Genomic DNA, 72,089 nt, shown 5'->3' with positions numbered 1-72,089 from the left:
GTCAAGACCGTTTTTGCCTGGGAAGACTCTGAGTTTCCCTCTGTGATGCAGACTGAGAAGACAGTCTTGGCATTCCTGCTGGGTGTCAGGTGGCAGCTTAGAGCTCTGGAAACAGCAGCTCAATGGTGTATAGAAAAACCTGGGAATCTTCAGATATGGCTAAAGTCAAGCTGGTTCCTAGACCAGAGAAGCTGTGGACATGCCGTATTTGAAAGTGCTCAAAGCCAGGCTGGATGGGGCTCCGAGACACCTGATTTTGTGAAAAGTGTCCCTGCCCATAGCATGAGGGTTGGAAGGAGATGATCTTTAATGTCACTTCTGGGATTCTGGGATTCTACTCTGGAACAGTTTCTCCTGGGATAGCTGCTGTGACTTTTCTCAGGGGTGCTACAGCTCTTCCTAATGGTGTAAGGTCACAGTGACATTGAATTTCTGTGACAACAAACCAGCCAGGGCCAAAGTGGATTTTAATTCTGATTTCCAGCCTCACTTTTCACTTTTACACATACCAACAGCTTGCTGATGTAGATACCACTCCTCTCATCTTTCCATGCTTAGCAGGGGGAGATTCACTGTGCAGTAACTAAATAAAAACACAGAACAACAAAAAAACCTCATCAGGCTTGAAACTACCTCATTTTTCTTCCTTATGTATTTATATTCTTCCAGCATCTCTGCTTCATTTGTTGTTTAAGATAAACTTACTGAAAAATGCCAGCTCTAGTCCAGAAAATACCAATTCTAAGTGAATTTTTCCAGGAAGAGACACTGACTGTGCCTTATTTGTACTCAGTGGTGTATGTCAGCTGCCACATACTTTCAGACCTGTGAGGAATTACACCAGCATTGGATTGTGGTGTACTTGATTTTGAGGAAAGGAGAAGCTATACTACTGTAATCATTATTTAAACCATATCCTTTTGATTTGTTGGATGCCAGGCTCCCATTCACACTTAGCAGCATATCATGCAGTCAAAAATAAGGGGCCTGCCTTTGAGGGGGAAAGAAATAAACAACACTTTTTTTTTTTTTCAGATGAATTACTTACTTCTTGCATAAAACCCCCGTGATTTCAGCTAGAGAGGTGGAGAAAGAAAATTTGAAAATGTGATCTTTCAAACACAGGGGTTTTCTGTGAAACATGGCTCCATTTGTCAGGTGCTGTGATAGCACAAAACTTATCCCTGAAGAACTTTCAATCTGAATAGAAAACAGTTAGAAAAACACCACATTTTAAGTATATATCCTTAAATACTCCAAATGGAGAAATAGACCAGTAAGAGAGCAGATATTTTATCAGAAATATGTCATGTTGAAAAGGAATCCTCTCTGGGAAAGCAGACATATGCACTAACCACAAGATTATCATTCTTAGTTATTATCTTTTCAAGAGATTTCACATCATAATTTCTGCCGTTCTGGTTAATACCACATTAAATGGAAAAAGCAACCTACTTGTCACAGAAATCACTGGAGCAGACCTGCCACCAGTCACCCATAAGGAGGCACTGCCTGTTTTACATCCTTGATGATGCTCTGAGGCTCATGAAGTCCACGTGGTTCACCCAGGCGTTACCTCCACACAACCTTTGCTATCACTTTCTGCCTCACACACCAATTACTTCCACACATTCTGGTAGAGCTCATCTCACATGTTAGGATTCACTAAGGGTCAGATTCAAAGCTGGTACCCAATCAGCTGGACACCAAGGCATTGTCCAAAGAGCTGGCAAACACCAAATGCCCAGCAGCCTTTCCAGATGGAGATTAGTTATTTTCCCCTTGCCCATCCATCTCCCTGCTCCCCCATCAAACATAACTGGGCACCTCTGATTCCTTAGCCACAAAGTACATGGTTTATATTTGAAGAAAGGCATTTTTAAGAAAGATGACAGATTCATGTAAGCATCCAGTGAACTCATACTGTCTTTTTCAATGTTTATATTAACTTATTATGCTCTACTGTTCTCAAATAATTACATAACTATCCACAGCCATTTCAAACAGCCCTTCAACCCACATCAGCCTCATGTATAAACACTGGTGCTTTATACAGTCATTTTGTATGAAATTTGTCTGCAGGGTAACATTTTGCTGTACTGTATGCCTTTTGTGAGATGATTCAGGCAGCAGTTAAGACTCAAAGTACTTTTGAATCCCTTGAAAACAGTCTGTCTGCCTTCCCTGCTATCTGAAACCCAAGATCTAGGAAAGGGTTGCCCAGAATGGTCTGTGTCCAGAGTCTTGCTAATAAATCACTGAGCTGCAAATAACAGACACAAACAGATCCCAGGCATCTGGATCCCTCACTCCATAACTGCAGGCACAAAGTCTTCCATCATTTCTTCTAAACAGGTCCAACTTCACCTCAAGTATCCATTGTTAATGCTGCAAGATGCTGCAAGGTTGCAAGAATATGGGTCTGTCCCCAAGCAGCATTAATTTGTGTCTCATTTGGGGTCATTAGCTTGGGTTCAGCCTTGCCCTAACCATAAATGAAGAAAAACACAGCCTAGCTGTAAAGATTTCATGGCTTTCTGCCCTTTGAGGAGCAGTGCCATGCAGTAAAATACCAAAGACCTGAAACTCCAGAAAATGATGCAAAACAACCTAACTCTCAAAGAGACAAAGACTGCCTCTTTGGAAAAACTTCAGGCGCTCTAAAAAGCAAGAGTGCATAGGATGAGTCACTGTCTGACTTCCCACCAGCTTTTGGGTGGGAAGGTGCAGAAACAGTCCAGCAGAAAATAATGTGTCAACATGACAAGCCTGTACATCTCACAGTGTAAAAAGTGCCCAGGAGACAGTGAATCCCATCAACCAGGAGCAATTTGGCACTGAGTGCAAGGACTGGCAGAAGGCATAAGCATCATGTAATTCCAGTTTAAGACCTTTTTAAACATATAAGAGAAACCTGAGCCAATATCTTTGGCCTGGGGACAGATTCATGTCCCTCCACCTTCATCCTTAAGTGCTGCAGTTTTATCTCAGAGGGGAGGGGATTTTGCACAGCACTAGCCCCTGTTCTTATTTGAGAGGAAATCTCAAGAAATTTTGCTGATTTTCTCCAAGTTTGAAGAAATGGACACTTCTGCCTTTCCTCTCACTGGCAGGAGGGGTTGAGGGCTTTTTTCTTTGAAAGGGAGAAAGATGAAAACTTCTGGGCTGAGTAAAGAACATTTTTTAGTACTTGTCTCTTTCTCAGTGACACATCCTCTTATTGTATGTACACACAAACACACACACATGAACACACAGACACACATTTTCTATTTCATCAAAAAACATTCTGGTAACAATCAGAGGCAGCTCATAAATGTCATATTTTGAAAAGCATAATGCACGATTCCCTCCTTAGAGCAGTTTTTATGACAAACAGTATACCAAGGTTTGTGTATCATTTCTAAGACTATAAAATAAGTTTTTATGGATCTTGGGCTAATATCTGAAAAGTAAAGTACATTTTTGTACGAAATTCTTTCACAGTATTTAAAGCACAATATTGTCTGCCAGTCCACCCTCCTTCTCGTTTCTCTTTCTGTGCAAAACCATGCGACAAAAATCAAAGTGCTTTTAAGAAACATACCTCTGGCCTACAGCCAACCCCTCTTTTTCTTTTTTTTTTTTTTCTTTCTTTATTCTTTGGTTTTGCCAGTTGAAGCTGACAGATATCTACAGCAAACAGTTAACATATATAAACATGTCAGCTGTAAAACAAATACACTTTGAAAGAAAACAGAGAGCTGGAGTGGTTTATGCTGCAAGACAATGTTGGTGGAATTAGGAGACGCAGGGTGGGGGGTCTTCAGGGCACATTTGGCAGGTCTATCCAAGGTAGAAGTACCTTTCTTCTTCACTCTGTCAAGTCCTGTGTGGATGGCATGGAAAAAAAGACAGGTCCCTGGTGTCACAGCCCCCATCTGGTGCAGATGAAAAGGAGGCATAAGCAGCTTTTGATGCTGAGGAGGTGCGCACGAGAGACAGCTGCAAGCATGCATTCCAGGGATACATTTCGCAGGTCAAATAAGCTAAATCGTCACTGAATTGCAGCCACTTAGAGGCTTGGTCCTGCAAAGCTTCTGCCAGATGCTGAGCCCTCCTCCCTCTGCTCCAGAGAGGCTTCCCTCTGCTGCTTATTATCGCGTGTCACTTAATGTGATCGTAAATGAGCGGGGCTGAATTAATTAGAGATAGGAAAGAAAACCAGTTAGGAAAAACAAGTAGCAGTGTGGAGTGGTGCAGTGCACTGTGGGCAGGCTCACAGCACCCCACCAGTGAGGAGTCAGCTCAGCACCAGGGTCACTTATAAGGTCATAGAGATCCACAGAGGGGTGGATACACTGGGGTGAGGAAAACCCAAAGGCTGATGACCAGAGAGGGAGGTTGCTTGGGTCTGCTCCTTGCTGTGCCCACAGGGACACATCCCCTCACTGAGCACTGCCTTCTACTGGGGCAAAGGTGTTCGTGGGCCCAGGCTCATCATTTTTGGCATTGCTGTTATCAGACTGAGTGAGGAAAATAACCATTTCAGCCTGGCTGTCAAGTCAATGAGTGGGACTGGCATCCTTCAAGAGTACTTCAGGGTGGGCTTTGGTGTCCAAGATGCCATGAGATGGTTCCAGCCTCTGCTGAGCTTATGTCCAGAGGTTCTACTTCTTGGTGGGCCCTATAAAGCAGTCTAGCACAGACCAGACACCAGGGTGGCTCCAGGCCACCAAAGCCTAACAATAGGTTAAGAATAGACTAAACAGAAAATTAAACAGATTAATTTAATTTTCAAACAGACTAGGAGTGCAATTAAATGGACTCTGATTCCCCAGGCTGGGAAAGACACCACTGAGGGGGATATGATAGAGATCGCAAGACTGGAAAATATGAATAGAAGATGACTGTTTGCTGTCTTTTCTAAGACAAGAGCCAGGGGACATCAGATGAAACTAGTTAGTTGCAAGTTCAGAGGAAAAAAATAAAGAAACAAAAGAAGAGTCATTTTCCCCAGTGTGTAGTAAAGAGGGGGAGCTCTTTGCCATAGGGCTACCACATACAATCGAGGAAAGAAAATCTTTTAAAAGCTATTGAAGGCAGAGATGCCTCCCCTGGCTCAGGGCAGTGCTGAGGCTGACAGGGTCTGGTGGGTGCAGTGCAGGACATCCCTTGGCCCCAGCTCTGCTCACACCTCAGCATCGCTGGGGGCACGGGCCAGGTCTGCCTTGGGTGGAGGATCAGTCTGGGACCAGGGTCTGTGTCCTGCTGAAACAGCGTGAAATTCACATCTCACAGCCCAAAAGGTTGTTACCAGCACAGATGCTGCCTGTAGCTGGAGGGAAAGACACACACACACACCTCAAAGTCCTTTACACAGTCCAGCCAGCAGTACCTGAGCATCCTGGAAGCTGAATCTTCTCGAAAAAATTAAATGTGGGATAAAGGAGGGAGCTTCATCTTTCTGATGCCTCCCAGGGACACAGATGAAACCTTTCTTCTTTTGTGACAGGAAGAAAAGAGGGATTAACAGCAGTGATGGGTGAAATTCAAACACTTTGCAGGTTTCGTTCAATTTGGGTAAGTCTGAAACAGATCTGGAATGGAATTTAAGCAATACACAGATTTCAGAAAATGCCTTCCGTCAAAGCAATTCCCCACATCTCAGCTTGCTTTCATTTAATGCAGAAATAAATAAGGATGAAAGCAAATGTTTTTGACTGCAAGAATACTTAAGATGTGATTCATCAATAAGAAAATATTTTGCAGAAAAATAATTTTAATTTTTACCAGAAAGATAATATTTTTGAAAAGCCATTTTTAAATCAGTTAGATTTTTAATTAATTTTCTTCTTTCTTTCCTTCCTTCCTCCATTCCTTCCCTTCTAATTCACATTTTTATGCTCATTATTCCCTCACCCTACTACATCTACTGCTGGAAAAAATAAAAAAGATTTCTGAACCCTTAGAGAAAACTGCTGTTCACTTAAACCTACCGGGGAAAAAAAAAACATAAGGAAGAATTTTAAAATGTGAAACTACGTGGAAAACAGCTTCTTTTTGAATGTCTTTCTACCTGAAATATGGTGGGGAAAAACACATGCAGAAGTACTTTGAAAAGTGGGATGCCTCTATTTTGCCTTTCCCACTGAAGGCACAGGAGGTTTGATAGCTCTCACTCAGCTCATGGAGAGGCAACAGAGATGTCACCTGCTAAAGGATAATATTAGAGATGCCATGGTTCCTGGTTTGATCTGCTTTTACAGACACACAGGAAGTCTGCAGCAGAAAAGGGATTAAGAACAAGCCTTAAATGAGTGACCTCTCCCACCCTCAGAGCAGCCTCTCTTATTTCTTTCTCCTTCCCAACAGAAAACACATGCTGCTTATGGGGACAGCAAAAGGGAAGGTGACCCCTGAGACCACTGAGCTGTTCTAGGGAGATGGAGCAGACAATGCTATGCAAAGCAGAAACAGCATTGAGATTTTCTTTTCTTTTCTTTTTTTTTCTGGCTCCTCAAATATTTTCAGCAATAAAAATGCACCTGATTTCCACACTGCTCCAGTCTGGCATGAGACCTGCTAATCCCCCAGCAGCTCAGAGAGTCCCCATGGCAGCAGTGTCTCCTTTTCTGGGCCCTTTTCTGGTCCCTGCTGCACAGCAGTGCCCTGGTGCTGGGGCCACATCCTGAGCCAGCACATGTAGAGGTGCTGCAGACTGACACTGGATGAAGATTAGTCCCCTTGGATTAACTGCTAACTTTATAGCTCTGGTTTCAGGGGGGATTTTCCAAAGCGCCTGTTTGGTGCATATATATGTAACAGAGCAGGAGAAACTGCATAGATGGCTTTATCCCCCTCCATGATGTAACATAAACAAGTTCAGTCATTTATTTCAATTCATGAGAAAATTGCTCTCCAAATAACAATAATATCCAGAGCAGCTTTCTGCCAGTTCAGCAAAGCAGCACACTGCAAGGGCTACTTGCACTAAGCTGCATGAGAAGAGCTTCAACCCCAAAGGCAAACATCTGTGGAAGTTTTATGAGAGCCTAGACCAAGAGAAAAGCCAGCAGCAGACAGCTGTGGGCTTCTTTTGGGCCAAGCACAAGAGATCCCAGTATCTATTGTATGAGGAAGGATTTCTGGACTTATGGGCTTCATAGCTAGAGGTGAGGAAAGCCTCACAACACCCTTAGCTGGAACATAACTGCTTGAGGTTTCTGACTTTTCCAGATTTATTTTCTCATATGAAATCTCCTTAAAGAACAAAATAAAAGGATGGTCAATTTATAGATAGATGAACTCAGCATGACTTCCAATAACTTGCCTGGTTTTGAATGCCTTAAGCCTTAGCAGTCCTGGGCTGGTAATAGCAGTTTGGACTGGCCATTCAACACCTGCAATAAAACAAGGAGCTATTTGGAATCGCATCTCAACTGCTCAAAAATGTCCCTGTCTTCGTAGAATCACAGAATCACAAACTGGTTTGGGTTGTAAGGAACCTTAAATGTCATCTTGTTCCAACTTGCTGTCATGGGCAGGGACACCTTTCCCTAGAGCACTAATGACTGCAGGAGATCAGACAGCCTCTGGGTTGTGGGCAGCCACAGGCCTGGTCCCAAACATGTATGTGCTGTTGGATTTTTTCAGGAATATATGGGTTTGTTTTTCTCTCAGGGCAAATCCATTGCCTTTTAGGACTGAATTCTGAGACTCAGAGATTGGAATCTCACTTGGAGCCACCGGCACAATAATTTGTCCATGAGCTTGTGGGTGACATTGACAATGTGCTGTAAGAGATTGGGATGGTTCAGAAAGCTGAAGAGTGAGTGCAAGAGAGAAGAGAGGCAAGAGAGAAGTGGCTGTGTAGGAATTCTGGGACCACTAAGCATGATAGCTTGGGCTGTTGAGGAGCCATCATTCCCAAGAAACCCTGGAGAAACCCAGCTGAGGTCCTCTTCCCAAGGACACAAACGGTGCTGTGCTCTTGTTTACTTTACAAGCATAGATGTGACCAAGATGTCTCACCACAGCCCTGAACTCCAGTTCAGCTGAACTGGAGACTGCAGCAGCTGTGGAGAGGAAATGAGTTTGTATGAGTGTTCGGCTGCCGGTGTCCCCTTTCAGCTGAAATTAATGTCAATGGTTGTTGATGCTACAGGTCATTTCCTGTCTCTCCTGTTAAATCTGGAACGTCAGTGGATTTCCCAATGGTAAAGAGAGGTCTGGCCAGCTTTCCAGCCAGCTTTTCAGGCTTAGAAGCGTTCTTGTGAGCACTGGAGAGTAATTACAAGGCAGGATGTAACCCCTGTCCCACAGAAGTTCCTAGCAGAGATTGACAGAGGTAGGAAAACGTGCTGCTGTTTGTGTGGGGCTCTTCCTGCACAGTAAGTAGCAAATGTCAGCTACAGATAGGCAACCAGATATACAGCAAAACTCTGTTAGCTGCCAATCTGAATGCCGGGGATCATCATCTCAGATTGCTGCCAAAGTCAAAGAGCTGTTCCAATGGCATTATCTTAGAGGCTGGGTTTTGTCCCAAAGCTGCTCATGCACCATGGACTCAGTCACCATCACCACAAGGGGAACCATGCCTTCAGCTTGTGGGTGTCAGCTCTGGCCTTGAGGAACACGTTTTGCCTCAGTGCAAGCAGCAGAACAGTGAGTGACCATGAAAGAATTCATGGGTAGCTTGGCTTTTTTTTGCAGTCAAGTATCTATTTTCTGCTGCTCCTCATTCAAAACACATGGGCAGCTGAACCAGCACAACTGGGCAGCTTCAATCCTTTGAAGGATTAGCTGTCACCCTGGGATCTCCAAATGCTGCACCCAGGAGTTCACCCAAGATAAGACAGCTGTGATGCTGGGGCTGGGAGCTCTCTGCAGGAGTGCCCAGTGCTGCACTGAGGTTTGCTGCAGGTGTGGTGCACTAAGTTGCAGTTTTGGGGTGGGAAGCACAAAGGCTGCATCCCAACACCACCATACATGTAGAGTGGCCACCCACTGAGCACATGAGCAGCCATGGAGCTACTCACTGCCTGAAGACTTGGCTAGTGCAGCTGGATATTAACCTTTGCTCAGTTTGACTTTCATCATTTTGCTCCATGCAAATTTGAGGCATGTCCTCTTCTCATCCTTTTTCTATTTGTTGCATTCTTCCTTTTTTTTCATAAAATTTCCTCTGTGTCAGGGGAAAATGCCTGTAGGTGTATTTGGAAATACAACCCAAGGCACTCAACTGAGGCAAGACCAATCCTGTGGCTCTCAGGCTTGCTGGGGAGAAGTTTTGTGGTTTCTGCTCTGAACATTTTCTCTCATATCTCTAGAGGAGCCCATTTCTCCCACATTTCTGTGAAGAAAGCCTCTGAGAGCAGCTGGCTAAGTTTGGTTCCTAAAGTCAGGTTAGGTGAAAGCTGCTGCCCCGCAGATGTCACAGGGAGTTCAGTTTGCCTGGCACAGGGAGGCACTTGTGAAAGCACAACCCTTTTTTCTGAATTCATTGTTTGCTGTGCCATGGCCCGACAATGAAGGCTGGGATCTCTCTGTGCCAGGCACCACATAAAAAACAGAGGGAGAAACTTTTCTCACCCCAGAGTTTGCAGTCTAAACAGACAAATAGTACAGAAGAGTGAGCAGAGTTTGGCTTGCAAATATTATGTTAGCTCCCTGATTTCTTCATGGATGGCTGGGAGGCAGATGTATTGCTTTCTTTGAATGGTTTGGAGGGGTATCTGTGCAAGCCTGGGAGTGGAGCAGGATCTTGTCTTTATGGCAAATTTGGCACGGGGAGATGTTCCCAATTAAATTTGTGCATGATCAGATGAGTGTTTGCAATCCTAGCAGAAGGATTTCAAACTGAATTGGTTTAATTTTCTGCAGAGAAAGAACTGTGTTCATTTGAAAATGCTTTTATTCCAGAATTAAGGCATCTCTGTGTGGAGTTTTTAAGGAACAACTATTCTTTCTTAAATCTATCCCTTCCCTTAATCTAAATGAACTTCCCTGGATAGAAAAGTGTGTGCATGTAACACAGAAGGGGCCAGGGGAAAAGCAGGAAGGGATTAGTTGAAAGGAAAAACAAAGGAAGGGGCAGAGATATGAAGGGGGGGAGATAAACTGACATTGAGAGGGAAGGAAAATGAAGAGCAGCTGGAGGGATGAGCCCATCAGACCAGGACCTGAGCAGGGGGCATCTCCCAGCACGTACAGGGCCAGGCAGCCTCCCATGCCAGCAGGGAGCAAGGGCTGTGGTGTACCCATCAGGATTTGCATCATGGAGCCCTCAGCTCCTGGAGACACCATTTGCTGCAGAGCTCAGCTCTGGAGTTTTTGTTTGTTTTCTTCAAGGAAAGCAAGCATTTGTATTGAAGGAAAACATTTTTTCCATACAAGTTAAAAGGAACCCCACCATATTTGATGGACTAATGCAAATTGTTGCTCATTACAAATTGTTCATCTGACTTCTGTAATCAAAGGCAGTAAAGCCAAAAACTTCTTAAAGTTTAAGTTACTGAAAGATTAAAAAAAAAAGAATTTTTTTTTTTAAAAAAGAGAAGAAAAAAAGACAGACAGAAAGAAAAAAAGACCAATTCCTTCCTTGTTCAGCTAAGTCCATCACTACTACTAAATGGGGTAAGGGAGAGGAAATTCTTCACATTTTGCCCACAACAAGCTGACAATGCCATATGCAACCTGTATCTAATGAACAAGAGCCATCCTTCCCCCAACAATATTGTGCCATGGGGCTTTGGTGGGGGGGTGATTATATCACCTACACACACAGGTTTCTGTCTAAGTAAACAATACTTCTTGCCAGACTGAATTTCTTATGAGCAGGAGTTGTGTTTGGTGTGCTGTAAAAGCACAGCCAAAGTTCAGTTAAAAAAAAAAAAAAAAAAGAGAGAGAGTTGGAAAGTAATAATGACATTTTACACATGAATTCACTGAGAAATAGAACAAGAACACTGAGGGCTCCAGTCTTCTCCAAAAGCTTAGTGGCACCTTCTTCTCAATGCTAACTATGGTGGCTCCTGAATCCTTCCATTTGTTTATGCCCTAAGCCATTCGGTTCATTGGTGGGAATTTCACCATCAATCTGAATAAAACCAGGCTCAAAAAGGGAGAAACCCATCTGGGTGCATGTCATACAGTAAGAGCTGTCATACATAGAGGCATAGAAAGACTTGGGTTGGAAGGGACCATAAAGGTCACCTGGTTCCAACCACCCTCCCATGGGCCACCCACAAGGGCAGGTGGATGGCAAGCTCCATCCAACCTGGTTTCAAACATTTCCAGGGATGGGGCATCCACAGCCTCTCTGGTCAGCAGCTTCAGTGCCCCACCACCCTTTGAGAAACATATTTCACCCTAATAGCTAATTTAAATCTCCCCTGGTTTAGTTTGAAATGATTTCCCCTTGTCCTATCATTGCCCATGAATCACTCTCCCTACTGGAATGCCTCAATGGGGCAGGGAGGTCTCCCAGTTCTTAAAGTTTATGTAGGGTCTCCATTTCTTTAAGTGTAAATTAGGTGAGGAAAATGTCAAAGGTGGTTGTCATTCCCTGTACAGTCTGACTGGAAGGAAGGGTGATACTTTAGACTTCTTCCAGGAATGCACTTCTTCCTTGTTGGTGCTGCACATCCATGATCAGGATGTGATCCCAGGGCCACGAGAGCTGTTACAGCTGTTGAACTTTGCTTTCCAGGTACAGAAGTTTGTATTCCTCTGTGGAGTGGTTCACACTCCTGCACTGTCAGGTAGCATGTGGTCTCCTGGGGCTCCTAATTCACGTTATGTGCAGCCATTCGGATGAGGCTCTTTGAACTTGATCTTACACTTGGCAAACCTGGGTCTGCTCCAGCTCTCCTGCAGGCTTCCTGTGTGGCATTTGGAAATGTGTTTATCCACCCCACACATCAGTTCTCCCCACTGAAAATTAAAATACAGGAATTGTGTTCTTATCTCCCATGGGACTGGGAGGTGAAATTGTTATGGACTGGGAAATGCTGAATCTGAGGGGCAGTGAGGTATAGAAATGTCCTCTTGGTCTGTCTGTGATTACAGGGAGCTGCATGGAGTCAGATGCTCCTGTCAGCCTTATACAAAAGCAGATGTGTGAGATGTTCAGCTACATTTTTTAATGTTACTTTTTACCCTGCCTGCATTTTTCTTTTCTTTGTGTAAAATTATGACCTTTTAAATATCAAATGGACTATATATTATTAAAGAACGGTTGCTCAGTTTTACAAGAGTAACAAATATGTTTTCCATTATATTCTCCAGGTGCATTCTATAAAAGGGGCGTTTATGGTAGAATCACATATATTTCAATATAGGTTTAGTAGTTTTATGTCAGAGAGAGGTAGCCCTGAAACCAAAACCATACATTTCAACTTCACTGAGATTGTGTTTTTGTTTGAAATAATGCAAACCCTCAAATGGGAACAAAACGTATTGGGTATTACACAGGGTTTAGAGAGAGTCACTTAGGAGTCAGAAAAAAAAAAATATTGATCATTTATATGGGATTAGGGAAAGTTAGAAAATGTAATAAAACCCCACAAAAGTAGGTAGAGGGCTGCATAATAACACAAAACCTGGAAATTGATACCCATAGCTTTCACTTTTACTATTTGGAATCTTGCTTGGGAAAATGGTTAATTAAAGCTAAGCCATTGAAATGGTAATTTACAGCCCCGTTTGGAGCAGAAGCCTGGAACAGTGAATTCTGGAGCAAGGCTGTGCATCACAGAGTTTCAGCTCAAAACTGCTGTAGAGACATTGCTGGAAAAGTTCTGCTTCTGCTGTCTTGTGTCTATTAATCAGTATCTCTGTGTATACACAGTGGTTTGAACCATTTTATAAATACTTGTAATTTGTAGGAGGAGATGTTGCCAAGACCTATCTTGATACTGCAGCCATAAATAAAGTGTCTCAACACAGAGCTCTGAGTTTAAAACAAACTGCTTGAAGAAGGTGAGGACAAACAATTTTTATGAAGTATGAACAAGTCTTCAATCTTAAGCCAAACACAGAAGGAGTCTTTGATACTGAAAAATCTAAGAATAAGTGGAGATTTTGGGTTCTATCCATCTTCTGTGACTCCTGCAAGTGTTTTCAGCTATCACAGATTTGTGTTTCATCATTTTGTTAAATCTGCCTCATCCTCACTATCCCTGAGATTTCCAGGAGAACATTTAAAAAATGGTTAAGTTTCATCAGGGGGTGTTTTGTTCTAAGATCCTCTCCCAGGAGGGGAAACAAGTGAAACCACCTTTCTTCAGGCAAATCAAAAAAAAAAAAGAAAAAGAAAAAAGGTCCTATCCATTACTGTTGAGAACATCTCCAGCAATACCAAAAATATTCCTTTTCAGAGAGAATGCAAGTTTCTACAAATCTGAGAAAGAATCTCCCACAAGAGATTGGAAGCTTTTCCAGTGCATCAGTTATTTAATGTACATTTGCTGTGTGTTCCTTGCATTTTGCCCTGCAGCTCCTGGAAGGGGCTGTTGTCAGACATGGGAGAGCTCCAGAGGTGGGACCAGGCACAATGAAAGGCTCTGGGTCCATTGATAGTCAGAATCCTCAGGATGACCAAACCAGTCATCACACAGCATCTGTCTTGAAATAACTCAAGACACTCTCTCAGACTCATGCCAAGCAGGAGATAAGGTGACCCCAGCAGTCACTGCCTTACACAGTTACCTCACCCAGGAGAGTAAAAACCAGTGTCCCTGCTGTTTATAAATCTGAGCCAACCCTGGCACATCTGCACTGTCTGTAAGGAGCAGATCCTGAAATAAATTATTCCCTCAGTCACAATGAGCCTTCTTTCTTTTTTTTTTTTTTAATTATTATTATGAAAAGTGCTGAGATTCTCTCCAAACAGGAGCCCAGGAGCACAATGGATTTGGTGACAGTGAGAGCAGAGACTTGGAGGCAAACAAAACCAAGGGCATAAATACATATTTTTTAGTATAATTCACTAGATATTTCCTTCTGATGCTGCTCTATGCTCATTCTCTCTGCTGATTGCACTCTCAGCTGAACTGAGCATTGGCTTTTGGAATAGTTTGTCATTCCACATCTGCAGAAATATTGCACAACGTTAACTTTCAGCAGCCTTGAGCCAGCGTGTCCTTTGTGTGCCTGGTGCGTTCTTCTGGCCTTGAACCGTGACAGTAAATAATGGAGTTCTGTTGACTCAGTGTTTATTCCTGATAAATCTCAGCCCCCCCATGCTTTTCTTCATGCTGAATACCTAAATGTGTTCTCAAAACCTCTAGCCAAGTCACATCCAAACAGAACTTCTCTTTGCTTTTACATTTGCCCCAATTTTCTGTGTATTTCTATGAGAACAGCCACAAGTTCATATCATTGCAAAAGGTAGGACAACTGCTCTGTTGGGCATCTTTCAGTGCTGGACACACACCTTTGTGTCTCATCTTTGTCTTTTTCTTGATTTCCTCAAATACTGTTAAAAGTGGCAGAACTTTCACTTCAAATCTAGAGAAGTTACACCATCTAGTCCCTACCAAATTCACCTTCTGTATAGCTCTGAGTGATGAAAAAGGGCGTTTTAGCATAAATATCTATATTGCTAGATGAGAGGGAGGTTTTTAAAAGGGATAGGCTGGTAGTCCCTGTGCTGTCTTGATGCAGCTGGGGTGGAGTGCACAGCAGCAGGGCTGAAGGTGAGGGACCAGGGAGGAACACTTTGTGCTCACACCAGTGTAATTAAGACCAATCTGGCCACCAGCAACCACTGAGACACAGGAACAGGGAAGATCACATCTTATCTAAAGGATAAAAATAAGTACAGAAAACCTTTCCTGGATTTTGGGTTCAGTGATGGAGGTGCTCCATAAACCTGGTGTCTTGGTCTGCTGGGGCTGCTTTGAAATTATGACTTGAAGAAGCAACAAGAACAATCTGACCAGAACTGATTCAAATTTCTGCACTATTTGACCCAGACCAGCATTTTCTTCTGGGATCACCCCAAGTTAGGCAGGGAATAGATTAATTCTGAATCTCCACGTCTCTTGTCAGCCTTTAGTAGCTGAGTTCCTCTTTGAAAGTCTGCCCCAAGCACTTCCAGCTATGAGCTGACATAATTCTGCAAGATGTTTCAGCTTTGACCAAGCCCCCTTTCTGTGAGCAGAGGAGAGGGATCATTACAGCCAGCCCTGGCTGCAGTTTTTGACAGATGCTGATACCCTTTCCCCATGCTCTCTACCACCCTTGCAAAAATCAGGGTATGAATCAAGCCTGTGCTATTTTGGACTCATTCCATTGTCTGAAATAGTCAGAACTATCAAAGATATTTGAGTTTTTTTCCTTCCTCTTCTTCCCATGAAAAGCTTGTTCCTCCCTTAAAATATGGAAAAGATTCTGAGTCCAGCACAGATTTGCCTGGCTGTGATTAATATCAAGTGCTGCACATGCACTTTTTAAAGTAGGTTTAAAAATGACATTCCCTAATAGAGATTAAATATTGATTACTTAAGTAATAGCTCTGTCTGTGATAGGAAATAGATGTGTAGCAACCTCTATACACATCAGTCACTCACACTATCTGAGGAAATAGCATACCAGATGAAAAGCAGGAATTTTGCAAGTTCTTTTCTTAAGACATCCTCTTCCTCTACATAGATGCATATAAAAATATGCACATCAATTTTTATATTTGTATATAAATGTATATAACTCCTTTGAGATTCCCTGGAAAGCTAGCTGGCTACTCGATTTTCATTTCACTTCCTCCTGATTACTCGGCATTTCAGCAGTGATGTTAGTGCACCTTCCCCCATAGCTTGTCACACTATGTGTCCTTATTGATTTTAAAAATGTGTGACATGGAAAAGTGGGATTTGCCCCATGGTGTGCTGGTGGCCTGATGTGAGCGTGTCCCCTGCCAGTGGCAGTGCTGTGTCAGCCGTGTGGCAATGCCATCGCTGCCAGGTGCTGCAAGGGAGGGGAGGGACAGAGAGCATGTGGTGTGATATGGCCACAGTGACCAGACACAAATAGTCCTGGGGTGCAGCAGTGGGCCCTGTGGGTGTCTCTGCTTTGTGGCATTGAAGAGCTGGAAAGAAGCCACTGGAGAGCTGGGAAGAAACAGCTCATCTTGGAGGGGAAGATGCAGACTCTTTTATTCACCCTTTCACTCCATTCTTCAGTATGGGGCAACCTGATCCAGTAAGTGGCATCCCTGCCCATGGCAGTGGCTTTGGAACTGGATGACCTTTGGGGTCCCTCCCAGCCCAGTTCTGTGTATTATTCTAGGTATGACAGCTCTTACTGTGTGACATGTCCACCCTGGGTGGCTTCTGCCCTGGCTGCCACACTGAGCCCGGACCCCAGGGTCACTGATCACTCACAGCCTGGGTGCCAGTGGGAAGAAAGGGACATTTGCCTCTTGGTTGCCACTGAGCTGCCTGGGTCATGGCCTTGGCTGCTGTCAGCTCTGTGGCACCCAGAGCTGCTCAGCCCAGAGCTCCTCCTGAGCTCCTGTCCTTGCAGCACTGCCAACGCCACTGCCTGACTTTAAACAGGAGACTCCTTTGCCAAATTCTATTGCAGCACTTTGGTTATCTACTCATTTTGCTGGGAAAAGATAGCAATTTACCCTGACCTTCCCCATCTGAGATAGCATCAAAGCAAGGTTAGATGTTAGATAAAGCCCAGGGACATGTGGATCTCTGCCTGCAGAGTGCACAGCATCTTTGGAGCATGTGAACATGGCACAGAAACTGAAAAAATGTCTGCAAGAGCAGCACCTGTTTGATTACTGTGTTGAGAATCACGGGAAGATTAATCCTTTTCACTTCTGCAGGATATCTCCTTTGACTCTGCAGTCAGAGTGTAACATGAGTTTAAATTGCTCAAACCAGATTTTTCTGTTGCAGATATTTTATTTGAAGTTTTCCTCATTTAGATAGAGGGGTGCAGAAAACAACTTCTCTCATTCCTGCAGAGATCCCACTTTGGGTTTCCAAGGCCTAACATCACTTTTGAGGACAAGGAGTTGTTCATAAGGAAGTTGTCCATTTCTGACTCTCTTCAAGGCTTCTCTTGCCCATCTTCCTACTAAAGAATTGGGGATCCATTTCTAATAATTAACTCATCTGCATCATTCTCAAGGAGATTACCATTGTCATGCAGGCAAATAAGCCCTAACAAGAAAATCATTCTAAATAAAACAAACACAGCAGGAAGCTGAACAGAGGTAAAACATCTACTTGGTACCTGGCTCCCTTTCATCTTCTACAGGAATGAAGCCTCCAGCTGGCACAAATCCACATGCAGGCCACAGTGTGAGCATCCTGCCAGGAGACACTGAATTGCACTCAAATTGTGCAAGCCAGGCCAGTGGGCTGAAAATCCTTCATTGTGCTGCCAAATGCTTTGGCCTGAGCTGGGGTAGTAACATAGTCCTTTTTAGCACTTGTCAAAAACAATTTATTGGGCAGCAAGGAGCTCAAAGCAGCTCCGAAATAGGAGTTAAGTTCCAGCAAGACCCTCTAAATTTGAGTGAGACCCAGGATATAGAATGAGTTTGCCAAGGCCATACAGCAAATATGTATGTTTGCATCAGAGGAGCTCTTTCTTAGCCCTGCCATACCTGGGGGGGAAAGACACAGAGAAAACATGGAATATAGTAAAGTATGCAGTAGGGCTTAAAATTATCCTCTGCTCTCAGTGCCTGTCACTGTACCTACAAAACTTTCAGCACAGCCAGAACCCCTAAAACATCACATTGGCCTTTGTTTTGGCTGGCACATTTGAGACAAAAGTTTTTGAGGCTCTTGCTATGAGGATAGAATGGAACTACAGCAGCATCTACTAATTCAAGGACATTTTTATCACCAAAAGTCATCAGTCACATGATGCAAGCTCCCACAAAGCAGACGAGAGTCCTGCAGGCATCCTACAGACCCCATGTGGAGGACTCTGACTGAGGCCATGAATGCTACAGAGGCTTCAAAATAATGCAAAAATCCATGTAAGCACAAACTTGTACATAATGGGTGTGTTTTCAAAAGCCAGGCACAAGAGTATGAGCTGAAGATGAAATAACAGCCTTTCAGCTCAGTATGTCTGCGCATATGTTGACTTGCTGTGACTGTAGCAGTTTAATGTGGCACTGTTTGTACCAGTGTGCATTTATGTCTAGGAAATTTTTATTTTTTCACACCCCTCAGAGCCATTGAGGCCCCTTGGGAGAGCTCTGAACGTGTAAAACAACCACCTTTGGAGCACCCACAGCATGTGCTGAGATCAGTGGTGTTTGATGGTTTGCAGGAAAATGTCACTGCACCAAACAGGCACAAGGCAGCAGTGGTTCAAAAGATCCTCCTTTTGTTATCTGATGCTCTAAAGCATGTGATAAATACCTCCAATTGAACTTTGATCCAAACTAGCAGGAGAAAGGAACTTCTCTCTGGTCAGATATCTGAAAACTAATGTTTCATTAACATATTAGCTCTGTCCTAGTTCATTAAAAGCATGTATTCATCTTCATTTTATTAAACCCCTCTGTGGCATTATATCTTGGTTATGAATCAGTCATCTGATCTGCCCATTTCCTTGCTTTTAATATTTCAAAACCACCATTAAAAAGTAATATAAGCAGAAATTTCAATCTCAGATAATTATCAGTATCTATTAATTGCTTTCCAGCAGACATATAACATGTCAGGTGAAACATTAATAAAAGAGACATTTCTTGAACTGTCCTTTTTTAGCAGCTTTACTAGGGAAAATCTTGATATTTCCAGCAGGACTCAAACATCAGGTTTGTTGGCTGTTTCAACTACTAGTTATAATACTGAGTTTTAAATTTTACTTATGTTTTTAGTTAAAAAAGACAATTCTGCAGAAAGCATGGATTATTGTGAAAAGGTTCTTAGTAGAAAAGCACATAATCTATTAAGGGAAAGAGATTCATTGCAATGTTTTTAATATATCCCTTTTTCCTTGCAGCAACTACTAAATGCTGTTGGAGCTGATGAATTTTTTAAATAATAATTTTAATACTGTCCATATTTTTAATTGAAATTTAGTCAGACTGAAAACACTGCTGGAAGAGGAAGTTCAGCATGAGAAGGAAAATGACTTTTCTTTGTATTTCAGAGCGCACTCAAACAGTATCAAACATAAGCAAGCATAAACCATAAGGAGTGAACAGAAGTTTGACTTTTTAGAAGTATGGAAATTAATCAGGAGGAGGAAAACTGAAATTGTGACCAATCTGCAATTGCTGAAAATGCTTTTTATTCTGATGTGTGTATATCAGATGCCCTGATTCTCCTCTCCTTGACACAGTTGTAAATTGGAAGTGAGTTTTGTGGGAGTTCGCCTGTTACAGCCTGAGAACGAGACTCAGAGACCCGAACAGATTGCAACAAATAGATCCTCTTGTATGTACATGGGTAGGAATTTTCTAAATGTGCTTCATTTTGAAGCAATCTGTATTACCAGAAGCCTAGATTTGTGTTATCTAATTAGGTCCTATCACACACTGAGGATCTGCTCAGCCCTGGGCACCTTTCTGAGGGTCACCCAGTGACAATTGTCCAAACTGGGTAAGAGCCACAGCAACAAATCAGTGCAAAAGACGGTGAGGGTTCAGCTGAAAACAGCAAAATAAAAGATGGATTGGGGATTTATCAATTCCACAGAGAGAGTGTTTGGCCTCAAGGAAATATTGTGAGATAGACAGGTCCTGTCTGAAGGCAGCGGTCCTGTCCTCATTTATGTCTACTGAAAATTTGGCCATTCTGCATGTTGATTTTGGGGCCAGAACTCTGATGGCAATGCTCTACTCTTTAAATCATGGCAGTGACGAGTAGGAGCAGATTAAAGGCGTCAGGATTTGGCCCTTTGTAAATTAATAAAGACATGCTGAATGGGAATTTTGTCTTTGTGATTTTCTTGGAAGGGGACGAATAAAGTGCTTTGATCTAGAAAGGGGAGTGTGAAAGGTCACTGGCTAAGCATGTGTGCTGAAGTGCCCTGAGCCATCCAACATGATTAGCATAAATTAGAATCTGACTGCCCAGCTTTATTCATCTTTATTGATGTCTATATAGTTGCAAAGGCAGAGGGACTCTAACAATCCCAGCCATCACAGAGAACCAACTGGGGCATGTGAAAATCCATAAAATGTTTAGTATTTCCAAGTGGAAGCAAATATATGAGTGTTATTAATGCACAAGCCTCATAATTTTAAAGCTTGGGTTTTGTTTGGACCTGGATCCAGACCTTTGGAAGCTTATCTGAAGCTCCAAAAGTACTTGTGCTTGCAAAATTGCAGCCAAGTTTTGTGAGTTTATCATGAGATTTTTTCTTTTTTTCCATTGTTTCTAGCCCTGGCTGAACCACTGGCAGTTGTTATCAATGCCCAGCTGCAGACCTACCAATATAATATGTGCACATTCCCTCAGGCAAGCTGACACACTGACTACAGTCCTGGGAAAGCTGCACAAAAAATTGGACAAAATAGACTTATGCCATGTTAAAAATTTCTGCTTCAAGGTCACTTTGGGAAGCAAAGACCTAGAAGCCCTCCCCCCAACCCCCCCAGATAAAACAGACAGTAGATGTATAGATTTGTGAGAGCAATAGGTACATTCAGTTTTGTACTTGCTCAGAGCATCCATCTCAGTCTTCCAACCAGTTATACAAAATCCTCCATCACCCCTCCTACCTCTGTGTCTTTTTTAACACCAAGCTACCGGGACTTCGTGGTTCCATCCCCAGAAACACAAGCCATGGGGTTGAGAGGTCTCCAACGTGTTACTCAAGCTGACAACTGTCATTTCACCCCCTTGGAAAATGAAGTTTTCCTCTTCCGAAAATATTGCATAAGCAATAAGAGAGAATCTTTCATTTCTGACTACTTGATTATCTCTCTTGGACGAACAGTAGGTGATATTCAGGGTTCAGTGATTTGCAGAAAAACGCAGTCTTTAAAAGCAAAATATAAACAGAACAAAATCCAAATTACATATCTCTGTTGAGGAAGTTCCTATGGTCAAGGCTCAGCTATGTAAAAAACATGTCCCAGATGACAATCCCTAAGCCAAAAATCTCAAGGTCAAACCCATCATTTTGATCATTTAATCTGACCTCCTAAGAAAGAAACCTTAACAAGCAATTCCTGCCTGAAGTCTGTAATGCTTGGCATATACCCTCTGGAAAAAGCTATGCTTCTGAGTTGAAGATCCCAAATGATGGCAGAGCCCCACATTTATGTTGGCATTTTCTTCTAATAGCTAATAATTGTCATTGCTCAAACCCAGAATGCAGTTTCTGTAGTTGTACGATTAGGGAGCAAATGCTGTCACCGCTGTAAAGAGCTTGACACAAGAACACAGTTAACTTGTAGCTGCCAGTTCTTCAATCATGCTGATTTTCCTTTTCCCACTGGAGAAATTTTTCCTAAATGGACAGTGAAATAATGTAGTGACTCTAGGTGCCAAATAGAACCTGAACCGAGTATTCAAATGGGCTTTTGTTTTTAAAAGTAAAGAAAAAAAATGTATTTACAACACATGCCTTTTGTTTCTCTTTAAACTGGAAACACAGTATGTAATTTTCAAGAACCACAGTGCCTCTATTTTTTCCGACCACAAATTAACCATAGTTCAGTGCAGTGAAATGCAGTTAAGACTGATGGAATGCTCTGCCTAAGGGATGACTTACCCCTAACAAAAATTATGCTTTGCTTCCTATTTGTTGTGTTCAATAATATTGCCTCTCTAAATACTTTTGGTTCAGTACTGACACCAAATGAAGAGGAAAGCCTCCAGAATGTACAGACGTGCAGGATTATGTTTCGTTTGTCTTTGTTCGTTGTCCTAATTCAAACCAGTCACCCAACCACTGCCTTATGACTGGAGGAGACATACTGTGGGGTTTTTTTTTTACAAATGTATTTCACAAAACCACCCAAACTCAAAGAGCGAATTTCTGTCCTCAGCTACACCCCTGCAAGAGCAGCAAAGTTTATAAGTTTGCACATGTGCAATGGCGTGGTTTGCAAAAAATCCTGCATGTGGCCTTTTTTGTTTGTTTATGTTTGAAAATACGAATTATTTACTCCAGACATGCCTGACCAGTTTTTGCAAGAGGCCAATAAACAAAATATAGATACTTCTTACATCTACCAGTAGATGAGTGGATGTTTTTTGGCCCTGATTAGAAATCTACTCTTTGAGGATTTGTTCCTTCCCCCAGTTGCTTTTTTGTCAAAATTTTCTCATTAAACATGGAGAAGGGCAATAAAATTCAGCTTTTCTCCTACACCCTCCACCCTAAATTGCATATATGCAATGAGAAGTAGTTCAAAATTCTTTCCAGATGTTAATTAAAAATCTCAATATCCATTAAAATTAGCCCTCAGTACATATTTATACCCATAGCAGATGAATGTGGGAGAACACCCTTATTAACAAAGTACTGAAAAAATCCATATTCTCCATCAGAAGATCTGCCCCAATTCCCTTGGCAGAATTAGTGGCTGAGTGCATCAAATGCCTGCCATGTTTCTGAAGGCTGGTATGAACCTGTAATTCTGCTGCATGTAAATAGCTCCCCAGAGATTAATGGGAGTATTCAGGCAGGCAAATGTCGTGCACACTGGGTGGCAGGATCAGGCCAGCAGTCAGCACATCCCTCACAGTTACAGTGACTTTTCTTCAGATTTAGCAACTGTGATTGCTACAGAATTTCCATTAAATTTTCTCACTTGTATCCCAAAAGAACAGAGACTTAATATTACAGTAACCAAAATTAGGAAGGACTTAAGAAAACTAAGTCCTGCTATGTGCAATGCCCCACCACTGGCAAAAGGAGTGGTGCACATTCTCATTTTATCACTGCCTGGTTTTAGCCACTTGATTTAAAATTTGATTGAGACTCTAAAAAGGATTTGTTCTATAAATCCTTACCTGCTCAAGTCTCCACTAAGTTAGAGCAGTGAGGTTTTTTCCCTTAAACGTAAAGAATGAAAGTTTGCAGGGAAATATTTTAGCTGTCAGCAATAGATCTGAAGAAGGAATTAAAATTCGAGAACTCTTGTGAGGAATTTATCTAATGTTAATCATATGAAAGTAAGAATCTAGTCTAAACTTGCTGTCTCAGATTCCTCAGTGTCCAGAGGATGAACAATTCCATCTCAAAACAACTGTCAAAGTTAAGTAAAATAATTACTCCCAGAAATGCACTTTTTTTTGTTGTTTCTTTTTTTTTTTTCTTTTTTCTTTTTTTTTTCTACAGAAAGCTCCAAAATGAACAGCTAGGACCAGGCATCAAGGTTTGAGACAGCCAGCATCCAGCTGGGTTAAGTTCTGCTCGGTGTTCATTCAGTATCTCAAGGCTTTCCTGGAGTTTTGATCACAGAGGCAGCTCTGTCAGCAAGCAGTGCAATTTGCATCAATGACATGGCCTGCTGGGATGAGCTGTGCTGACACAGATCTTGCTATATACACCTTGTACCTCTGTACCCACACAGTCAAGATCCCAAGCACTGCCTCAGCCTGCTTCCTTGATTAGCCTGAATAAAATGTATGTTTTTGTGATGAAATCCAGACTAACCTCTGTTCAATATTCAACTTTCATTGTAATCTTGAAGATTCAGGCTGATCTTGCTCCCAGACAGTGCATTTTGATAATGCCTCAGCTGCAAAGCTGGCCCATTTCCAGTAAAAACCACGGTGGTTCTGGTTGTGTCTGGAGTGCTGGGTTCATCCTGATTGTAGGTCAGAGGAGACTCCTGCTCTTAATTCTCTCTTCTGCATGAATAGCTGCTGAAATCCCTCTAACAGGTAACATGATATCAGGAAGCCTTCCATAAAACTTCAGGGGAATCTCAGTTTAGAGCTAAACTCTAAAATTCACACAATCTCAACCCTGATGCCAGCCCTCAGCTCCCAGGCAGCAGTCATACAGAGTTAGGATATAAAATGGTCCTCAGAAAAATTCACTGAGTTACTGCTGTCACATTTTATTTAGATGTTGGGCTACTACCCTGAAAAAGATGGAGTCCCTACCCTATCTGACAATATTTACTGGTGTGCCTTGGTTGAGATATCCATCCAGAATGGAGTTTTACTGTTTCCCACCAGCCTGGCTCCATTCCCCAGAAACCTGTGTTTCTGAAATGCAGGAAGGTGGCATTGCCTCCATTTTCCTATTCCTTCATATCTGAGTTTTTCTCTGTATCCATCAGGACTGGAAACATTTATTTTAATTTTTTTAGTGCTCTGCCAAGCTCAAAGTAAGGCAGAAGTGTTCACTTGCACTGAGAAGGATGGATGTGAACCTACCCTGTAAAAGGGGTTTCACAGATGTCCTGACCCAAGGACTGCACTACTCTGGGACAAAGCAGACTGATCTGACAAAGTGCAATGGACTGGACAAGAGATGCCTAGAAATAAACAAAAATTAGGTGAAAATATAGTGATATTTTGCTCCAAACACTTTCTAAGCAATATAAAAAAAATTGTGGTTCCTGAACCCAGTGCAAGTCCTCTGGTGTTTCATAATCTTCTTTGCCATAGTGCTGCCCAGTGAGATATTGACCAGTGTCTTTAAAAAAACTATAAAAATAATCAATACCCAGTATCCTCTGATACTGAAGAACTTAACAACCCACAGATGATGTACCACCCCAGTCTGCTTCAAAGATGTCCCAGGTGATTTCAAGTGCCCCATTGTGGGAGGGGATGGATGACAAACAATAATTTCATCTTTTCCATCACAATTTTGTCTTCATATCCACTGATTGTTTTGTCTTCTTATTTTTTTTTCTGGATAAAGAATCCTATTCTGTTTATCCTTTGCATAGACACTAATCCAGACTTCTGACAATATCTATTGCCCTCTCTGTATCTTCTTCAGCTCTGCTGCAGTTTTTTTTTTTCTGAGGCAGGGAAACTCACACTGTGCAAAGGTGCTGGCACTATGAACTGATCAAGGAAAAATAAAATTTTCCTTTCAGTCCTCTATTCCTTCCACAATAATCAAGCATTCAACCAATGTTTCTCATTGAGCTATCTCTTACAACCCCAGATATCAAATCTGTGCCATAACTCAGCTTTGACATCACTGAACATATGATGCTGAGCCTGTGCACAGCAGCCCAGATCACACAGGTTTATTTAAGAACTGGCAATGTGAAATTGCCTTTAATTGCCCTCCATGAGTATTACAGACCGCTGCAGCCTTTTGCTCTGACGTGTGATCAAACCAAAACTACTCTGAAAGAAATATGCCCCTGGCAAGACATGGAGGAGAGACTGAAAAGTTGTGGGAGTCTCCTCTGCTGCCTTGTACCTCCATGGCTTTGTGCTGCTATGGATCCAGTGTCCACTGAGCCTTGGGAAGCACCTCAGTCCTGACTGTATCCATGAACAGCTCTGGTCCCCACAGGCCAGAGACAAGAGTGCATAGCTCAGGACAACCAGCTGTCTGAGATGGGAGCTCTCAAAGCCTGTAGGCTACGTGAACACATGAGCTGTGGAGGAAAGACAAGCAGAGTTCTGGGGACAGCGTCCAACCCAACCCCTCACAGGTCAGATTTGTTGGAGCACTGTACTGGAGAGAGCTGCCTGCCATCTCTCCTGGTGGGGTTCATGCCCCTCTTGTGCAGCCAGGATCTACATAACCCATAATTCACTTTATTCCCCTCTCTGTGCTGCAGTCTCACTCTTTAAGTGCTTCCATGAACTCGCTGCTTTAACCAGGATCCCCCCAGGCTCCTGCACCACACTTCTGCTCTGCTGAGGAAGGGAGGTGGGAGCAGGGAGGAGAGCAGCAGGGCAGCACTCCTCTGCTTTTCCTGGACGTCTTTCATTCACCCTCAGCTGAGTTTTCTCCCCATTCAGAATAACTAGCATTCTTTGGGGCACATTTCTCCTCACAAATCTCAAGAGGTGGAAGCACTGCAGAACTGCTGCTTCACTAAAGAGCACGTTATTCCAAGGCTAAGATCTTATTACAATTCCCTTACTACAGCAACACATTTTTTCCTCTCTTTTTTGAAACCTCAGATGTTTTTATGGCATCAATGGTAAAGAAGGTTCGGCTTGCTTGGATTTCAGTCTCCTGGCCTTGGATGGAGGGGAAACACTGTTTCTCTAAATACAAGAACCCTTGTGCACACACACACTTGCACGCTCCTAGACCCCGGTCTTGCAATAGGATCTGCTCAAGCACAGCCTTCTGCCTCTCTGGAGCTGTGTTGAATGTAAATCAAGCACATCTGACAGATCAGACTCTTTAAAGGCAGTGCTTTGGTAATGTTGCTACTGATGTGATCCAGGAAAACAGCAGCATGGATCAAACCCTGCCAGGCAAATGTCCCAGTGTTGTGGTAAAAAAGATAAAGTTAGTAGAGACCCAAATGATGCTGAAGGGACCCTGTTCATATCCTCTGCTTTCAGCCTGGTGGGGGAAAATGTGGTTTGTGCTCCTCAGTACATGGTGGGAGGTGGAAACCCAGAGCTCTTTCTGCTGCAGCTCTAAGCAATCAGATCTCACCATGACACAGGGGCACAAAAAAGCACCTGCTGGCATGCTCCCTCAGCCCCCTGGGCTTCTACTCTCTGCATATGCAAGATGGGAGGGAGCTGAGGGGCACAGAAAGTGGTACTGGGTTTTGGGAGAGACTGTGGTGATGCTGTGGTCTCGTTGGACTCAGTTTTGTGCCTTGTCTGCAGGCTGCACGCCCTGGCCACCTTCCATGGTGACTGAAAGGGTCTGTCCCTTCTCATGAGACCAGTACAAAAACCCAGCCCTCCTTGATGGCTTCCTCAGCACCCAAGATGCTGCTGTCTCTGACACAAAGCATCTGGTCACCTTCTGGCCTTCAACACATTTTCTCCTTCAGCAGCCCAGGGATAGGATGATCTATTTATCACACTTGAAAACAGGGCATGGAGCATAGCCAGATTGCTAATGTTTAGGTGCCTGAAGATGCAGATATGCATCTGGTGAAATTGTGAAGCACGTGGAGGCATTTCCTTACCACTGAGCTTGGGCCAGGTCCCTCAGTGGGTCTGGGCTGTGTGCAGGAGGAATTGGGCAGAGTTTATAACAGATCCTGTTGATGAGACTGTCAGCTCCCCCCATACACTCCAAGAACAGCTTGTTTCCCACCAGTGAAAATTGTTATTCTCGCACTGTTGTTTCACAAGTTCTGTTTCCAGCAATGCCTGATCAGAGATAAGAGAAATGCAATCTCAATATGTACATCTTGGGCTTTGTTTATCCAGGACCAGCTAGGCATTGTGGTGGCAAGAATGACATTTCACTTCTTTCTCCACAGCTTAAATTTCTTTCACTCAGACTTGAATTCACAGCACTGCAAACCACTGGAATGGGGATAGGATAATTCCCTGATCTGGAATCAGTTTCAATCTTGCCACATGCACAGGTACAGATTCAAAAACAAATCTGCATTTCTTGCAGTTTGCACTCTAGTGGCTTCCTGCAGGCTCTTGGCATTGCTTAACACCTCTCACAGAAACAGAAACCAAGCCCAGCACTTCCATCTCAGCTTCAAAGTATCTGGGATGTCTTGCCAGAGCAGAGGGGATAAGATGCCTGGGACCTGCCCTCTCTATGACTGCCATAGCAATGATAGTCTCACCAGAGGATTCAGTGCTGTGGCATTAAATCTGTGACTGAGCAAGAGACCTTTGCCACCAACAATTCTGGAGCCCTAAGTGATGAGTACTTGCAGAAGAAGCGCCTGCATTTCTGAATCTCAATCAGAATTACCTTTTTGCAAATTAAATGAGAATGACCAGACTCTGGTTCACCCACTCTGAATAACAAATGTTTGGGAGGTTGGCTGGAGCCTGCAGGGAGGGGTGAGTGACTGTTTGGATCAGTTCTGGATTTCAACTCAGGTTAAACAGATTCTGGAGATGAAGGAAAAATAAACAGAAAACTTGTCTTTTGAGCTCATTTTTGCTGTTCCTATGAGCTTCACAGTTGGATATAACACCCCAAAGTAATAACTGGTAGAGTGATCTTTGCACGGATAGGAACTCTCTGGTGAATTAGAAGTCATTTACATGACTTGTGAAAATCTGTTTATTATTTTCTGCCAGTGCCAACCTGAGAGGTAATAACTCAGACACAGGATGGCAAGCATAAACTGTCATCCAGCATGGCCAAGATGTGTCCTCCTCCCCACCACAAAAATTAACCTGATTAAAGGCAGCAAAAACAGTGCCAAGCAAGAGAGTTAAGTTGCAGTTCCCTTGGAAAAAAGGCTGGACAGGAATTGTTTAACCCAGCCCCTTGACCTGATTTCTAACAACAGGAGGCAAAAAACAGTGAAAACTGATATCCCTTTTATCATAAAAAACAGGGGCTCATTTTTGCTTCTCTGATGTAAGTGTTGCAAACAGGAGGAGGTGAGAAGAGAGTGTCTTTTGTTCAGTTTTTGTTCAGCTGCAGGTTGTGTAAGTCAGCCACAGCTCTGTGCCTCCCTGGGACCAAAACATGATGGTGACACTGGGATGGAGGGCCCTACCTCATGCTCCCTTAACCTAGAACAGCAGCATCCCCCCAGCCTCTCTGTATCTTTCTGGTTCTTTACTGTGTGGTCTCCAGGCACTTTTGGGGCCTAGTCCCTGTGGTCAAGGGTCATGTTCTCAGTTTGTGTGTCCTGTGACTGCTCCAGGACCTCCTTCTAGTGCTCATGTTCCCTGGGAGAGACTCAAGCCACCAAAACTTCCCCCAGGCACCCACCTCTGTGACAAAGCTTGCATTCAGCCTGGAATGAAACCTTGAATCCCTGGTTCAGCTACAATGATCCCCGGAGGGCAGGACATCCCTTCTCAAAACCTAACCCTCTGACTGGGCAGAGCAGGCTGAAAGCAAGCCTGAGAAAGGGAGGAAAGAAGTGAGAACCTCTAGAGCAAAAGCATATTTGAGTGTTTCTGAGTGGTATTCCCTCTTGTCCTCTTCTTAATTGTTGCCAAAATTCTCTCAGTTAAACTCTTCTGCCAGGCTCATGCCATGACATTGGTCTGCATACTTGGCCATCTGCTTAGTCTGACCTCCTGCCATGCAGACCATCCCTCTCTGAGCAAAGAAAACTATCTCTGCTGTCCTGCCAGGCATATTTTAACAAATCCAGCATACTGGGAGAGAACATCTCCTTACAGCATGCAAAATACCTGAGATGTTTGCGAGCCTCGAGGGGCATCGCACGGCGAGAGGAGAGAGAAATTGGTTTTCCTGTCTGAATCTCAGAACTAATCCCTGGAGGAAAAAAACCCTTCCATAGTCCTCATGAGGGCTGATGTTGGCAAACTTTGCACAAACAAGACTCCAGCAGACACAGCCACAAGGGTCCTCAGTATTTCCCTCAGCTCGTGTCTCTTGTTGGCTCTTGAGGAGAGATGCAATATTTGAATGTGAATGGCGGGCACTTGTTGGCCGAGGAACGGGCATGAATCACCTCTGAACTGCAGCTCCAGCAGCTCCCAGGCTCTCTGCAGAGCTGCTCAAGAGTGAGAAGGGGAAAGGGGACTCAGAGGCCAGCCCTTGGCGCGGCAGAGGTGATTGTGGCAGGGGGAAATGGCTCCAGCAATCAGCCAAGGGGAATTAGGTTCATAGGCTCTCCAAGACCTTTAGAATTCCTCTCCTTCCTATTATTGCTTGTGACAGAGTTGATAAAGCACCCCAGAAAAACCACCAGGCAGCTATTAGCAGACGTCAATCTTTCTAATCTTGGTTTTGGCCTTGAGTGATCGAGACCAGGTTGGCCATGGAATACAAATCAAGAACACGTGAGTTTTGGGAAGAACTAAATCCAGGCAGCAAGCTGTGTCAGAGGAATAATGACTCTTAGCCAAACCAACGTGTATCAGACCTGCTGGCTTCCACAGCATAATCTCAAACTGGATTTTTAGTAAATATAAATCAGTGCAGCTCCACTTAAACATGGGATTCTATGTACCAGAAAAAGCTAGCCAGGATGTCAGAGACAGCTTAGTGCTTTTTAGTGCACCAACAATAGCCTGTGAATTTCAAATGCTGCTGGGCAAAGCAGGCATCCACTTGACAGTCAGATCCACAAACCCCCTTGTTAGTAAAGCCCTCTGGGTCTTGGATACCAGTTAACTTCCAGGTTTATTGCTCCTGAGGAGAGTTTTCATCATATGGCCCACTGCAGGGAAGGCCACTCATCTCATATCTCATCTCATCTCATCTCATCTCATCTCATCTCATCTCATCTCATCTCATCTCATCTCATCTCATCTCATCTCATCTCATCTCATCTCTGCCTCTCTGCTGTGGTCACACCATGGTTTGCCAGTGGCTTTCATTGGGTCTTCCTGACAGAGACCACAGCCTCCTGGTTTTTAGAAAACTCAGCTAAGCTCATATGCATCAACAAAATATATGCAGGTGAATTAAGAGCTTGAAGTGTTTCATCAGTTCATTACCAAATGTTACTAACCCTCACTTAAAAATAGAGATCTTGTGTAAGGTAAGGAAGCCCAACTCCTACCAGAGCAGGTTTTTATTACAGGCAGACTTAAAGCATAAGTCTTTAATAAGGCTGCATACAGCTAGGACTAATACAGTCATGTCTCAATGGAGCTGCTTCCCAGATGCTGACAAATCAGACAACTTCTTCTTTGGCTCAGAGATCCTTTCGAAGTAGTAAAAGTGCTTCCACATGTTCATTATGTAGTGCAGGGCTGCTGTGTGGTTCTTAATGTATTTGCTGTGCAGAGCAGAGACCCCGGCCTGCCTAAAACACGGGTGTCCCCTCACTGCTCAGTGTCTGTCTCCAGCAGCAGGGCCTCTGACGTGGAGAGAGAAAAAGACACAATTTTCTACCCCATGAAATGAGTCAGATTCTTAAATCACTTCCAATTGTTTTGTAATCCTTAGATTTAGGGCATATAATATTCTAAGTTAAGCAGAAAGGGTCTGCAAAGGTTAAAGACAATAAATCAGAAGACAGGAAAAAAAGAATAAAAAAATGTAAAGGAAATGCTATATAGGACTTGAAATAACCATTTGATGGTGCTGAACAGAGTGGGTTTGGTGACAGTTTGATGGAAAGAAGTATTAAGTAAGAATGTGCATCTAAACTCACTCCTCTATGGTTGGGTTTTTTTCTCCAGGTATTGAAATTTGCAGCAGAAATGTGGCAGTAACTCACCAGCAAATGTACCTTGTACAATGGTGATAACTCAGTCCCAGCTTACAGCTGGCTGGGCTTTGTTCAGGGCTTGTGATAAAAAAATGATAGGAAAGCTGACCTCAATTATTCATATTTCTGATTGCAACTTCCTTCATCAGCCTGGACAAGCCCAGTAACCTCTGCACCCCAGTTTCCTCCTAAGCCATGCACCTGTGGCTATAATGAAGTTTTAATGCAGACACTGCTGCACCAAGGTGAAATGTGAGCATGGGAGGTGGCAAAACCATGGTCTGAACCCAGGAAGGTTGTTCCACATAAAATATGTGGGGTGCATGCAATGCTGGTGTGACTGCTTGTCTTGCAGCTGTGGCCGTGGCTGAGAAGATGGGGCACCACTACCTGGGGGGCTGGAGCTGCTCCTGATGGGTCACGTAGCCTCTGCTCAAGCAGTGACTGCTAAGAGAGGGAAAAAGGCAGATACAGAAGAGCCATGTAAAAAATAAACAAATCTGAACCCCTGTGACAGAGAGCAGGATTTGCATGGACGTGTGTTTGCCAGAGAGGCTCACCCTGTCCTCATCGTGTTTATTTGCAAAGTAAAGGTGAAGCCATTGGAATAACAGCCTGATGTAGAGTGCGTCAAAATCAATGGAAAGACTCCCACAGTGCTCAGCAGTATTTGGCTTAAGTCATAAAAATGTCATGCTCACAGTGCCGCTTTACTTCTCTATTTTACAGCATTTCCCAGACAGGAATGGTGTCCATCCTTCACACACCACTGGATGAGAGAGGGAAAGCTGCACATGGCTAAACAAAGGAATTTGTTAGGAGGGCAGAGAAGTGTTGCAGGCTGACCCAGTTTGTAACTTCAGGTCAACACAGTGTGTTAAGAGTCAATGAATAGCTTGGCTGGGAAAAAGAAACTTTAAAAATTGTTGTTCAGATATATTAAAAATAAAATGTCTCATTTGAAAAAGGTCTTTAGATGAATAACCTGTGTTTGCCTTACTTTAAAGGTTAAATATAATGTCAGGAAATTAACATTTAGTTTGGGGTCGGGTTTTGAATCAGTTCAACTCTGGATGAATTTCATCCAATTTTTTTTAATTTTTTTTTTTTTCAAGTGTTTCATTTAAATGTGAAAACTACAAAGCCAGTTCTGTTTCAGGACAACTCCAACTTATATTTTCTGTTCCGAGCTTTTAGTTCTGTGGCCACACTAGAAAAGCAGCTATTCAGAACATCTTAATTATAGATGAAACCACAGTCATCTCAGTGCCAGTAATGAGGAGATAACTTCTTGGACCATACTGACTGGCAGCACAGAAAAAAGCCAGTACTGTGCATTTCAAATTTACTTAGCATTCTCTTACAAATCCATTTCTTCTGCTCCTCTGCTGTTTTTCCCAAACATCAATAGAGTGGAATAGGAGCATCACAACAGTACAGAGAAGGACAGTGGAAGTTTTGGAAATACAACACACACAGCCCCTTACAGGGGCTTTACAGAAAGCAGAAACCAAAGAAACTCTGACTGAGCAGATCTATATGTACATTCTTTCTTATAAACTCTGAATATCTGACTACAACCCCTCATTTCCCTGCCATCAGCTGCTCCTTTCAGAGTTTATATTAACATGCTCATACACACAAATCCTATAAATGAAAAAGATGCAATTGCCTTGCAAAACTTATAATCCTGTACTCATCCTCAGCCTCCCAGCGTGTGTGCAAAGGTTTTCTGCACACAGCAATCAGCAGTGCAAGCACATCGGGCACCTTCGTTCAGAGCTGTCTCCTGTGCCTGTGATGCTCTCTGGGAAGGCAGGACCTTGCCAAACCCACCAGTAATAGAGCCCATAAAGGATCAGCCACTTGTCAGCTGGCAAAGGCAGAACAGGTTTTCAGCTCTATTTTTCCATGCAAAAATAGCCGTGTTTTTAAAAAACAAAAGATAAGCACGCTGACATGGGGAATGTGAGAACAGACTCTTTGATAATCCCCATTGCATGTATGGATGCTCAAGACACATGCTGGGACAGGATGACAGCACAGGGCTGCAGCAGTGGCTTGTTTTTTTTAGCAGCTTCATTTGTAATCGGAAAAGGTATTATAGAATGAGATATCTATTCAACTGTGAAACTGCTGCCATATAAAAACACTGACAGATCTATGTAGTGTCAAATATAATTTTTTTGTGTTCGTTTGTGGATATGTTGAACATGACTCTTGCCATCCATAACTGCTAGAGCAGGAAGGTCTGAATGCACAATGTGTTTTGGAAGAGATATGATCCTTTAGGCTCAGGAAGGTCTAATTCTCAAGCTGAGAAGGACATTTTTTTCCATAGCAGGTAAGTCCACAGTTGCTTTCCCTAGGAGCAATCAGAGCTGGTTGCATTGGACCCAATGTCCAGATGCCCTGACCACTGGCAGGTCTGATTTAGTCTGGCACTAAATTTACCACTGCATATGCTCAGCTCTTCTGGAGCAGACTATCCCTTTTAATAAGAATTTTTCTAAACATTTTGTTGTAGAAATTTCTTTGAGGGCAGGATTATTCTTTGGACTATATGGGAAAAAACCAAACAAACACCCTCCCTTCTGGCTGATATTTCAAAGTTTATTAAGAGCATAATTGGAATCCTTCTATACTAAAAAATATTTGGCCAGAGATTGATAAGGGTGTGCAGACTTAGGATAAAGGCAAATTTAATCACTGTTTTTATTATTCTGTTTTCCTAAGTAGGGTAATTTCCCATCATCCTGAGTGGCTTGAACAGCCACAAGCTTGAAATAGTGATGATGGAATTTCCTGGGAACAAATTAACGTGGAGGCACTGGGATATTACAGTAATAGTGTGGTAAAGGAATGTGCCTTTCACCACACGCCTCCTTCGTATTGATGTATATTTTGGCTAACACCAAGTGTCACTTGCAAAATGTGCACCATGTTGTGGCCCGTGTTTTTCTGGCCTCTCCCAGACCAAAGCAGGGAGCCCTATTTCATGTGAGTCACTCCTGATCGTGGTCCTGCAGCTCTTTCCCATGCAGGCAGAGCTCCCACTGATTTCCAGACGGGCATGTACAAGTTAGGGCTGCTGGATCTGTCCCTAACATAGTAAAAATAGACAGTTACTTGGTTGTTTTCATTAAAAGGAGAGGAAGGAGAGCATTATATAACAGGAGGGTTTTTGGGGGGAGCGCTGGTTTATTTAAAACCTCCAGTGATAGCTGCTTTCCCTGACTGGAATTGGCTCTGCAGCAGGGCAGGAAAGCTGGGATCTTGCCATTGCTGGGGAGCAATGCTCTTTTCTTTATTAGCAGACAATGAGCCACATTCAAGACATGCTAAAGAGCTGGAAGACAAACAGGCAAAGCAGAGAAATCCAAACTGAGGGCTGGTGCTTGGGAGCCTGGTGTTTGCATTTGCCTGCAAGGGAGAGGCAGACAGCCCTGAAGATGCAGCAGCTCTTTGCCAGTGCTCTTAGTGCTAGTGGGAATCTGGAGGCAGCAGTGGAGTGGTTCAATTGATATCTGTGTAAATTGCTTGCCTGTAGTAGGCAGAAATCCTGCAGGACTGGGGCAACTGGATGAGTGCAGCAGGCAGGGCACACCTGAAAGGAGATAGCATTTTTTAGGGCAGTGAGGGAAATTTAAGGGCCTCGCAGCAAGTGAAGAGAAGGGGTGCACACAGGGGCTGGAGGTTCTGCTAGGGGAGTTTGGCCCCTGTGCCATGTCAAGAAGAGGGATCCCAATGTTTACAACCTTTGTCCTGGCTCTGGGCACCATCAGCTGTCCCCTCATGGGGCACAGCCAGGTCCCACCTGCCCAAAGGGTACAGCCACAGCGCTGCTGACAGTACCTGGGCAGCCCACAGGCTGCTGTCTTTGGCAAGAGAAAATGCCTGAAGAGAGTGAGAGCTGAACTTGTCTACTACATCCCTAGAACTTCTCCTGGCTGGCTCCTGTCCTGATCCATGTCTTCTTGAGAAGAGGCATGGCTCGGCATGGCTCTCTGAATACTGGGAGGAGGTTCCTCACCTGTGGCCTCACAGCAGAGCCCCACGTGCTGTGGGACAGGGGAGCAGGTCTGAGGTATGGCCATGGAAGGGTGCTGACACACCCTGAGCTGGCTGCAGGCTTCCCAAAGGATGCCAGCCCTCTGATGACACCACACTGGGTGTCCTCAAAAGTCCTCGGAGCAAAGTATTTTGCATTGTGCATGCATTGATTCCAAGCCTAGTTTTCCTATTGTTTTCAGCAGAATTTGTTTTCGGCCACAAGGCCATGAATCAACATAGTGTTGAGCCTGGCAAGTCAAGAGAACTAGAACACCTGATTAGGAAAAGGTATTTTTAAAAAATTATCCCCTGCCTGCAAAACTTACATGTAGATTTGGGTTTAGAAGGACAGAATGCTGTCACTTCTGTGGGACTTCAGCAAATCCTGATGTATTTTGCAGAGCACTTGGTTGTGGGCTCCAAAAGTAGACCCACTTCTAAGTGAAATACAGAATATTCTCACTGAGAACAACAGGTTATGTTCATTCCTTGAGCCAATTTTATCACAATATTGGGATTCACAACAAGCTAAGGCAAGGAGAAGCAGCAGAGTGCTGGTGAAGGCCATCTGAAAAGCCTCGTTTCAGAACGATCACTAAATAAAAAAACACAGCAACCTAAGAAAATTCATTTCAGCAGTGAGACATTCATTTTCAACATTGAGCCAAGGGGCATTTCTCACATGTAGTTTCAAATGAAAAAAAGAGAGAATTGTTGGCACAGCCTTTACTCCAGTGGTTCCAGAGGAGTAATTAAACAGGAGCCACTTGGAGCCAGCTCGGGGGGAAGTGCACACTGTGATCTTGGAGCAGGAATGACTGTGTGCCTGCCTGCTTGCCTCTGTGTGTGTACATTGGGGTTTTTTAATTTTTAATTGTATTTGTGTATTATTTTCCTGTGTGTCCACGGCACCTTATTTCAATGAACAGTTTGAAAGGCATATGCTGTTGAGCAAAGGGGAGAGAAACTCTCCTGATATTTTTTTCTCTTGTCTCAGTGAGCATGCCATTTTTTGATGCTTTTCCTTGGGCTTCTGTGACCTATGCTTTACGCCACCTGGCTGGTTTAATTCATGAATCCTCTATTAATATGACAGGCTCTGCAAAGGTGACTAAAATGTTAAAGAGACAGATGTCATCAATATCTCTCAAGGGTAAAAACTTGAATTTTGCTCCCTTTTTGTGTGGCTGGTCTCTGTTCTGATCTTGGCACAGTGGCTGAGCCACTGAGACTTATTCATTTTTGTGTCTCCCTCAGATGCTCTGGATGAATGTTAATCATAATTTTAATAGTTCTCTGTTCTTTCCTCAAGTGTCAAATCCTTTATTTTCTGCTACTCCTGCTGGAGAAACCCCGTCTTACACAAAATGAGCAATGTAGCTGTAAGCATCCTTATGACTCATAAGAAGTCACAGGGTGCTTTCTGCTACTACCAGGGCACAATTTGTCCTTCAGGCAAGAAAATAATTCTTTGCTAAGGGTATTGCTAGCTCCATGCTGAGTCAGCTCAGCATCTTGCTCCTATAGAGATCTCACCTGGAAAAATATCTCAGGGTCTGATGTGGCTGTCCCAGTGGTGACTAAAGTGGAGGCTGGACTAAGCAGAAGCAGGTCTGGGGTAGCTATGGCACAGGGAAGGGAGAAAGGGTCCCAGTGGCACAACAAGATTGTTTAAACAAGAAATGGTCATCACTGGAGGGGCTAAGGAGAGGATGATGATCTCTGGGGTGGTCTCAGCCTCAAGGGGAGATAGCACGAGTGAACTCAATATTCTGCCTGTGCTTGGAAAACAGCAAAAGCAAGGAAATGAGTAAACCTCTTCATTTCCTTACAAGTTGCTTGGTGCTACCACAGTGAAACTGCCCGGATTGAGCCCATGTAAGAAGCCAGATGTCAAGCCCAGATCCAGGCACGCTGTTGGCTCTGGGACACAATTCATATCTGAGACCAAGCTGCACACCCTGGGCCTGTTCCGGCCTGAGCATGCTGCATTTCTCCTCGCAGACAAAGCCCCATATCTACGCTGCCCACATCACATTTATCCTTAGGAGACCGAACCAGGAAGATTGTTTCATCTTTGGAAAAAACCTCTTTTGCAAACGGGCATTGTGCTGGTCTCATCTCTCCTTTCACACTCCTTCCCAAGGCAGTTACTTGTCTGCTGTAATTTACTCTTTAATGCAGCACTTTCCTATTCTGTGAGACAACAATCATGAAGCATTTAAATTCCAATTGAGTAGGGCTGGAGTGCAGAGGGGCTGCGGCTTGTGCAGCACGGACAATGGGAACCTGAGACAGGGGACACCAGTTCAAGGCCCCCCAGGAAGGAAGGCTACAAGCTTCTCCCTCACATTCCCATCTCCCTAGAGATGTAAATCAAGAAAAAGAAGGGAGGGGAAGAGGAGGAGGGGGGTGTTTATAGAAAGAAAAGGGAAAATGGATTGAGTTGTGCTGAATTCTAAGACAAGGATCAGCTACACAAGAGAACTATTGAATAGCTGTGAAATCTGGAATTGAGCCATCAAAAAAGCTGCTGAGCTGCATGTGAATCAGGTTGATTGTTTTTGAGAAGCACCTGATTTATTTTTTTTTTGCCCCCCTCTCTCTCTCCCAGGCTCCGTGCTTAGCCTTGGAATTTGAACATGACTGCTGATGTGCTAAACTGCTTTTCCTTGAGATAGAGACATTTTAGGGACCAGGAAAGGAGGGAGGGCGGGGGAGCGTCTCTCTGGATGTGAAGGCCGTGGTACCCGGGCTGTGAGCTGACAGGTTCCCCACTGCTCTGGGAATGGCATCGAGGAGTTCCCACTGCTGGCAGAGACCAAGCAGGAAAAGCAAAGAGCTGTAACTCCCTGGGACAAGGAGTTTCAAGGGCTGCTGGCTGCCTGGAGCTGGGCTGCAAGTACATTTTGCCAGCTCTTTGCCAGGTTTGTGCTCTCAGGAATTCACATTTCCTATCTTGTCTCCCAGGACAGAGACAGCACCTATTTCCTGCTGAGGAGTCCCTGCTGGACCTTGGGAAAATGATTTGCAAAGCCCCAGTTTAATACTACACTTATCAGCACGGTGTCTGATTCTCTCATGTGCAGTGGTAGAGTTATAATTCCCTCTGCAGCATTCACTAGTGAGGGAAGCAAAGCAAAAAATGTTATTTTCACAAAGAAAACTGAGAGTCCAGAGTGACCTAAAAAGGCACACCTAAAGAAAGAAAAAAAAAAATAAAAATTAGCAAGGTTACTTTGAAAAATCTAGCAATTTGCCTAGGGTTATGGAATGAGTTGGGATTGCAAGAGTGAAACCTTGCCTTTCCTCATTTAGTATGTCTGAGAACCATCTCTGTTCTAATTTATTATTATTGTATTGCATTATTGTGTAATATTATTGCATTAAAAATCATGTGAATAGCACCATGGTGCTCTGCAAACAGAGAGCAACACAGAGCCACTGCTCCAAGGAGCCTTGTTAAACTGCTTCCAGATTTGACTCAAGAGACCTACACTCTATTACCTTATGCAGAAAACATCTACATTGTTTTATTGTTGTTTATTTACTGAGCACTGAGGGTAAGCACTGCACTGAGAGAAACTGCACAGTCTGGACAGTTCTATCACACTTGAGCTCCTCTTCAGCGGGATGGGCTCATGTGGCCTCTTCCTTCTTCCCTCTGTCGTGGTACCCTAGCTCAGCCTCCACAGCCTTTCTGCCTCTCCAGAAAAGTTAAGACTCAGTTTCCTCCCAAGCCTTGGAGGGGTGTTTAGACCCTGTAGACCATCACTGCCTGTAGACAACCCTTCTCCTGCCCACACTGGTCACACCAGTGGCTGAGAAGCCCTGGGGTTGGTCTCAGTGCCACCTTCGCCCCTCTAGAGCGTGTGTCCCTTTAGTGCCTGTGCAGCACCCACACAGCAGGCCAGCACCTGGAGGAGCTCCCATCACAGCTGGCTGCCACAGCAGCTCAAAGCAGCCAGGATGCTGCTGTGCTGGTGTCTGAAATCACACTGGACAGGCCCAAATGAGCCTTGCTCAGCTCTGCAGACAGGAAAGGCGTCATGGCAAGAGGGAGCCCAGCACAACCTTCTCATGCAGCCCCGACCCCAGGCACCAGATGGGGAAAGGCTCAATCCTCAGGGGTTATTTCTTTCCTTTCAATGGAGAAGACCCTCTCATGGGATGAAATATGCTCCTAGTAGGGGGGGAGGGAAGGAAATGCCCCAGCATCCCCTGTCAGCCCCCAATCTGCTTTTGTGCTCTTGATCCCCAGGCAGACCCCAGCACCCCAGCGCTGGTTACGGACAAGGTGCTGCCCTGAGAAAAAGCTCCCACAATTACCAGCCCTCCATCCCTCCTGTGAGGGGGCTCTGAGAGGTTGGTGGCGGCGGTGCCTCAGCTCCGGCGGGAGGTCAGGGGCAGCGGGAGGGCAGCGGGAGGGCAGGCTTTGTGCACCAGCCCTGCTGCCCGCTGCAGACCCCTCCATTCACACGGGCCCCGACTATGGGCCTCTTGAAGTTAATGAAAAGACTCTCCGGGATGTCAGGGGGTTTGGGGCTGAGCCCTCGGTGTGCAAAATTAGATCCACATCCTCTTTAACTCAGCAGCACTGTGAGCCCCCGCAGCACCCAGAGACACCCAGGCTGAGCACTCTCAGATAGGTGTAGGAAGCATCTTCCCATGCCAGTTGCTAAAGCACCTCAGGTTTTACTCTTTTTCTTCTTCTTCTTTTTTTTTTTTTTTTTTTTTTTTTTTTTTTTTTTTTTTTTTTTTTTTTTTTTGTTTTTTTTTTTGTTTTTGTTTTTCAGGGTGGAAAAATAATTAACCTTCACCTCAGGTCCCAACTTGCATAACCACAGATGAGATTCTACTAATAATTTGCTTGCTTAAGTGACTCATAATAAACACTGTTAGTTTACTTTTGCTTTGAGAGCAGCTGATCTTTGGGACAAGCCGCCCACAGGCTTAAAATCATGTCACCCATTTGCTGATTTAACCCCCTGAGTGCTCACACATCTGCAGATTCTGCTAAACTGCTGCTTGCAGAAAAGCCTGGAGTCTGGCAAATTTTTTCATCAAAAGTAAAATTATATCCAGGGAGGATGAGATCTCTTCTTTGCCTGTTTCTGACTGGGATGTCTTTGCTCAGGTTGGTGGCCCCCACATATGGGTCCAGGGATGAGGGTGGAGGCAGGCACTTCCTGCCCCATCCAAAACTGCTGACCAGCTATTTATTTGCATTTTCTGAGGTAGCATGTTATCCATACAACAAGTGCTCCTGAGGATGCTTTTATCCATTAATGATGAGCGTGCTCAGCCTTGATTGCCCCTGTGGACAGCCTGAATCTCAGCAGTGCTGGTAGGGTGTTTGGGGTACACCAAGGCTCACCTCACCTCATGCTGAGCACAGAATCCCAATGGGACACCACAGAACTAATGCCAGTCTCAGGAGGACACATTGCTGATGTAAATAAAAAGAGCCAGGGTATGTTTTCACAGAGCTAATCTCTTTTCCCTCCAAAGCACAGGGTGGGGAGCCATCCCTCACTGCCTGTGCAGAGGGCCCTGGCTCTGTGCTTTGCCTGGACATGGCTGAGGCTCACAGACCAAGCTCAGGAGGAGCCTCACAGCAATTTCATGACCCCTCAGCAATGCAGAGATGACAAGCACGCACTGGCCTGGGTGTGCAGCTGTGTGTGCCAGCAGTGGGACACCCTCTCAGCTGCCAAGTGTGACCCGGGCACACCTGGTGTTGCTGCCACAGTGCAGGAGGGACCGTGCCCCGTCCTGCAGCTGGAGATAACCGAGCCTGAACCAGCACAAGGGCTTCCCCAAGGTCATACAGAGAGCCTGCCAGAGCAGGCCCTGTAATGTAATTTAAACATCAAAACCCAGTCCATGGAGCAGGCAATTGCTCCTATGCTGTGCGCACATGTTCCTTTGCCCTCTGCTTTGGCACTCAATGTGAGGAAGGTTTGCAAGAACAGCAAATTGGCCTCAGGCTGCTGAGCAGCAGTTTTCTGTGGAGCCCTCAGACTAATACATTTTTTGGAAGAGAATTTTATTTCTCTTCATCCCCAGCTTATGGTTTCAGCTAAGCAAAAACCTGCTTGACCTAATTTCTCCACCTTGCTGATCAAAGGTCATGTTTACCAGGATTATTTCTGTCTTCATTGTAGGCACAGCTGGTAAACAACGTGGAGATTTTACAGTATTTAACTTTCGGATAGATTTATGGAGGCTCCCTGCCTGACTTCCTTTGCTTCTTTCAAAGCTATTGCACTCAGCCTTCAGATGGTAGCATGCACCGAGTACCTTCAGGCCCAAAACCCAAGCTGAGTGAGAGAAAAGAGCCGTGTGTCAGCAATTATTCACCCTCCCTCCCCACAGCCAGCCCCAAACCTCCAGTCTGGATCATCTGCCTCCCACAGAGTGCTCGTGTTAGGTCAGGAACAACCCAGCCCTGCCCAGGTGCAGCGATGGGCATTGCCAGGCTGCCAGCAAAGCAGACGTAAGGTCCTACCACGTTCCCTGGCCTAGAAGCTGCACAACATCCACAAGCCAGTGTGGAAAAACTCTTCCTTCTCAGGGAAAATGTTGAGGGCTGTCTCTGGCTTGCCAGCCCACACTGCCTTTTGGCTTCAATCTGAGGGAAAAGAAAAAAATACATCAATAAGGTTTGCTGGTTCAGCAGTCATCTGAAGAGTTTTGCACCCTTGGGAGCTGTAGCACACAGGAATGTATCTCCATCCAACACCTGGCCTAGCAGTGCAGAGCTGTTTGGAGGGGCTCAGGCTGGATTTTCCAAGCTGCAAAGCCTCCCACTATTTGGATTTGAGAGACAGTTTTTTTCTGTTCCCCAGTTAAACAGCTCCAGTAGTGATAGCAGAGGACAACAGCCCAGATCTGGGCTCCAGCCCCACGTGTGCCTGGTGACACCTGGGGGCAGAAGGAGCAGAGGGCTGCCCCTGTGGGCACCAGGTGTGCTCTGGAGTCACTTAGCAGACAGCAGGGACCACCCAGCTTCCCAGATGAGGATGCTTCCCCATCCTTCCCCAAATAAAACCCTGGATTCTGCAGCACCTTGTCAAAGCAGTGTTTGTGACCCTAATTACTCAGGGAGGGCAGTTTGGGAGCTTCTGCTTTTGCCAGAGTGCTCGTGCCAGCAAGGAGATTATTCAAATCCTCTCTCCTGAGAAGCCAAGCTGTGCTACGTGCAGTTATTGCCTCTCTACCATGGTATTGATCCACAAGCAAAGTCAGTGACTCACAAGGAAATATTATTTCACCTAACAAACAATGGTCTAAATATATAGTATTCAGTATATTTTATCTTCTTTCCATCAGCCTCCACAGAGTAACATACCTTATTCAAACACCATGAAGTCATACTTCCCTGGTACAACCATTTTCAATTATTTATTGAACAATGGAGGTTGGTGTGGACCGAGTCCTGCTATGGTCAATCATTTCTTCTTTTTCTAATTGAGTCAGCAAAAGGTGGTATAGAGGTAACAACCTGTTAGTTACTGCTTTGGAAAGGTTTTGGACCAGTCTTCCAAAAAAAGGGCATTGCTTCTTCTTCAAAGGCACTACCCTCAGTAAAAGTACTCATGGAAGGCTTTACTTGCCCTCTTGCCCCAAGGAAAAGTTGCAGGCCTGTACTTTTTTTATCTGCTTTAAGTCTGAGCTGTTTTTTTACATTTGTAACATGATGTAGTCAAAGAATATGCAGAAAACCTCTGGAAATACCAGCCTGTCTGCTTGAGGTTTCCAAGAACCTCAAAGCAAGCTCTAACCAGAGCATAAAGCAAAGTCCAAACCCACCTGTGAGTCTCTTAACCCTAGATTTCCTAAAAGTGCCACCACAAATAAGCTGGGTAAGAATTTACTCTGTACTACCTGAGACAATCTTGTCACCCTCCCATGCCTTCATGCATCCTCCAGCAGCTGGGGAATAGCTGAACTGGCAGCTCAGGTGGCAGATGTGTGCCAGGACCAGATTTCCAGTTTCAGACAGAAAACTTAAATGAGACACATGAAAAAATGTGGGGGTCTTTGTTTTGTTGTTGTTGCTTGGTTGTTTTTTTTCCAGTCCCCTCAGAAAATTCTGGCCAGTGATGAAAAAAAAACCAGGCTTTTTATTAGAAAATTCTGAAGCTTTCTGAAGGTTATAGCAGCCAAAAAGCATTGCCATTACTTCAAGATAGGATTAAAGTCTTTTAAAGCAAAAAATGTTTATAAGTGTGAGTTAAATTCTTGGCTTTCAATAATCTACTGATTGCAGTGGTACGACAGGAGATGGGGCCTGTTTGCTTCAGGGGACTGCCCTGGCTTTTACAAGGAAATGTGTAAATGAAGTTAAGCTGTAATTTGTGGATAATTGAGTGATCAGTGACAAATGTCTCTGTGACACACAACAAGCTGTCATGGAAAAAGTATGCTGCTACAGCAACATGTCACATGTGGTCTTAAACTGATTATTCTAAATCATCCAGTGTCTCTGCTCAGCGTTTGCTTAAATAAAAAAATAATCCCCAAATTTGACCTTTACAAAGTTTAATTTAAAATAAAATAAATAAAATAAACAAATAAAGAGCATCCAAAGATAAGTTAGAGAAGATTTTGTTGCTGACTCAAGTGGGCTCTGGCCAGGCTGCTGAAGTGACTACTAATGTGGATAAAGTGAGATGTTCACCCTCTTCTCCTGCAGAAATGTCATGCAAGCAAACATTTTCAAAATGGTCAAAAGCCCAGATGTGAAAAATAATAACCCAGTGTGGAGAGCCGTGTCACAGCTCCAATTTGCACACATAGGCTGAGGGTAGCCTATGATCACAAACCTGAGCCTCCCCAAATATGCTCTTTCTGGAACATTGTGCCACAGAAAATTAATTGCATTCCAGCTCCAGGGAGCATTAGCACTCCTCTGAATTCAGGGCCAGCCTAAGGAGCTGCTGTGCCCTAGGCAAAGAATCCAGCCCCCTCCTGGCCTTTGCCCCTTCCTCTGCAGGGCTGAAAAGGAAAAATTATAATAAATCACAGCCTTTAGAGACACCTACTAAACACTGACTGGAATATAAATGTATAAATAAAATAGGAACTGAACGTACTCATCTCAGCCCTAGATTGTGGCCTTTCTTCCCTTCTCACTTTTATTTCTTCTTCCCTTTCTTTCACCTTTGTTTCACACATTCTCCTCTCCCTACCCCCTCCCCCTCGCTTCCCTCAGTTTTTCCCCTCCTTTGTTGTCTTTTACTTTCTAGCCCCTTTCCAAGACTGTCCTTTCTCACCCTTTCTGTTCATCACTCCCTATTGGTAGTTAGATCTCTTTCCTTCTTCCTCAGCACTTTTTTTGACTCTTTTCTCTTCCCCAAGAATGTCCTGAAGATAAGGAAACAGCCCTCTGCAGAACAATCTGTATCTTTCAGAGATTGCATCCTTATCATTATTTTCCTTACAAAGAGCAGTTCCCATTTAAGATACCTTGTAAGTTTTCTCAGGACTGGCATTTAGGTATAAAAGAATCCAGAATCACTAGTTTCCTTTGGAAAGTTTGGCATATATGTGGTGCTTTCTTTAGATAATATGTTACTTAGGAGCAAACCTGTTACTCTTGTGTGAGATTTTTGTGGCTGTGGAAGGTTCAAGCATGCAGGTAGTTAAAAACCGATCTGTCTTGGCAAAGGGGCTTAGTTCTGGCCAATTTATACACTGTTATTCTTACAAGTTTGAGTTACTGTGAGTCATGTAGAGTGCAAGGAGTAAAAAAACTAATTCATGATCCTACCAGCTTCTCTATTCACAAGTTTTATCACATTAACCATCTAAATCTCTCTAACATGATATAACACCCCCAATGGGGATGAATTATGTCAATATAAAGCTGCTTATACTGCTCCAGTTACTCTGTCAGGGGAAGGGAAGGAAATACAGAAGGTCCCTTTATGTTGAGGTGCCTGGTTCTGCCTGAGCAGCTGCAGCTATGAAAAGTCTCATACTGCTGGTCAGAACAGCTCTGGCAGCACAGAAACAATCTGTAATATCCTGAATATGAGGAAGAAAAACTATTTTATGAATGAACAGTTCTGCAGCAGAGAAGCTGTGTGGTTTTTCTGGGATCTTGTGGTATCCTGTTGACATCTGAAGCATTTTATCTTTGTTACAACACCTTTCCAAGGGAAGCATTTTTTCTTACTTTTTTCTTTCCCACCAACTCCCTCCCCTATATGTCCTTTTCTCACCTGCTGACTCCAGCTTGCCCTGTGTGTCCTCAGGATTTGTGTTGCAGAGGAAATAGAGGCAATTTCTGCTGCAGTTGGTGTCAGCCCATCACAGGTCAGCTCCTGCATCCCTGGCTGTGTTGAGGGTGTCTCCATGGAGGAGGATGTGGAAGTCTGGGAAATCTAAATCTGACATTGGTGTTGCCCCTTGCTCTACAACCATATGTACAAAACACTGGCATTGTTGATTTTTCTGCACCAGAAACTTTCCAGCAACTTTCCTAGGGTGATGACTCAGCAAGTGTGGACTCTCCTGGTCATGGAAGCTGAGAAACATTCCAGGAGCTGCTGTGGGGATATATCAGAGGTCTCAAGAAGAGAAATAAAGGGTGCAGATTTAAATATTGATCAAGGTTTGCTCTGGTAGGGTGAGACATGTTAAGCATCTGAACTCAGTGTCGTGGAGCTCAGTGCAAACTGATCCTGCCAGGAGCTGTGCTGTGACTGAGCTTCAGACTTATTTCTGCAGCTTCCATTAGCTGTGCTCAGCTGCACCTGGAGGGCTAATGGAGACCCAGTCCCTCATTTACTGATTTTCATGGATAGTGTATCAGATGTGTGTTCCTGACAGGCTGGAAGCTCATGGACAAAGATCCAGAGTGACATGCTGTGCCTGAGGAGAAGTGTGCTAACTCCCAACGTGACTGACCATGTTCCTCCTTCCCTAAACTGCTCTGCAGAACCTTTTCTCTGCCTCCAAATTAACTTCTTGAGCTTGGTGACAGTGGTGCACCTCCAAAGGCTTGCCACAGATAAGCAGTGCATTCAGAGAAACCAGTGCAGCACCACCTGGCACACACACATAGGATATCTTGGATACATCAGGGATAAAAAGTGTGATCTTATCAACTTCTCTGAATCACAAATTTGTAAGGGATTTTTAAAGGACATCTAATCCAACCACCCTGCCATGAGCAGGGTCATCTTCATCTCGATCAGGTTCATCTTCCAGCCCTGCCCTGCTGTCTTTGATCCCAGCTCCATTGGAGTCAACATTCTGCCATCACTTTCAGTGAGCAGAGCTGGGAGTGCTCTTCTTACCAGAGTTAAACCCAAATACAGCACTGCTATTGAAAACAGGGAGACTTGTTTAAAGTATTGAAAGCATCTTAATTCCTCATCTCTGGTCCTCATATGGAATTTAATGTTCTGAGAAAATGTGCATATTTTCTCACCAGAAGAATAAACTTAATTGATCCTTTCATTTTTAACTCTCTGCCCGGTGGCAATCGGTCACCTCTTTGCAATAATAGCTGCAAAGAAAATAATCTTTGCTGGATCAGATGAAAAGGTGCAGAAAAAGTCACAGAATTAACTGGCAGAGCAATCTGGTTGTTGCCCTAACATATGGAAATAATAAGTGCCAGCCAGATAGAGCCTGAACACTGAGCTTTCATTTTGTTATTCTAAGCACAAAAATAAATATTTTTATAACTACATGTAAAGAGTAAAAGCAAATAGAGTTAATATGTAAAAATATACATTTTGCTTCATTATGTGTAATAATACATATTGATTTCATTACAATATTTTTGTAAAGATCAGTTTGCCTGGGAATAATGGTCTATTCCTAAAGCACAGCCTGCCTTTTCAACCCATCTTTCTGAGGTGTTGTGCTAGTATAAAATGAAAGGGAAATATTAACTAGGCTGCATTATAAAGAGTTATACACTGGTTGGGGGGGACCAGGATTTTGAAAAATGTGAACTAAAACCATTTTTATTTTTACAGTTGAGCGTCTGCCTGATTTTCAGTCATGGACTACTATGAGCATGAAAGAAGAAATAGAGAGGGAAATGGCAGCAGTGCTCTGACTGTGAAATGTTCCAAGCAGTAACACACCAGGCTGCTTTGTGGCATCTCTGTAGCCCCTGTGAGATGAGGACACTGCTACAGCCCTGGAGTTCAGACCCCACAGAAACTTGGAGCCAGGTCAACCACAGAAAAGTGCATTTTGCAGCTCTGCCCAGGCACAAGCAGAACTGGAGTCACTCTTCCCCAGGGCTGGCATTGTAGGGATTCTGCCAGTCCTGCCTGGCACCTCCACTCCCCCAAACACTGGCTGTCCCACCCTTATATCTCTTGTGATGCCTGAAGGCCACAAAGACCTGAATTTTGATGAACAGGTGCCTTCTGCAGCCCAGCACTGGAGAATGATGTCACACACTGCTGTGTCATTGGGAGTCCCATTTTAGGTCACCTCTGCCCACCTACCACCCAAGGTAATCTAGTTTATCACTGCCCCATCCCAGTCTGCAAGGCTGGCAATTGAGCAGCTGACAGGCTCCAAATGTCCAACCACATTTCATACAGCACTAGGGAAAAGCTGTGAAAAAAACAGTCACAGTCCCTTAGGATAAGGACATGGAATTTTACAGGCAGCATGGAGGGAAACTGCTGTTTGCTTTTATTATTCATGACCTGGTTTAGCCCAAGAGAGAAAATGATATTTATGTGGATCTTGGGAGAATTCATACAATAAAAAGATAGGAAACAGCAAAGCCCAAAACCAGGCAGCCTTCTCACCATTCCTCAAGGTGCAAAGACTGCAGTACTTGCAGTGGTTTTGCTGACACTGAAGCTGAACTCACCTCCTTCTGTATCTGTATTCTGTGAGCTTCATTTCCCACTCCAAAAAAGAAATACCCCCTTGACCAGTTCCAAGTTTCTTTGGCCCCATTCTCATACAACAGCCCATCTGTCTGTATGAACCACTACTGGCAAATGGTCCCACCAGTGTCATGTCCCTCTATTGATTTTGGTCTGGGTGATGACACCGAGGTTAAAGATCAGCCTATATGTACATTATGCAGACTCTGAGGAATGCTGACATGAGGTGCTTGCAGCAGCAGGAGAGTCAAATCAGAGAGCACATTCAAAATGTTAAACAGCAGATCTTGGCTTTGCAAACATTAGTGCTGGCTGTGTATGGGAAACTTAAGCTTTTATATCCAGCAAGTCTATTCTATCAAGTATCACTTAGGCTGTGGGCTGATTTGCCACACTTCTGTACAAGTGATTTAGCAGATATGAATTATTTTTAAGAAATGTGCTTATTTGTTTAAAAGCCTGTTATCATGTTGTAGATTTGGACTGAAGTAAACTTTTTTTTTTTTTTAATCTAGGGAGTGGGTGAGTTTGGCAAATTTTTTTTTAAATCTAATAAGTAGGTGTATGTATTGCAAAATATTTCTGAAAGTGGGCAAAAAAAATTGGTTACAGCAGATTTCAGCATTCCAAACTCTGGATAAATGAAGTGATATGTCAGCATTTGTTTTCTTAAGGGAGCAAATAAATTGTGTTTCCTAAAAGGGTAAAATGACATGTAGGTTTCCATTTGTTACAGTCCCACAACTAGTGAAAAATCTCTCCATTAGCAATGGATGTCCCTGAAAAAACGTGTGATATTCCCAAAGAAAACTGAAGTGCTTAAATGGTGAGCCAGAATGGAATTGGTTGACTCTGAAAAGGGAGGAATTAGGGTTGACCTGAAGAACAGAAACTCAGGGCTGCAGTGCTAGGCCCATGAGGCTGGGAAGAAATTCAATACTGAATTCATTGCAGCTTTAGTTTCATAGATTTTCTTCCAGAGCTGTATCTGAATGCCCTGAATCTGCCAAATTGGGTTGAAAACCATGAATGGGGCAGTCCCTGTGTTTTTGTCTCAGCTAGAATTCTACTTCCATTGCACTGGTTTTAATTCCAATTTGAGAGTAAACAAAGCACAACAAGGCATCTCGAGAATTTCCAAAATGGCTCATTCAAGCACAATTTTAAGAATGGGTAAGGATGTGATATGGTTATTTTGGGGAAAGGATACTCTCACAATCTCTGAAGAACTGATGACCTCAGGGAGAATTTATGAGTTGGATGCCAGAGTTTGGCCTTCATTTTTTTTGTGATTATTAGTGGAACTGGATTTTAATTCAATAGGTGAGGACAGCTGCTTACAAAATGCATTGTCAAAAAGTACTTTTTTTAAAATTTACTCCTGAGAATACAGCAGAACCTTTCTGATCACTCCTACTGCTAAGGACAGGTAGCATAAAAGGACCAAGAAAAGGACAGCGGCAATAAAAACTCTCTGCTGGGTTCCACTACCCTTCCTTCTGCCTAAAATATATTCCTTTTTTTTTGTTTTTGTTTAAGTTTTTCTTTGTGTGGAAAGGAAACTTTTTTTTTTTTAATCTTTCTTGTCTTCCTTCTGCAGTTTCTTCCTGACCTCTCTGTTGTGACTAGCTCTTCTCTGGGCCACATGCAAATACTCCATATTCTCATGTCCTGGCTCGTTTCATGATGTTTCATGTTGTTCTCAAAGGTCTTCCCTGAAGTCAAGTCATTGTGCAAGATGCAGGTTTTGCTTAAGGGCAGGCTAAAGACTAACAACAGAAAATATCTTCTGAGAAAGGTGAAGAACCTCAGCTATTTTTAATTTCATCACCTTCAAACGACATCACATCCAAATGTCTGCTTGAAATAATAGGACTGAATCAACACAGAATTTTGGCTCTTCTTCCTTATTCTGCTCTAGTTTTATATCTCCTTTTAAATAATCTTATTCCATGTTTCCCCACAAAGATACCTCTTTTGGAATCATTCAGTTCTGTGGCCTCATGCCATGCTTTGTTTGCTCTGTATTATACTACTCTTGTGCAAACTTTCCTTGGTGGAGGGATTTGCTGGGCTTTGGCAAAGCTCTGTTTCTGCACGACTTCCATGACTGGGAAGCTCTGTAAATAAACAGTCATGAGCACCTTTGCAAATTGTTAGATGGATAATGTTCTCCCATGCATTTGATGGAAGCACCCCGGTTCTGTGCCGGAGACTTAGGGACTGAACTTGATGATCTTAAAGGTCTCTTCCAGCCTCTAAATGATTCTATGATTCTATGACAACTGAAGTTAGTGGAGATGCATCCATTAACAGCACCCAGGAGATGGGACAGGTGATTTAGTTAACTAAAGGCAATCTCCCTTGGTCTTTGTTTTCCTAAAGTTGCCTAATAAACCACATTTTTTATTGGTTTCTACAAATCTTGTGTGAGGAAGCTTTAAGCCTTATACCCTTGGGTTTTGCTGGTGCACTTATGTGTTTTTGACAAGGAAGATGGTGTCCAGCAGTCCCTGTTCTCAACTGGAATCAAATCCCAGAAGCTGATAAATGTGGGGATGCTTTTACATCAGCTGAGTCATAGAAGAGGGATGCAGCAATGGACAAGATGGGCTATGTGGAAGCCAATGGCAAATCTCCCAATGATTTCCTCAGAGTCAAGACTTCACCCAAGTGGATGTGTGACCTCCTTCTAGGGCCACATGTACCCTGCAGCGTTTAGCAGATTAATGAAACCCCATCCCTGGGCTGCCATAAAACACATTTGTGGTCACGCATGCAGCTCTTGGGACAGGTTTTATCTCCTCTCATTGTTTGCTATGTGTGTTTTAACACAGAGCCTCAGGACACAGCTTGGCTGTGGTACAGCATTTTGAACAAAGCCATCCCCTAAGCCAACCACAGCTAAGACGCTGTAATTCTCATAGAGACACCATGTACTTTTTATGCTCCTTAACTCAGCTGTAGTCACAAATCCCTGTTTGTACTGGCAGATCCTGTAAAAATAGGCTTTAGGAGGTACTTGAAAAAGCTGTACCTCTGTGATGTTTAGCTGCATTGCCTGGTCATGCCTGCCTGCTAAGAGTGGCCCTGCATAGCTTGCCTAAAAAAGCCCCACTAACTTTTCACAACTTGCAATTTACATTATGTAGCATTCTGTAGAGTCTGTAATTAAAATAAAAAAGGCATCACTTATTAAAAACCAGCTCTGCAATAATTTTCTGAGTACAACCTGCCTATACACCAGTATAGGTGTATATCTGGTCATTCTTGCTACTTGCACATCTCTTTTAGCCCATGACATTAGAGTCATAGAATGGTTTGGGTTGGAAGGAACCTTCACAATCATCTCATTGGACACCTTCCACTAGACCAGGTTACTCAGAGCCCCATCCAGCCTGGTCTTCCACACCTCCATGGGAGTCCACAGCATCTCAGGCAACAATATTAACTAACCACCACCTAAAAAAGAGCTCTTTAATGCTGCTTGCTGAGACTCACAATGGGGCTGAACACAATTCAATTAAATTTCAGTAAAATTGATTATTTTCATGTAGTCCCCACACTCTAAGCTAGGGTGATCCAAGCCACTTCAAAGACATGATTTCTGCCCAAAGGAGCTTTCAACCAGACAGAAGCCCTGGAGGTGGGGCATTGGGGCAGCCAGGGAGACAAAGGGCAGCTGAACAGCCTCAAGAGCTCCCAACAGTACAGGACAGGTCTTTATGCATGCGGTTCTTGTAGCTCACTGAATAGATTTATAGACCTGCTTGGGTAATTTATTGTTGGCTAATTAGATATAAGATTAATTAAGTAGCTTGCTGGCCCTTAATTACAAATTTGGTGCCTTAATTTATTGTAATTTCTTCTAAATAATGACTATGCTCAAATAATGTTGATTTATATTATGGTAGGATGCAAATACAATGAGCCTGACTCTGTGTTGTGCAAAAGCCTCTTTCACACTGCTCCCAGGGCATAACAGGGTCTTAAAGTGAGCACAAACATAATTCCTGCCCTCCAAGGCGCCTTTATAGCACCAGTGAGCCGTGATTCACCATGAGTCAGCAGCAAGCCACTGTAAAGGCCATGACTTGCACAGCTGCTGAGAAATTGGGATCAAAGGAGCCGGCCTTAGACTCCCATGAGCCTGCCCTTAGACAGGGGAGCCCCGAGGGCAGGCAGTTGGTGTTTGTGTAGCACAACCCATTCCAGCAAGTGGGGCTTGCTCCAGCCTTCATTATTGACCTGGTTTTGCTTGCCAGCTCCCTCTCCCAGTTATTGCTCTGATTTGTGTTGCCCTCTGCAAGCCTGGGGCAGAGCAAGCAGAGTGTAAACCAGAGCTGTGGCAGGGGCTCAGAAAAAGGATATGAAACCTTGCCAGGAGTAGGATGGCTCTGGACAGGGTGAGAGTTGGATGCTGAAGTGTGCAGGAGGATGGCAGCCTGGACCAAGGTTAAGAAAGGGGGTCTGAAACACCTGACCACTCCCAGGGGGCATCCTGACAGCAGTTAGGGGTAAAACATTGTTGATTGCAGCTGCAGCAGTCAGGGTGGAGGGAAAAAGCTTTGCTTATGGCTGTGTTGATTTTCTTCCCCTTCTCCCTTTTCTCTGCTGAAAACTAGATCTCTGATGGAAGGGGGAATCAGTACAAAATCTCTTTCCCAGCACCCCTTCCAGCTCCATGGACTCAGCTTTCTCAGTGTGATAGCATGTGATAACAGCAGCTCTAACCAAAAATCTCATCATTACCCTACAACAGATCCTATAAGTCTTGCAGCCTGCTCTATAATTTCTCATGAGATCAGCATGTTTTTTTCTAAAATACCTTTTATCCATGGCTTTGGTGAGGTGAAGGAAGTGTGCAAACACTTTCATCTACAGGTTTGGAAGTTTGGTTCAGGTATATTGTATTTTCTTTTCACTTTTTAAGTTCGTCACTCAGAGGCAAAGAACTGATGGATGAGTCGTCTGAATCCTTGCCCATAATCCTGACCTCTGAAGGAATGACAAAAATCACAATTTTGACTCCTTGGTCTCTAAGTACTCACCCACTGTGTTATTGAGGGGTTTGTCTGGACCCAGCCTGTGCAGATTCATAACTACCTAATGAGAGGGATTTAGCAGAGATTGTGACCACCAGACACCCTGCAGAACCCTTTCCCTCTGCTTGGTAATGCCTTGGAAGTGAGTTTGGGTCTGAATTTATGACACAGATTAATACCTGGGTACCAGGCCCAGTGAAAGCAATTCTGCATAAGGATATGATCTAACCCTGGAGTCCTCTGTTTGGATTAGTATTTATGAAACCTGTAACCCCAACTTAAGCTCTGGGCTCTGGGGCAGGAATCATGTTTTCCAGAAGCACACCAGAGCCACATAAATGTCAGAGGGATGAAGATAAGGCTTCAGCAATGTCCCTGGTTCTGGGATGTAAGTTTTTGCAACAGAAATAGAGCAGGGAGCACCCACCCACTGCCAGGTTCAGCCTGGGGAAAGAGCCATCCTCTGCAGCCCCAGCCACAAGAGCAGGAGCCATGCCCAGGGAAGGGGCTGCTAATTCCAAGACGACTACCTTCAGAAAGGATCCTGTTGAGAAATCTGTCTCTAAAATTATCTTGACCCTCTGCCATACGCGCGCACACTTTTTAAAGGGGTATGAAATGAATCTTCTCTTTATCCGTCCCCTTGTGAAATATAAACAATTCCTGATGGATTTGCAGCTTACACTAGTAACTGACAGCCTGCTAGCTGCTGGCATGATTACTTACAGTCTGGCAAGCACGAGACGAGTGCGATGCCTACAATGTGCAATCCCTGAAACGTGGTATTTTTCAATGTTGCTGAAGATCAGATCTGCTCAGGTCTTATCTAAGCAGCAAAACAACTGGACAGAGAGCCAGCAAACTTGGGTTTGAGACTGATCTCTGCTGGAAACTTGGCCTGAATGGGTGTATTAAAAGGGGCAGATCTCCTCTGAAATGTTAGTCTAAGGTGTGAGTGCTGAGCACTTGGGAAGCAAGCCCTGAATGCACACTTGTGCGAGCTGGGTTTTTCTGTATGAACAGTTAAGCAGACCCTGCCTATGTCCTGTTCCATGGAGCTGGATGCCTTGATGGGATTCCTTCTGAGTGAGAGTCCAGATCACAAATAGATGGAGCACTGACTAAGCACAGCAAATAAAATTCCTTATTTGCTCACATAAAAGCTGCATTCAAAAAGTAGGGCACCACCACTGCATACATCTGCTCTCAGCCAACTAGCAAGCTGGAGCTCACCTCCATGCCAGAGAGAACTTGGAAACTGGCTCAATTTTAAAGCAGATCCTGCCCAGACCAGTAAAAAGCTTTTGTGGGTGTAAAGGCACCCTTTGGCACCAGCCACGTGGGGAATAGTTCTACTTCGAAGAACTTTTTGCAAACAAAGGTGATTTGAGCATTCAGGTGCCCACTCTGAGCATTCTGCCCACCCATCTGGCAGAGGTGAGGCAGCCTCAACCTTTGCTCACACAGCAAACATCTCTGTGGGACCTTGCAGCACAAATTCACCAGTGGAAACATGAGAGAGTAGGATTTCTTTATCAAACATGTGCTGAAGGTTGGGGCTGCCTGTGGCCACGTAGGCCAGATCTGCTGCTGGAAGATGCCAGGCAGGCAAGAGGGCAGGGAGACATGCACTGAGTTCTCACCCTTGCAAAGGTGAGGTGATGGGCTCTCCTAGCAAGTGTTCACTGATGTGACCAGGCTGTCACCACCACCTCTGGGAACAGTTTGCTTCATTGTTTGGGAAAGAAACCCACACAAAATATATTCTTGGGAAAAAAGAGCAAAACAGCCCACAAATATTTAGGCCGTGAAGCAGAGCAGACCCTCTGCTCCCACTTGGCCTACAAGAGGTTACAGGCTCCAAACCAGCTTAATACCGGAGTTTATTACAAAGTGAAGCCATTAAAGAAAACCATGAGCAGCTGAAGCAAGAGAAAGGAGGGAATGGCATCTGAGAGGGAAGAAAAATAAATTTTACTCTGTGGCCTGAAAAAGGGTGGGAAAAGGAACTTGTCTGTAGAATGTGTGTAGCTTGCATTGAAAATAGGGATGAAATTCATGATCAAGGACAGCAGCTGGCTTTCTTTGCTCTGACCCAGAGTTGTCTGCTTAAGGTCTGTCTGTTACAGAAGAAAACCTTCTGGAGGCAGAGCTGGCAAAGTCTGCAAGTACCAGAAATATACTGGAGATGCTGCTTTGACAGGTGGTCCATGAGCTGCTGTGAAAATGCTGTGAACAGCCCTCTGAGAGGAGACCATCAGTGCAGCACTTCCAGAATCACCACACACAAAGCCCCAAATGCCCCTTGCCTGTGCCATCTCACTCATGAACAAAACAACTTCTTTTCTCTGTGTTCTGTGTTTTGGGGTGCTTATTTGCTGGGACATTGTGTCTATTATCAATAGGAACATGTGGCTTACAATACTTTTTGAAGTGGTTTGTGAGTCACCTGGACCCTTTCTGTGTGCCCACATCATCTCCACCCACAGAAAGTCTTTTGGGCACCATGGTAGAAGCACACCACAGGTGCCCTGTTGTGCCAGCCCTGGAAGAAAGGAAGAGAAATGCTGGGCAGTTTAGGAGCAGTTAATAAATGGGTGAATTTTCTTTCCTACACTGCTGGCTGGCACTTGCTGTACAGCCTGGGGTGCTTTGACTCCACTGTCAGAGGATGCGGCTCAGCACTGCTGTTGTGATCACGCATCAGGACAGGCTCTGGCCCAAGCTGGAATTTGGGTATGAGTACAAGCCACTTAAGGCAGGCTGGGAGCACATGGCTCTTTGGTAAGGACTCAGTGCCATGGGTCCATGCCAAGCCCTGATGATGCAATTCTCTGCTAGCCCTCAGTCTTTTTGTAATCACAAGTGATTTTTGTATTGGAAACTTTCAAAACAGTTGCCTGGTTCGGTCAATGTTACAAAACTCCAATAACTACTGAAATCACGGGATCCTAGAAACTGAGGGAAAGACAAACCACTGTGAAATTTCCCTGTATGGCTCACATGTAACCTGCTCCAGAAAAGGAGATGCCTGTTTCTTCTAATTTTAAATATGTTTGAACTTTTCCTAATATCTGCTCAAAAGGCCTGGGGAGAAATTACAATATCCCATTACAGCTCTCTGGTGCTTCAGATAAAATTGTATTTTTCTTACTAAACAGGACAAACAGAAGCAGATTTGTGCTCATACAGGGAGTAAGAAAATGTGAGTGCCTCCAGCATCTACCTGCAAGACCCTTGGGCTCTATACCCAGGTTCCCAGAGAATCATGTCCATGGACTGTGCTGTGCTTTACAAAAGGCAGTTGTTTTCTTTCTTTCCTTCCTATGTTTTCTGAAATTGGGCATTGCCATTTCTAAGCAGCGTGGTTTATGAACAAGGAACATGAGCCTGGAGAGTGGCCTTTTTTATATTCCTTTCTCTTTACAGAGGGATAATTAGCAAGGCTTTTAAGTCAGGAGCACAAAATTTTTCCTGATCCCATCAGAGCTGTGTTTCTGGAGGGGCAGGAAAAGAAATCTTTATTGGATTACCATGGCAGCCTGAACATCTGATCGGCTTTGTTTCATTTCTGGTTTCAATCTGACCTAGTAATTTTGTCTTGAATTTAAAAAAGAAAAAAAACAAACCCAAAATCAAACCAACTAACAAACAAACAAAAAAATCATAACCAAACCTTCCAAAAAAAACCACACTAGAGATGAATCTTCATTTAGTGACAAGAAAAAATAGTGGGTTTAGGTGGTGGCAAGTGGTGGCAGTTGCCAGTGATCATCTGCATCCCTACAAGAGGGATTTTGAGTGAGGGTATTACAGTCTAAAGGTATTAAAATTCTTTGTCATCTTCCAAGCTTGACTGCATTTCTCAAAACCACTTCCAAGAAGTCCCTCACTGAGTCTTCCCCTGGACACTCCCTCCTGGGAGATGTGATCCACAAACATTCCTGCAGCTGCCATTCCCTGTCTTGCAGTGGAGCAACTGGAAGGTAGAGACCATTCCTAATACTGACAAGATCTTCTCTTCCACCTGTGTCAACCTCACACTTCCAGCATCATCATTTGTGATTAAGAATATCTCTTGTTTCATAGATCTCAAACTGTTCCTTTCCTTTCACAATTGCATGCAGGTTTGTGGATAATATTATGGTAATTCCAGCAATGTGTTACAATCAGTCATTAGACCTTATCAGTCTTCTAAGGAGGAAATTACAAAGTTGAGTGTTTTTTATGAGACAAACGTGACATCCCAGCATCCCTTTGTCTAGCAAACTGTCAATTTGCAGCAATTGAGAACAACACCTTTCTACCCTGTAAAGGGTAACAATTCAAACAAGCTGTGCTGCAGAACTTCATTTTTTTTGCAGAAACTCTGTTTGCAGCTTGTAACCTTAATCTCAGTCTCTCCAGTTACAAATGTCATTGTCAACAAAAGAAATGTTGCACACACCTCCACTTGCCTTCCAGGACTACTGAGCCATGACTGATAAGACAATCAGTGATTGTTCCCAACTAAGAGCAATTTAACACAGCAGTGCTTGAGTCCTCTCCATAGCTTCCACAACATGTAAAGTTGTAAAAAAAAATGGTGCTTGAAACATTTGGCTGGAATATTGCCAGGGAGTATTTTTTAGGACCTCTATGAGTCCATCTTTATTGGTGGTTTCTTAAATTCAATATGACCCTAAAACTAGAGGGCAACTTGACACCCCTGAAATACTGCAAAACGCCACCAATTTCTGGGCATGCCAGAGCCCAGGAGCTTTGTGAGTAATGACTGTCAAGCTCTGGCCATTGTTCTCGGTGGAGAAGTATTGTCTTTTGTTTGGTTGTTTTGGTATTTTTTAGGGGTGATCAAAATTGTTTTGGCATCGCTTGCTGCTCAGGCTGCCAGGCCCAAGCACAGAAACACTGCTGGCACAAGCCAGGCAAACTGTGATTTTTCTGAGCCTGGGAGAAATCTCCTTCCCATTGGAGAGAAATAGAGAAGCTTTTATTGTCTTCAGATTCAAAATATGCTGACAGGTCAGGGAAGAAGGAATAAGTACCTCTGAGTTAGCTCAACAGGGTCTGAGCAAAGAGAACATCTGGGAGAGGGATGTGGCACTTGGGGACGTGGGTTAGTGGTGAACATGGTGGTGCTGGGTTAGTTGTTGGACTCAATGATCTTAGAGGTCTTCCCCAAGCTTAGTGATTCTACTCTTCTGTGAATGCATCCTCATGAGCAAACTTCCCACATGTAATCAAAGGCTCAATGCACACTGTTCCTGAGCCCAGCTAAGGCTGGAAACAGATCCGACTTTCCCCTGCAGTCTCTTGGGAAAGCTAGGACCAGACAGATTGATATACAGCTGTAGGAGCTGCCAAAAATGTGGGGTATTGTTATTTAAACCTTAATTCAGTTACAATCCTCATCACTTCCTCAACCACCTGTCTTCCTCTTAGCCAACACTTCTGTGTGTGTCTGCACCCATAAGAAGTGTGTCCATGCCAATAAGGCCTGAAGCCAAACAGTCCCTGGTGGTTTTTGTGACTGGATTGTCCCCTGGAAGCCATAAGCAGGCTGGTGCAATTAGATGTCAGCACCCACTGCCTTAATGTGTGGGAGCTGTGCTTCACACCTTTAGAGCAAATTCGCACCCAATTTGCATCCTGACCCCTTGCAGCCCTGTTATCTGAGGGTGTCCTTTTCTCATGATAAATGTGTAAGTAATTGCATGCTGAGGAGGCTGGCTGTACGGGCAGCTTGGTGGGGCTTTGAGCTGTGCTTATCAGATTTTTTTGTGTCTTTTTCAAAGAAAAGACATAAAAAGTGAAACATGAGCTGATGTGACTGGTTTTATATGCTGTGAAGCAGGGGCCTTGAACAGTTTAATATTTACCACCATCAATCAGTCCTTTCTCCCCAGCTGAGAATACATTTGGACTCAGCTCACTGAAACTGCTGCTTTTGGCCAAATTAAAAAAAAAAAAAAATCAAACCCAACAAACAGAAGTTATTTTGTCCTGTTTCCTGAGACCTGTTAGCCAATAAATACATTTTATTCTAAAATGCATTTTCCTTCGTTAGCAGCACAAACTATTCTGTGTAGAAGAGTTTGTAGAAAAGACACAATGAGTATTTTTGTATGTGATGGAGCCTTAAGTCATGAAAATCTATCACATCTATCACTAGATTTTAACAGCAGGATTTAAAATATTCTTAAAGAAATGCAAATATTTTGATTGGTCTTATTTCATCACCCCAGTGAACTCGGTTAGAGCATGGTGCTAATAACACCCAGGTTGTAGGTTTGATCTTCATAAGGGCCATTCACTTAAGAATTGTATTAGACAGTCTTTGTGGGTCCCTTCCAACTCAGAATGTTCTATGAAATCTATGCATGTGTGTATGACCGCAAATATTAAGGTTCCAAAGCCTGAAAAAAGGAGGAAAATCGTGGATGCAGATAAGAACCATGCCTCTGCAGTTATATTTTCCAACAACATTTGTGACCTCACACAAGAGAAATGTCTCATTTTTTCCCAAAAAACACACTGGACTTCAAACAGGAAAAAGTTGCTTTATACAATGGGTCTGGGTGGCAAAAAGAAACTGAATCATTTCCAAGTGTGACCAGTTAGAAACAAAATACACCATGTGGCACACATCAGCAACATGGGGGCTTGTTGTGCTGTGAAGTTTTTATTGCTGCGGGTTTTGGTTGTCTGCATGACACATGAAATGACAGAAAAACAGAAGCTCCATAGGCTCTGACCAGCAAGAACCATTCAGACTTCACAGCCACACTCAGATAGCAGACCAAGAACAAAAATGAACGTGTGGGAAGAAGAGTGTTTCTCAATACAAAAAAAAAAAAAATTAAAAAAAAAAGCAGTAAGATTTGGAAAGTTTTCAGGAGTTTTACAATAGAAAGAGTGTATTCTGTGTAACTGCTTAGCTGTTATTGCTTACTTCAGTAGTCAGTTTTATGCAAAGGCCATTTCTGCTCTCCAGAGATCATTGCCAAAATTTATGCGATGAGATAAATGGGGTGGAAAAGCCTCATTTTACGGAGTCTTGAGGCAGCAGGAGAGACTGAAACCTAGATCAGAGAACTTATTTGTGTGACTAAATATCCTTCTAGAAACAGGCTTTAAAGATTTGGCTGCTCTTGCACAGAGATCTGCAGTAAGGTTGGGCTCCCCTGAGAGTCTCCCTCCAGAAGAAGGAAATGGAAGTTTTCTGGTGTTCCCTGCCTTTGCAAAGCATCTCTGTTTTGGACATCCCTCTACACCTTGCAACAGCTTCAAGTCATCACCTCCTTGAAACCTATGAAATCTGCTCTCTAAGCAATCTGGGGGAGTATTTGCTCCTAATTGTTCCTAATTAGGGGATTGCTAAGGAAGGTCAAGCCAGAAGGGAAATTCTGCAACTCCTTGCTTGTATCTCCCACCTCCTGCTGTCCACGGCCTGGATCCTTCTCACGTGCTCTCATATCATCTGAGGCAGTATTAATTAATTAATAAGCACTCTTTATGTCTAAGATCAGTTGGATGATACAGACAAAGCTCTTCCTTTGTAACTCTGCCTAGCTCCTGAGAAGAGCATCTCTTGTCCTTTCCAGAGAACATATTTTTTTAATTAAGTTTTTTATTGAGCTGCTCAGAAAAATCAGAATTACAGACCTTCAAAAATACAATTAGCATAACACTAACGTCCCTAATGAGGGCTGGCATGCATTCACCCAACGGAGCATGACTTCACAGAGCACAAAAGCAGCTTCTTTCTGTAAAACCAAAAAGACCCAACCCGAGCAACCATTGCTTTTGTGCTGCACAAGCTGAGAACTGCCTCCACATCTTGGTCTCTGCCCCACACAGGGATGCTGGAGCTCTTGCAAAAAGTATGAATGGCCAGCAAACATGACACACCATCAAAGGGAAGTAGTAGAGAACAAACTGACAGCGAAGTAAATGTAAAATGTAACCACTCCCTCTGGCTGTTTCAGAAGCTGATGAAGAACTGCACCTGAAAATCAACCAACAGACCACAGAATGAGTGCAGACTTCATGTCATATAGGAGGGTTACATCAGGCATAGCTCAAGTGACACATATTCATAAACAGCAAACTTCTGACAGAAGGTAGGGATTGTCAAAGAAAGGGTGCCATGTGCTCCCTTGCAGATCTGCCTTAACAAAGTGAATCAATTTAGCCATGGACACCACTATGTTTCAGGCGGACAAGCTCCAATACAAAAGGCTGGAAATCCTCTCATTATTTGTTTTCCATCATTGTTTAGGGTTTGGTTTTTTTTGAGATTATAAGTGTTTTAAAACTAGAGCAGCATCATATGTATAATGCCTCAATGCATGTTCTCTAGAGTAGCATCATATGTATAATCACATAAAATAATAATGTATAATATGTATAATGTTCAAAGCATGACATTTTAAGGGTGTTTATTGTAAGAAATCCTGCTTCTGGTACAGATATTTCTGCATGTGGTACCAGAACTGTGGATTTTTACAGAGAGTATTACAGCACAAGAACATAAGTCCCTATTCAGAGCTTGTGTTTAGCTTTGAGTACTCACATTCAACCAACATTTAACCATGAGGGCTGAAGAAGGTTAGGGAGTTTCCTAGCCCAAGCAGTGCTGTGTAACTGTTCATGCAGAGATATTCAACAGGAGATTAGATTTATGCAAGCTCTGCACACATTTTAGAACAGATCTTGTAGTCAGCCAACTTTCCAAACTCACCTCTGCAATTCCCCCTGCTTTGCTTTATCCCATTCTTTCATGGTTTTCCTGGGGCATCAAGAATATTGTTTACCCAGGGTGAATCTGCTGAAAGCTTACCAGTGTGTCTTTAGCTGGAATTTGACAAAGAAATACGTGATTTTTTTCTAAACTTCTCCTTACATACAGTACCATGCCTGTGCTTCCCTCACAGAGCTGTTGGTCACTTTAGAGGTGCCTGATGATGGCAGTCTGACTGGTGATGACCACTAAATATTGTGTTTGTCCATCAGCTTCATCAAACAAACCATAGCACTAAGTGCGATGTCCTGCTGTTTCTTGAGTGCTGCCACTCCACCACTTTATTGGGCAGCCCATTCCAATGCCTAACAGCACTTTCAGTGAAGACATTCCTCCTGATGTCCAGCCTGAACCTCCCCTGGTTGAGGGGTTTCCTCTTGTCCTGTCACCAATCCCCACTACAACCCCCTTTCAGGTAATTGTAGAAAGAGATAAGATCTTCCCTGAGCCTCCTTTTCTCCAGAGTAAACAACCCCATTTAGCACTGGGAAAGCCAAACTGTATTCTTAGTCCCTCGCAGCCTGGGTTATTATTTTGTGAGACTGGGTTCTGCTATAAATTTTGGTTGCCACCAATGGTTATTTAAAAGAAGTCCAACTAGACTACTGGGAGCTCAGAAATAAATTCTTCGCTGTCCAGACTCAGAATTACAGTCCTCAGCCTTTGCAGGGTCACAAACTCCTGCTGGGAGAAAGTATGACAAGGGCTATTACAGAAAATAGCATTAAAAAATTGCCTGATACCTCCCTGGCTTTCCTTATGACAAAGGTCAGACTGTTGTCCAACCTGCTGGAATTGCTGAGCTGATAGTTTTTGATGCCTTTCACATGTTTTGGCTGCATAGCTTTCACTGGCTCATTTTTTGAGGTTCACTCAGTGTTGCACCCACAACAACTGATTGAGAGATTGTGCAAGCATTGTGAAAGCTGCTCTGGAGCAGGGTACGTGCTCACCGTGCTAAAGTGAAAAAGTGCAGGGGTTGGAAGCTGCAAACAGAGCTGTGTATACAAAATTCATTTTCTGGCTACTCCCTTGAACTGAGAACAGCTAATCTTAACAAAACAAAAGCAGACAGGCAAGAGACATGGTCCAGAAAGGCACAGTCAACCTGACTTATCAAACAACCATGTTTACCTTTTGACACTGTTTTATTCCATTAACAATTACTGATCTAAGAGAGTTCTGCTAGGGTATTGGAAATCTTTTCAGCTCCAGGGGAAAAAGTGTATTCTCTTAACAGTTTTGTTAGCTCAACAATTTATTCTTTATTTATATTGGCTTTGATGTGAGAGAAGAAAGTGAAAAAGAATGTAGAAACTGGGCAGTTTCATAATATAAGTGTATTTATCAAGTGAAAGGCTTAGAAGACGAGGAAAAACTGTAATGTGAAACACTGCAAAAACACAATTAGGAACATAAGTATGAAATTATGCAGTCCAACCTGATTTCAACATTTGCTTGCCTGGTATGAAGGTAAAGGTTTTAATGGCATTTCCAAAAAAACAAATACCTGCTTTTATGATCTAAAACTCAACCAGGAAACTGCACCAGCAATTGGCATCATCACTGCAAGGAGGAAGTCGTAGCATGCAGGAGACGTGATGTCTCAACACTCTTTTAACTGCTGAAATGTGCCTAAGATCAGCAGAGTCTCCCAAAGGGTGTTGGGATTAAGTTTATCTGAGGAGGAAGAAGAAAGGGAAGGTCAAGGATGAAACATTTTGAGAATATTTCTATGACCCTGTCACAAGTCTATGGGTTGAGTACCATCATTAGTATCCTGCAGAAGCTGTGGGCTCAGAGCAATGCTGCTATCTCTGTCCCATTCCCATCTCAGAGCCATGATGTCTGAGTATATATTATTTTTACATCAGTCTTGTATTTATTTCTGCTTGGTGTGCTAAAGCAGCCCAGCTGGCCTCACCTTAAGGAGGAGAAGGGTGACATGTATCCAAAGGCTTCTCAACACGAGGAAGTTGCACAGGGCGACAAACCTCCCTTGTGAGCACACTCCCCTTCTGTCTCAAATAACATTCCTCTCTTTCAAGCTTGGCTCAAGCCAAGATGAAAAACGTTCTGTTGTACTGGAACAAACATTTGTGGACAGCCGCTTGACACCAACAATTGCACGGTGAGGCTGTTGGGGAGAAGCCCAGGTGTGCCTCAGAGGGACGTCAGGCAGCCCATGACGGAGGAGGACACTCAGCCTGTGTCTTCCAGATGCTCTGAGGCTCCTCTCTGGACCCTTCTGGCCTCTCTCTCACTTCTCTGCACAGATGTGGAAACTCTTGCACACAGCATCGAGGGACTTGGATCCTCCTAGCTGACAAAGCTTGCTTGATCTCCTCTCTAATAAGAAATATATGTCATCCTAAGCATTTGGATTGGTTTGGACTCAGTCTGGCTTTTCCCCTGCTTTCTCAGAAAAATTATCCTTGTCTAAATGTGTACAGAGTTGCAGATGGTCACTCACAAGCTTTTCATGCTTGGGAAAGAAATAATGGGTTGCACCTATGATGGTAAAATGTTTTAATGCTTGGAAAGCTCCTCAGTTCTGTAAATGCGAAGGGGAGGATAAGAGAAGCTCTCAGTGGTTTCCTGTCCAGAGTCCAGCTCCTTTCCAGAGAACGGATGTAGTAAGAAGAAAAGGATGGAAAGGTCTTGCTTGGGTTATCTTTTGGGTTTACATGACATGGGGTAATTCCTGGGATTCCCTCAAATGACCCTTCCCTTTCTCTGGTCCCTGTCAGGGATCACAAACTGGGACATCCCACCCAGAATGCTGCTGGTGGTGATGGGTTGTGCACAGCCCTGCCTTCAGACACTGCTGCTTGTTGAGCCAGGACATTGCCCACTCCTATGAAATGGATGAAATAAGGATGATGTTTTCCACAGGCAACCTTAGATGAGCCATCTGGAGACACTGATCAGGCAGGAATTTGCACACACAAACTGGACAAATGTACATTCATCCATCTGATTAACTATCTCTAGGTGTGTTTCCTACATGGAAAAATGCATGTTTTCACTGTTTCAGAGGTAGGTTTGAGAAAAAGAAAACCTACCTTTTTCTGATACCTAGCTGAAAATCTTTTAATTTAAAGAGTTGCTGAGAAAGATTGCAACAGAATATCTCCCAGCTGACCCAGTCTAGAATGGAGGACAATCCAAGACAATCTTTTCCCCTGTTCCTTTTTCTTTTTCTTGAGAGACTCTTCTCAGGCAGCAGGATATCAGATATCCTATGTGGCAGACAAAGAGTTCTTTTTCACCTCCAAGTTTCTTACCCAGTTGTTTTCAATGGGGGAGTCTGTTTTTCCTGTATGATTGGAATAATTATTCTGATGAGGCAAAAGACTGGGGCAGATGTTCTCCCTAACTAATAATAAAAAGTGTCCTTCAGCTTTTCCTTGTTGTGAAATCCACTACTGTCCCATGATTTCCAACAGTGGGATGCAGGTAGTGAATATTTTAGGAAGTTGAGTGTTGTTGCTGATATTCCTTCTTATTTTAGGAGAGGACAGGACAAAGTGTTCAGTGTTAAATTAAATTAAATTGTATGCTCACTCTCTCTAAAAAGGACAACTTTTTAAATGCTTCTAATTGTTTCAGCCTACCTATCCTTTACAAGAGAGAATTATTATAGTTTTGATATTTCACCATGAAATGGTGCTGCCAGCTGTCAACATCTCAAGCAACAGTTAATTATAATTTTGAACAGCTGTTCATAAAACCATAAAAATCTGCTGTCCTCCTCCTAAAAATAAAAAAGAAAGTTAAATTCTTGGCATCAGTCCTTTGGGCAGAATAGTTAACAAGTGTCCAAAATACTCACAATTGGAAAGTCATTTCCTCATCTTCCTTTTGTGAAGTAAAAATGCATTTCCTCTGGTGTATGGAGCCATATAAAAAACTTCCTGGATAAAATGAAACTGGAGTGGATTAGAAAATAACCTTGTGTCAAAGTGTTTTCTTCAAAGCAAGAAGGATCTGGCCAAGCTGCTGCTCTCTGTGAACCTGTCCATGTCCATCACGCTCCTCCCTAACCAGGCAGTCGGTGCTGAGGGACACTCACCTCGCAGGTGCCCAGAACATCTGGGACTGTCAGCTGGAAACAGCACTGAAATGGATATGGCAGGACCCACACCTTGTGGGCTTCCCTAGAAATAGGACCTTTGCCTGCCGTGGGTTCTGGGGAAGTGTTGGTGCTAAATGAACGTGGAGAGACTTTTCCAGTTGCCTGATGGCTCCTGCAAGATGTACTAGAACAAAACCCATGCTGAGGTTGGTTAAGCAGTTGGTGACAGCACATGGCTGCAAGGGAGGATGGCAAGAGCACTGGAAAATGCAGCCCAGAGACATGAGTGAGTGCTTGGCAAGGTGCAGCACGCTGCTCTATGCCTCGAGAGAGGAGTCAGACACTGCTGCTACAGACTCCACGAGCATCCCCCTGCCCAACACCCTTGCATGTGACAAGATACACAAACACACTGGCTAAAATCTGCTGCCTGGATAGCTTGATTGAAAAGCTTAGGAATAATAAAAATAAAAATAAACTAATAATAATAATAGTAGTAATAATAATAATAAAGACTTAAGTCCTGAGCATCTCTTTTGCAGATAACTCTTTACTAGAGCTGAGTTATCCAAATAATGATATGCCCTGCTCTCCAGTGTACTTCAACATTATCAGAATATAAAGCAGCAGGAATGCTGAGAAATGGAGCAAGCAATATAAAAATGGAAAATAAGGCAGAAAATTGTAATTTAACTTTGTCTGTACAATTGTATGGAATTGAAAAGCAATTTCAGCATCCCCAAGACATGTTAACAGCCTTAGAGAGTCCAGACATAAAAGCAAGATATTTTCCAAACTTCAAATGGATCCAAAGTTTCCTAGCAGGAGGGAATTGTTTTAGCATGTAGCTTTATAATTAGATGTTGGAAAAACTTAGTGGTGGAGTAAATCCTGCCCTAACTTACACTGAAGCAACTTCACTTTAAAGTACAAAAATAATTCTGGGTGTAGATGGCCTTACCAAAGGACAGAAATTAGCCTAGAGTCTTTGAAGGTCGTGCACCTACATGGTAAGAAACTCTCCTGCCCTGAATAGGAAATGGAGGATAAAGTTCCTCAGAACTGGAGTCAATTAAGGTTAATTTAGTTCAGTCTTTCTTGCAATAAATGGATGTAAATGAGGCATCCCAAGTGGAGACAGATTTACGGCAGGCAAAACAACCATAAAATTAAGAACAACAGGAAAACGAAGCCGGTCACTGATAAGAAGGTGTGAGCTAATTATGAACTTCCAGCTAGCACATGAAAGTAACACACTTAACCCCAATAGACAGTAAATGTCTCATCTGGAAATTTATGGTGATTGACAGGTGAGACTTGCTGTGGGAAGAAGAAAGGAGAGGTGATGTAGTAGTTCTTTGCATTAGAATGTGTGTTACAAAGGACAAGGTGTAATTTAATCCTGTTTCTTATCAAACTTTCCCTAGTGGCTCCTGCTCTCCCATCACAAGGTTTCTTTTCCACTTATGAGCCAGTTGCCTGATCCACTTAATCTCCCTCATTTTCCAAGTTCGGGTTTTGCTGAGCCTCCTTAGGCTTGCTGTGGAGACACAATTCAGATGGGATGGAAGAGAGGAAATTAAAAAAGAAATCATACCTACTAAAAATCACATGGCCCAGGGTGTTCTCTCCTCCATTTCTCTGAAATATCTTGGGTTTGCAGCTTTCATTGGCTTTCAATAGGAAGATGAATGTCATTAGTGGCATTTAGTCCAAGGAAGTGTTTCACTTGAGGGGCACCAACCAAGTTAATAGAACATAGGGGTCAGGAAAAGTCTGTGTGGCCCTGCAGCCAGAGGGGACAGTCAGAGAAAGAAGTGGGAGGGAGATAAGCCTATACCAATGCCTGCTTTCTCTCCCAGGTCCTGGTCTCTGTTTAGGATGGAGTGAAATTTTCTTTCTTCTTACAAGCCCATAGGTGTCACTTCCTCAGACTTGGGGACACTAGCTGTTCCCCCAAACCACAATCCTTTTTGTCCATAGTATTTAGATTACAAGGGAATGGCCTCTGAACTCATCTCTTCTTACCAAATAATCAGTGATGGGAATGTATTAATTGCACAGGGAGAAGAGGGCAAACTACCCAGCTCTGATCCTCTGCAATTGCTTAAACTTTATTCTGGTTGTCTGAAGCAAATGAGACAGCTCCATTATTTAGTAGTTTAATAGTAAGAGTCCCAAAAGCAGGGAGGTTGACTTTTTGCAAAGGAGAATGCCAACATTTCAACAGCCACTGAGGAGATGTGTTTCCTACAGAGGTTTCAGGTTTCCTAGGAACTGCATGAGCATACACAGCATTGTCTGGGTTCATCTCTGGTCTTGCCTCAAGGTCCAAGCATGGTGGGAACAGATTTTGTGAGCTTTGAATCAGACACCAGGCAGGATCAAAGCTGGAGGAGGTTGCAAGGAGCAGTGGGTACGAATGGTGCTCAGGGCTAGCACAACACAGGGTGAGATGCAGAAGGGTCTGTAGATAATCCCCTGAACCATCTGGCATTGCCTTCTCCTCCAGATGGCTGTACCCACAGCATGGCAAGCTGGTTTCCCAGCTTCCCTGGGAGCTGAGGAAGGAAAGAGCCCTCCCAGAGGAAAACAGGATGGAGGAGAGGGACCTGGAGAGCAGAGTAGATATACCCCTGCAGCAGATGCTGAGCCTTCAACCCAATGTGTGCCTGACCATTTCCCTACAGAGAGCTTGAGGTCCTCCAAGCAACGAGCTGGCTCAGGTGGGAGCACATGGTGTCCACAAGCAAAGGAAGTGAGCACATTTGGGTTGTGTTGACTGGGATATGAACCAGTATGGGCAGGAACACCGCACACAGTACCTGTGTGTGTGTACCAAAGGCTGCAGATGAGACCCAGAGATGAGGAGATGTCTTACTCTTCCAGCTGGCAGCAATAAGCTTTAGTCTGGGCAAGCCAGACATCAACATTTCTCCATGGTGAAGTTTTGTTATTTTGGGCTTTACACTTTTTGGGTGCTTGTTGTTACAATAGGAAGCCAAACAAATGTCCCTGAGCCCCTTTGGACAGGCAGGCACTTCTGAGGGAGTTTTTGTTGCCTCCATTGGCAGCTGACAAAATGGGGCCACCCAGGTACCGAAGAACTTCCCAAAATAGTCTGCAGCTCCACCTGACCGCAGGCACATAGGATCTGCAGACCAGTGCCATACAGCCTGGGGAAACCACAGAGCAGTGTTTAAAGCTGCTTCCTACCACCACTTGTCACCTCCCAGCCCTGTGTGGGACAGGACTAATATTGCAAACAGCAGGGGTGGATGGTGACAGCCTGTGGGACTGGCTCGAGCCCAACAGAAAGTGCAAATGCATGTTTGGCTCCACAGCTTCGCTACACACCAGTGAAGGATCCTTCTGAGACCGTAAAAGCAGCCACTGTTCCTGGTGTATGTTGATGCAGGTCCCACTTGTGCTGCCACTGGAAGTCTCAGCAGAGACCAGGGAGTTTATTAAAAAAGGTGAGTAATTATGCAGAGCAGTTCTCATATCCACCACACTGCGTGTGTACACACTGACCTTTCTGGAAGTTTCTGCACAAACCCTTCAGCAACTTATTACATAACAGGTACCCAGAGACCTCCACCAGGGAGAACTTGCTGATTGCACCGAGAGCTGCTAAACACACTCTGACAATGAGCATTTAAAGAGCAGTTTCCTTTCTGTCCTTCTCTTTCCTTGCCTAATTTATTAGTGTGAGGTCATTTTGATTATTAACCTGAGCCCTTTCCTTTCTATGGGCAAGTTCTTCCACCCTCACGCTGCACGTTTGCACACTGCCTCTCTGAACATTTTATTACTTGATTTTCCTGTTTGATTTCCCAGGGTACTTCAGTTCCTGTTCTGAGATACAGCCTGTTCCAAGGGCTGGTTAAAGACTTGCAGATCTCCAATCTTCAGGGATAGATTCTTTTCCTCCTTCTCAGTAGCTGACAGATGGTTATTCTTCAACAAATAAAATCTAAATTGTCTGAGTCTGCTCCACTGCAGAAGCAAGTTCTGTATAAGCGCCTTGCTGTGATGAAAGGGAATACAGGAAAAAGCAACATCTCCAGAGTGGGGGTATTTAGAATTAAAAATAGTCTCCATGTGTCCATTTGACAGAATTGCACAGCAAAATTTCACATCTAAAGGGGACTTAAAAATGGCACAGAGGCTTGGTTTTGGCTCTCTCCAAAGGGATGAGTCACATCCATAGCAAAATTTCACGAGTGGCAGATGTTTTCTGAACCAGTGCCATTTGATGTGCCAAATCCTCCTCATGCAGGATGCCATCTGTGAATGTATATCAAGGAAAAAATGAATCTTCACCCAACCAGGCTGACACTGCCACAGTTAGAGCTCCCAGGGCTGTGGAAATGGGCATCCAACAGATCCCACAGAAGCATCTAGGCTGAGCTGAGTTTATGAGGCAAGCTGACTCAGAGCAAGCTTGAAGGGATTCCCATGTGCCTGACCTGCGAGCTCATGCCATTCTCTGGTTCCTCTTTGTTAGTATACTTATCACTCTGAAATGGTTTTATCAAACTTATAAAAAACACTATGATCTTTGTCTTAATAATCCCATCCTGGAAACCTCTTTGTTCCCTTCTGCACATTATGTGGCTGCTCTGGCTCTGTTTAGTCTCAGTTCATATCAGTTTAGCATTGGTGTGGGCCAATTCCTGGACTGAATTCTCTGGCATCATCAGGGTTGTGCACAGACAGCTCAGCCCAGCCCTTTCCATCATAAAACCGGGGAGCTTAGCAAATATGGTGAGTGCTGACCCTTGATTAGCATTGCTGCAGCACTGTGCTCCTCACCAGACAGCTCCTACCTGCTCCAGAAATGCTGACCCAACCAAGGTCTCCAGTCATCCTCAGGTTTTTCTCCTTCTCAGTCCTAAGGCAAAGTAAAAAACATGGTTGGGGGAAATACAAACACTCATCTTGTTGTAAAGGGTCACCACTCAGGTTGTCACCATTAGCAAGATAATCCCATGGGAGAGACCCTTGGTGCTCTGGCATTTGAGAGCTGCTTAAAATTGTCTTTATTGCTGTTCATTAGCTGTAGACTGTGAATGGACTGACATCAGGCAGCAATCATCTGGCAGCCCATGAGATTTTAGTCACCATATCAACTGATTAAGAAAATAACTGCCTAAAACCAGCCTGATATTAATCTTTGATTGTATCTTAATTATTCAAAACCAATAATTCAGAACACTTAGAAAAAACTATTGCACTTTGGATACAGAGAACAGAAGTGGGGAAAATAATCCACTAACCTCTGCTGCCATTCTTCACAATTTCCTGGGCTTCAGGACATCTTCCAGAAGGTTCTCCAGCCTCTGCAAACCCAAACAATGAGCCTAATATCAGCTCCAGGAGGACCAAAGGGTTCAAAAGCTGCTCCCATTAGTCAGTCCTGAAAGAGAAGTTTGTACAAACTGTTGCCCTTCTCTGAAAGTTAAACAATACAGCAAGAAAATCTCGCACTTTGTGGCAATTACATTGCTCCTCTAACCCATCAGTCTCTGAGCACCTTTTACATTACCTTTAATATGATCTATCTTCACAATTACCATGCAAGATAAGGGCGATACCATCATCCTTGTTTTACAGATGGAAAGCCAGGGCACAGACAACACTGTTGCCTAACCACTTTTCTTTAATTAGTGAGCTTTCCTCTGGCAGTGCCTCGTTATGTCTTACTCAGCGTTCAGCCCTTTGAACAGCTGCTCTTACATGAAGGCTCACAAAGGCTGTGGAGCTGCCACAGAAGGAGCAGACCAGGAGGTTTGGCTGGTTGCATCACTGCAGTCATCACTGCACTAATGTAGGTGCACCTAAAGACCCTGAACCTGCAGGAGATGTGCATTCATCTGGAACTTTCAAAATCAGATGTTGGTTCACTTTATTCTTGAGCAGTCATGATTTGTGTTGGATAGAACAGGTTGTACACCTCAGAGAGGTCATTTTATTTCAGACTCCAGATTCTCTATTTAGTAGTATAATGCATTCTTTTGGTTGTGCACCCTCTGTTCCCCAG

This window comes from Parus major, chromosome 4 (assembly GCF_001522545.3).
Source record: "Parus major isolate Abel chromosome 4, Parus_major1.1, whole genome shotgun sequence".
NCBI lineage: Eukaryota > Metazoa > Chordata > Aves > Passeriformes > Paridae > Parus > Parus major.
This window is presented reverse-complemented; position numbering follows the sequence as displayed.